The sequence below is a fragment of the Xenopus tropicalis genome, chromosome 5 (genome assembly GCF_000004195.4).
Source record: "Xenopus tropicalis strain Nigerian chromosome 5, UCB_Xtro_10.0, whole genome shotgun sequence".
In the NCBI taxonomy this organism is placed as follows: Eukaryota; Metazoa; Chordata; class Amphibia; order Anura; family Pipidae; genus Xenopus; species Xenopus tropicalis.
Window position 1 is genome coordinate 32,456,782 of NC_030681.2, and position 72,089 is coordinate 32,528,870.

The 72,089-nt window shown below is 40.6% G+C and overlaps 1 protein-coding gene and 2 long non-coding RNA genes across 4 annotated transcripts; 1 reads left to right on the top strand and 2 right to left on the bottom strand.

Annotated features, from left to right (window-relative positions):
• Window positions 1-931: 931 nt before the first annotated feature.
• Window positions 932-17,951, top strand: LOC100491791. 2 transcript variants are annotated; one of them, XM_002939318.5, is made up of 8 exons: window positions 932-1,016; window positions 1,962-2,075; window positions 2,725-2,872; window positions 5,944-6,057; window positions 9,278-9,422; window positions 10,003-10,151; window positions 10,925-11,064; window positions 17,320-17,951. In XM_002939318.5, exons 2-8 carry the CDS (start codon window positions 1,970-1,972, stop codon window positions 17,439-17,441), a joined length of 924 nt encoding a protein of 307 aa, XP_002939364.2. In that variant the 5' UTR covers window positions 932-1,016; window positions 1,962-1,969; the 3' UTR covers window positions 17,442-17,951. The 2 variants fall into 2 exon arrangements, with proteins under 2 accessions (XP_002939364.2, XP_004914766.1); XM_004914709.4 differs by lacking the exon at window positions 932-1,016 and adding an exon at window positions 1,214-1,516.
• Window positions 17,952-57,701: 39,750 nt separating this feature from the next.
• LOC101734623 lies at window positions 57,702-60,398 on the bottom strand. The gene is made up of 3 exons (XR_208655.2): window positions 59,805-60,398; window positions 58,120-58,230; window positions 57,702-57,842 (listed from the first exon to the last, which is right to left on the bottom strand). It is a non-coding gene; the product is annotated as an uncharacterized LOC101734623 (long non-coding RNA).
• Window positions 60,399-63,434: 3,036 nt separating this feature from the next.
• On the bottom strand, window positions 63,435-67,119 carry LOC116410946. Its single transcript, XR_004222778.1, has 3 exons — window positions 66,989-67,119; window positions 65,800-65,861; window positions 63,435-63,553 (listed from the first exon to the last, which is right to left on the bottom strand). It is a non-coding gene; the product is annotated as an uncharacterized LOC116410946 (long non-coding RNA).
• Between the last annotated feature and the right edge of the window lie 4,970 nt (window positions 67,120-72,089).

Below are 72,089 nucleotides of genomic sequence, written 5' to 3' on the forward strand. Positions count from 1 at the left end.
GTGATGTCGCCAAGCGAGCGAATCTTCACCCGATATCCCCACCTACGGGTGGGCGATATCGAGTAGCAAGAACTTTAAAAAAAAAAAGCCCTGGGGCCAAACGATCGGATTAAATTTGTGGTTATGGGAGCAGTCAGTTCGGGGACCGCATCAACGAGCCGATGCAGTCCCCAATCCGACTGGATTTTCTAACCTGGCCGATCGAGATCTGGCCAATTTCAGGCCAGATATCGGTCGGCCAGGCCACTCTGTTCTGCCCATACACGGGCCGATTAGCTGCCGAATCGATCCAAGGGACCCATATCGGCAGCTATAGTCGGCCCGTGTATGGGGACCTTTAGGGTAGAACATGAGCAATTTTACCCACCTTTCAACATAAAGAGTTGCATCACGAGCAAAAACATGGCAAAACAGTGCCAACATTTTATAGGGTTGGTTTACTTTAGTAAATATTCCCTCATGTGCCCATGATCCCCCACAAGACAAGTTTAGCATATAGCAAGCATTTACTTCATAGTTTCTCCTTGTTACATATAAATGTTATTAACAGAGTAGACAGATGGACACAGAAAAATAAAATAACTCCACAGGAGTGAAGGAAGTGATAAACACGTAAAAAATAAGGTCCAAACAAGCATAATGATTTTGCATGTAACTATAGTGTAATCTGATCCTATTATGTAGGTGGGCCAGTAAACAACATTGTGTAGAAAAGACAACCCCTTTTCCTGGAGAGTAGTGGTACAAGCCCATATCGTGTTGTATAACTCTCTACATGTTGTATAACTCTCTACATGTTGTATAACTCTTCTCTTTCCTGCTGTTTCATAAGCTCCCTTTCAGCGTGCAGCAGCCAATTGCATTTACCCACTGTGACTCACTACCCATCCTCCCTTTTCTATTGGTTAGCCGTGATTAGGACAACCCATAGCAAAAGTTGTATAAGGTTTATTCAATAGAAACAAATGGAGCTCTGGTGCCTCATTACTAAGCAGGAAGAGTGAAACAGGGCACCAGTAAGTACAGCTTGTGTATATTTACTATAATGTTATCTATAGCAGCTTGTTTCATTTGTATGCAACATGTGGCTACCCTGTTGTTGCAGAACTACAGCTTACACATGGGGTGGGCTCACCATGTGCTTGGCTTTTGGTGCTTTTCCTAAAAACCAGGCAGGAGTGTCCAGAGGCTGGACTGGATTAAGCCTTGATACTAGGTCCTTGTGAACAAGGATTAGTTTAGTAATAGTTAGACCCTGTCATAGTTCACCCTAGAGGTGTAAGATAGGCAGGGGTATTGAGCAAGGGCAACTTAAGCCCCAACTTAAAGAAGCAGTGGGGATAGTATTTACCAGGCAACACCGGTCTAGTGCAAGGGCCCCAGTGGAAAGAGACCCAGGATATTCTCCCTACTCCTGGATGACATTCACTGGGGTGTCTCTAAATCTATCAAGGTTTAATGTATAAATGATGTTCTACTGGACTGGTGTGTTCTACTTCATTTAAGCTTGGTTGGTGTGAGTATCTTGGTGTGAGTAAGTATGTTATTTTGCATTGTTTTTGCCTCTGCTAATATTACATGATGCATATAGAATTTAAAGGATAACTTGCCATCATTATCTTGTCTTTGTTATGTAATAAAGTTCCTGTTATTTGTTTAAGAACTACTGGCATCCACTTGATTTATTCAAGTCTTAAAGTTAAACTACACTATTCCTCCACTACTACTGCTTGGCCCATCCTGAGTTTTAGAGTAGCATGTGAGTCTCCACAGTGTCCCCTGTCTAAAAGTAGCTGAGTATAAAACTGCATTTACAAAAAAAACACATTTGTTTTTGTATATAAACTTTACACTCCCAAGTAACACTAAACATAATGGTATAACAGGTTCCACGTCATATATAAGCACTGACATAACTGCTTTGCACAGGTTTTGACTTTTTTTTTTTTTTTCTGTAACAGGTTTGAAAATGTTTGAACATAACGTATATAAGATTATCCTGATTTTCCTGGCTCTTGCTGTCTATACACTAATGGTGGCTTTCAATGCCATAGCTGGTGCAGGACTAAAAAGAAGTAAGCATTAAGCCTACAAATACTGAATTCATCTCTTCTAAATTCATTTTGAAGTTATATTTAATTTGTGCTATAGGACACCTGGGTGCCAAATTACCCCAGGGCAGTTGCTCATAGCAAGCAATTAGAGTTTGCTTTAATTTTGCAACTGGTACAGGTGTAGGATTTCTTATCTAAAACCTGATATCCAGAAAGCTCCAAACTATGGAAAGGCCATCTCCTGTAGATTCCATTTAAAAGGAAATAATAAACTTTTTTTTTTTTTTTAAATGATTTTCTTTTTCTTTGTAATAATAAAACAGTACCTTGTACTTGATCCCGACTAAGATATAATGAATCCAAACTGGAGGCAAAACAATCCTAATGGTTTTATTTAATAAATGAGCATTCTGGTTAAGAGGTCCCATACCTGTAGTAAAATGTTCGGAACTAATTGGGTGCTATGAGCAACTGTTATGGTGCTGAGTAGAACCTACTTGGGGGTTTCCTTGGGGTGGGGTCTAGGCTTAGCCCTACTACAAAGGCTAGTTCCTGGTGTGTATCAATATAGTCGGGGTTAGGCATATAACAATATACATATACCATATCAGCTGGTTTCTAGTGTGCGAATTACAAACCTAATAGCACATCTTCATTTTCTCCCCCCCAGATATATTTCTGCAAAGTGTGGGAAATATTTCCAATAAATACAACACCGAGTTTACCCCAGCTGGATGGACATTCACTTTAATTTGGAATGTCATATTTTTCTGGCAGTTCCTCTGGTTTGGATATGTTCTCTCTGGACTATGTAGACGGTAAGCTTTGGTGTCAGTAACTGTGCCCTGCAGCAAATTTATTTATAAATATATTAAATACCCCCCAAACAAAGTGATCTGTTTTGAAACCAGTCACCCGGCAAGTATGTCATAGACACCGTTCACTGGATCTCCTGTAAATATGACCTTTACTTCAAATGCCTAATTGCAAATGTTAGCCAAAGTTTAGACTGTGCCACATAATAAATCTATGTGTATTTTCTAATTAATAAGTAATTGTATTAAGTTAACATAAAGTATATAGATGGAAAAAAAATATTCTCTTTTACCTATGAAGCCAGTTATTATTCTATAATTTATCCAAATGATGGTTTGCAGAAATGCTGGGATTTTAGCAAAAGGCTTTTTTTCTGTTAAATAACACCTGTCACCCCCCACCAGAGCTGCAGGATTTTATCTGTCTGTATGCCTGTGGAGTTTGGCCCTTCACATGTGGGATATTGTGGAAGAAGGTAATTCAAAAGATTGCCTGGCAGTGCTGCTGCCCATGTCACCGGCCATTGACTTCTACATGGTGTATTTTTACTTTGGACTTGTCCCAGTTTTGTCGCATAATACATCTAAAAAAAATTGTTTTTTTTCATTCAACAAAATTTGAATTTTGGTGCAAAAAATTACAAATCGTGGGGAAAAAAATCGACCATAGTAAACAGCCCTCTAATTATTACTTGTTTACATTGCACATGCACTTAGAATACTTCTCTACTGTAAAGGATAGACACCGGACTTCCTATTGGTTCTAATGGAGAGAAGGACAGGCTGAAAGAGGTCAGAATCTTTCTTATGCTAACCACCATTCATATTGCATATCCAAGACTTCAGTGTTGAGCAGTGCTCGAGAGATGGATACCTCTCAGGAGCTGCAGCTAACATAAGCCCATATTGCAATGAGGAATACATTTGCTGCAAATTATTTATGATTCAAATAAAAATAAGTGCACCCAAAAGGGTAGCGGTACATGAGGTTGTGTATGAGGTTGTGTATTGTCAATAAGGGATATATTGAAGCATGCTTAGTGTAATATTATTGATCTGTATCTTTTATTTTTGTACAGGTATGGGATCTGTTATACAGAATGCTCTGTGGGATTTTCTGGATAAGGGATTTTCCATCATTTGGATCACCATACCTTAAGTCAGGGGTCCCCAACATTTTTTACCCGTAAGCCACATTTAGATTTAAAAAGAGTAAGAGAGCAACACAAGCATGAAAAAAAGTTCCTGAAGCTGCTAAAAAAAATCACCTGTTTTGAGACCACTGTGCAGGGCCGGAACTAGGGGTAGACACCTGCCTAGGGCACAATGGTGAGGAGGGCGCCAGACAGGTACCTCTTCTTTTACCTACCTCTATTTCCGGACCTTTTCCTCTCACTGCAGCCCCCCAACCCCGCCACCCTGTGTGCACACATTGTGCACTCATACGCATACATGGGGTGTGGCTAGTTGGGGCGGGCCAAGCCAACCAGGTTGCCTAAGGCACCCTGTCCGCTTGGCCTGGCACTGTCGCTGGGAGCAGTATCCAAGGGGTTGGTGAGCAACATGTTGCTCACAAGCCACTGGTTGGGGATCATTGCCTTAAAGTAATACTGACACCAAAAAATTTATTTTAAAAATATGAACCTACTTCCAAACCTACCTGTAGGTCATGTTGACTGTTTTTTCCTAAAAGTCCTGTTTCTCTTCATAAATCCTGAACCTGACTGTCTGGCAACCTTGACTGTAGCTTCTCAATCTGTCAAAAAGACTACGTCATAAACTGGGAGGATTCAGCTTGCCATTTGCTTCAAAGAGCTCCCCCTCCCTCTCTCGCATAGCATCGCATGGCGTTGTGAACTAGATAGCAGGCAGGCTTGATCTTTCTGTTGCCTGCCTACTTCAAAGGGCTCGCTCTACTCATCACACGAAGAATTAAATAGCAGGCCAGCTTAAGCTCTCCAGTGCCTGCCTGCTTCTAAGGGCATAAGGGTTTGTTGCAGATTTAGTTTATAAGGAATTTAAAGCTGATACAAATTAAAACACAACAGCAGGTGTAAAAAAAAAATTTGAATTGGCTGTCAGTATCACTTTAAGTCTACTAAAAAACATGTTAAAAAAAGGAGAAGGAAAGGTAAAAATCGCTGGGGGGGGGGGTGCCAAATGTTAGGCTTACCTTTTACGTGGGGCTGGTGCTCCTGTGAGAAGAAAACCGCCCCAGCCCGGGGTACCTGCAGTGAGTGTTTTCTCTTCCTTTTTTCTTCTGTCTTCAAAATCCTGGGGCCGGCGCATGCGCAGCAGAGTGAAAAGGCGCGCAAAGGAAGAGAAAACACTCACTGCAGGTACCCGGGCTGGCAGGGTTTTCTTCTCACAGGAGCAGGGGTGGGCGAAGCTGACCGGGCGCCCTAGGCAACCCGGTCGGCCAACTCCGCCCACCTCCCCGCCCCCCCCCCAAACGGCGCATACGCGCCAAAGCACAGGAGGAGGGGCAGGGGGGCTGGTGCGATTCGATCGGTCATTGCCTCCGCCGCTAATGTTAAGCGGCGGAGGCAATGACAAAGTAGCACTAGGGGTAGGCAGGAGAGGCTCCTGCCTGGCGCCCCTCAATCGTTGCGCCCTAGGCAGCTGCCTCTTCTGCCTACCCCTAGTTCCGGCCCTGCACAGGAGCACCAGCCGGGGTAAAAGGTAAGCAATTAAAGTCACTGGGGGGGGGGGGGGGGACCGGGGGGGACCTAACATTTTGACACCCACCAGTGATCTCACCTTTCCTTCTCCTTTAAAATTTAAACAAACCCAGTAGGATTGTTTTGCCTCCATATTTTAGCTGTGAGGAAGTATAAGGGAAAGGAAATCAATTTTAATCAAATAATTACAATTTTTTAAATGGAGTCTATGGGAAATGTTGTTTCCATAATTCAGAGCTTTCTGGATAAAGGGCTTTCTGATAACTGATCCCATACCTGTATTGTTACTTCAGTACATTGAACTGTACAAACCAGTGGAATGTCATACCAAAAATATTACTCTTATTTGCCCTTGGCTTTAACAAATTTATTATTCTTTGTTTTGTTGAATAGGAGTGAATTGGGATGGATGTATCTGAAACCAAATGTGTTCCCAGTCCCCTTCTACCTTGTTTGGATATTGAACAATGTCTTTAACATAGGATGGCTCTTCCTGTGGGACAGAGAGTAAGTATCTGTAAATCTGCTCTGGGTTTGCTAGAAAGGGTCAGCATTACATGCAGAGTTAGGGTAAGATCATGTACAGAAAATTAATTCATACAATGAACCAAGTGCAGCTCTCCCCATTTCTGTTCTCCCTCTGCATTGTATTGTCCTAAGCAGGGGTTTTAAGACCAGCCCGTGTGTGCCATGCAGGCCACTTAAGTACATTGTGCAAGGTGTAGTAAATAGTAATTCAACTGATAAAAATATAAGTGCATTCAAACGGAGCCCTAAAATCCTATAGTATACTGTAGCTGTTGCTTTGTGCCTAATGCACACTCTACTTAATTTTTGTACAATTTTATCAGTATGTATGGTGGCCAATCAATGTGCTATCAATATGTGTTGGTTTGGGGACTGGGCCTGTTTAAAATCTGCCCATACACTTTATCTACCATGTGTAACGATTGGTAATTCAAAAAAATGAAGCAAGAAGGGGTGGGAACCTTATTATCACGTTGGGGTAAGTTGGTTGATGAGAACGGGGAATAAGCAGAAATTTTGAACTCTTATTTTTCATCTGTCTATACATCTGAGGAGCCAGCTAATGACTAATTTAGTCACCTTTTATGAGGAGGTGAGCAGGAACCTCAATGCTGGAATGGCAGTTGACGTCATCTACTTGGACTTTGCTAAAGCATTTGATACAGTACCTCACAGAAGGTTAATGATCGAATTGAGGAATATTGGCCTAGAATATAATATTTGTAATTGGATAGAGAACTGGCTGAAGGATAGCTTACAAAGAGTGGGGGTAAATGGAACATTTTCTAATTGGACCAGTGTGGTTAGTGGAGTACCGCAGGGGTCAGTCCTTGGTCCTTTACTTTTTAACTTGTTTATTAATGACCTGGAGGTGGGCATTGAGAGTACTGTTTCTATGTTTGCTGATGACACTAAATTGTGCAAAACTATAAGTTCCATGCAGGATGCTGCCGCTTTGCAGAGCGATTTGACAAAAATTGGAAAACTGGGCAGCAAACTGGAAAATGAAGTTCAATGTGGACAAATGCAAAGTTATGCACTTTGGAAATAGAAATGATATAAACGCGAACTATCTCCTGAATGGTAGTTTGTTGGGGGTATCCTTAATGCATAAAACGATCAATGCACCAGAGGCCACCCCTTTAGATTAGAGGAATGGAGCTTCCATTTGAAGCAGCGTAGGTGGTTTTTCACGGTGAGGGCAGTGAGGTTGGGGAATGCCCTTCCTAGTGATGTGGTAATGGCAGATTCTGTTAATGCCTTTTAAGAGGGGCCTGGATAAGTTTTTGAACAAGCAGAATATCCAAGGCTATTTTGATACTAATATCTAGTTAGTATTAGTGGTTGTATATATAGTTTATGTGAGTGTATAGATTGGTAAGTATAGGTTGTGGGTGCTGGGTTTACTTGGATGGGTTGAACTTGATGGACTCTGGTCTATTTTCAACCCTATGTAACTATGTAACTTCAAAGCTTTCAGTAAATAGCATCTTATATACTGCAGGTCATACGGTAACCAGATAAAACATCCTTAATATGAAACCTATGGGTCCACTGAACAATTTGATGCCCAATATAAATAGGTTTACCTAAGTATGTGGAATGGAGGGGCTCAAAATGAAAATACCCCCATATGAGCTATCATTTCTGTCAAAAAAGTATACTCACCCCAGAAAACCATATATTTTTGGAGAGTACACATTTCCCCAAATTCAAAATGGGTACACATGTCTTTCTACTCCAACGTACCAAGTCGCAAAGCCTTCCTAAAGTTGGAGGATTTGATGACATTTCCAAAAATCACCTCAAAGCTTCCACTTTGCAGCACCTTATCTACCACAAATCATTTAGGTTCCAAGATAAAACACCCTAAATATGAAGGGCAGGGGTCCACTAAACATTTTGATGCCCCATATGATGCATCATTTCTGTCATTTCAACTCCTGCAAAATCAATATATTTAAATCATTTTATGTGGGCTAAAGCTATAAAAAAGGATGCACACCCCAAAAAGCAATATATTTTTGGAAAGTTCACATTCCCCCAATTCAAAATGGGTACACATGTCTGTCTTTTCTAAAATACCAAGCTGCAAAGCTTCCCTAAATTTGCCAATTTTGATGACATTTCCAAAAATCACATTTGCAGCATCTTATTTTCCTAAATATGAACCCCAGAGGTCTGCTGAACAGTTTGATGCCCACTGTACAAAGGTTTATCAAAGCACATGGCACATATTTTATGGCTTACGTTTACAGTTTTATGTGGGGTAAAAGCTGCAAAAAAGCAGTGACCCTTGAATACCATATATTTTTGGAAAGTACACATTCTGACAAATCCAGCATGGGTAAAGATGTCTTTCTACACTAAAGTACCTATCTGCAACGTTTTCGTAAAGTTAGCGTTTTTTATGACTCCTATGAAACTTGACTAAAATTGTTGCAATTTGCCACATTTATCTTAGAAAAACTTAACATACGACACGTCACCCTAATTATGAATGCCAGAGGTCTACTGAACAGTTTGATGCCCAATATAACAAAGTATGTGGTATGTGTAGACCCCAAAATGAATATAGTCCATATGAGTTTTCTCCTCAGCTTTTTCAAACTGAGCCCCCTGACAGTGTATTATGTACCGTAAGACCCCCAAACTGTACAAAGACCCCCAGAAACCATATAGTTTTGGAAAGTACACATTCTGATGTTATCAAGATAGCTCATGTCGCCTCTGCAGAGAGAAACCTCTATCTGCCCAACAATTACACTGTACATACTTGCCAAATAGAGCCTTTTTCTGCCAGAATGTACGGTTTACATGCTTGGTAGTTAAAGGGTTAAAAGTGTTAAAAACTGTTCAAATTAAACATCCTATTGTTTAATGTGGGTGACTAAATCAGGGCAAACTGCTTTTTGGTTTTGTCCTTTGACCCTCCTATACAGAAGTGGTGTGGGATGTCGCAAATCCCATGGACAGAGATGTGCAGTATAAAATACTACACCATTATTGCTTCTTTCCCTGCCGTGCCTGCCATAGCAGAGCATTTGGCACCTTCATCTGTACCTAAGTTTCAAAGTCAGTTTGCCCTCATGTCATGGTACACAGCTTGCTAGGGAATTATTTACCAGTCTCATTAAATATGTATTATTACTATTTCTCTGCCAGTGTCAAGGCTTTAAAGTTGTCCTTATTTTACCAGATACCTCATTCCTGCTCTGGTGTTTCTGGGTGCCATTCCCTTTACAAACTACATAGTGCTCTTCATTTCTTACCGATCCCTCTATCTTAATGGAGACTGGTTACAGACACAGCACAAAGTGGACTTGTGGCTTATTCGGATATTGGTAAGTTGCACTAAAAGTTGCCCTTAGCCTATATAATTGACCTTCTAGCTGAGGGCCACCGATTGGCAGAAGAACACAGTGCAACACTATGGAGGTATGGAGGAAAGGCTGTGGGAGCTGACGGAAGCTGCTAGCATGATTCTATACCTGCTGAGATCTGATGAATGCTGCCCTGCAATCAAAGTTTGCATTTTGCATTACCTAACCTTTATGTATACAGTAGGGATATACCTACTGCAAAATTCTGTAGCAAAATATTTAGTCAAATACCAAACTCTATCCAAATTCTTGTTTACATCTTCAAATTTTAGTAAAACTGTATCGTCTAAAATCTTCACTTGTAGAGTGTATGTTTTTCCTATGTTTGCATCATTGTCTTCTGGCTATTCCTGTATCCTTTCACAATGTAGATAAATGCAGGTAGATTAACTGGCTCTTGAAAAAAAAAAATGACCAAAGTGGGTGTGGCATCTTAGATGTTAAGCGCCACTGGGACAGGAACTGATGTCAATGTGCTGCAAAATAGGTTGGTGCTATATAAATTAAGAATAATATTAATTTTTATTTTTCTGTGTTACAGGCCCAAAATGGTATTGCATTTTACACAACATGGACAACAATAGCTTGCCTGTTAAACTTTTCCGTCTGCCTGACCTACAATGGAGGAATTACCAGTAGTACATCAGTCACTGTAGCTCTGGCTATCCTGGCTTTTGAAATGGTTTTATGGTATGTGAGGGCCAGTACATTCTGTGTTCAGATTAAATATCTTGAAAACATGCATGTTCCCTGTTACAGCCTACAATACAAGAGCAAATACAGGTATGGGACCTGTTACCCAGAATGCTCAGGACCTGGGGTTTTCTGGATAAGGGGTCTTTCCGTAATTTGGATCTCCATATCTTAAGTCTACTAAAAATCATTTAAATATTGAATACACCCAATAGGCTTGTTTTGCCTCCAATAAGGATTAGTTCTTAGTTGGGATCAAGTACAAGGTACTGTTTTATTATTACAGAGAAAAGGGAAATCATTTTTAAAAATTCGAGTTATTTGTTTATAATGGAGTCTATAGGAGATGGCCTTTCCGTAATTCAGAACCTTCTGGATAACGGGTTTCCAGATAAGGGATCCCATACCTGTACTAACTTTTTGATACAAATAGATATAGCAGGCACTATGTACCAATTTAACAAGTGGATCTAGCACATATGCCTAATTATTCCTTATTGGATTTAACTTCAATAAGATGGGGAAGAATGGAAAGCTGCGTTTACTGATGCCTTACTCTAGAGGGAGTAGTCGTTCATATTATGGGCAATATTTGTTGGTATTTACCAAGCTAAGCTACCCTGTATGAGCCTAACACATTGCTAACCTGAGTTTCACACAGAAAATAAAAATAAATAAATAAACCGGTTCACTACACATAACAGAACTGATGAAAACAAACTGTGCAGTTATATCATTTATTCACACCCCATGCTATGTTTCTTCCACAGGTTTTGCTTGGAAAACTTTTTGTTTGATAAATATGTCAGATACACAGTAACAGTATATCCTATAGTCATTCTTGCTTTATCTGGAGCCTTGGACAAAAACTTCATCACATCTGACCCAGGCCAAAATGGTATTTTTACAGGTAAGGATGATTAAAGCCATATTTGCACCTTCCCCTTACTGATTTTATAATTGGGAAAATATTTCCTTTACATTTCCGGCCATGGGGCAGTCGGTTCAGGGACCGCATCAAGGAGTCGATGCGGTCCCCAATCCGACTGGATTTTCTAACCTGGCTGATCGATATCTGGCCAGTTTCAGGCCAGATATCGGTCGGCCAGGCCGCTTGGTTCTACCGACACACGGGCCGATTAGCTGCCAAATCGGTCCAAGGGACCGATATCGGCAGCTACTATCGGCCCGTATATGGGGACCTTTACCGGGGACAGATAACAACATATATTTGGTTAATTGTTGCAGGGAGAATAAGTATGTTAAACTTATGCGCACTCAGGGGAGGACGTTGGGTGGGGGACCCTGCAGGGGGGGGGTTAGGGAGGCTCAGCATGGGCCCCTGTGGGGGGGGTAGGGGAGGCTCAGTGGGAGCCCCTGCGGGGGGGTTTGAGGAACAAAGCAGGGTGGGGGCACCTGTAGGGCCCCTGGGGCGTCAGCCCCGGTGGGCCCTGCACCCCCCAGTCTGAGACCCTGTTTATGTCAGGGTGACTTTAAAATGTGGGAAGACAAAATATTGCACAGGGGATTCACAGGTGTTTTTAATGTAAATGGGCCAAAATTATGCCATAAAAATTACTTTACAAAAATGACTTAAAATCCCATTCAAATGCATTAGAACAGATAGGGACTGCAAACATCCCCCCACAAAAAAATCCGGGGAATTGTAAAAAGGGGGAATGTGAATGTATTAATGGTTTGATGTATTATAATAGTTCTATTATATTAAATGTATTATTACACTTAAAACAAATCCCTTTAGAGGCAGAGAGTGGGTGCCAAGCAAAGTTTTCCCTCCTTGAAAAAGATTTCCTAAAGCTCAGGTACAAAATCCATCATTGTAATTAAAACACTGAAACATGATTATAGCGGCCAAACCTAAACGTCTAATTTACTAAGTAACATAGCTCTAAAGGAAATAGCCCACAAAAATACCTGAATGTCAAATTCTTTGTTAAACCCTGTGGGGAAGAGTGCAATTCATTCCTGTATCCCTCAGGCTTTGCTTTGGGATAGTTTTACAACAATATAAGCGCAGCAGGGGCCAGGTCTGACAAGTTCATTTGCCACACAGAACAGAACATTTGCATTGTCACTGTGGTCACATGGAACACGTACTGCTGCCTGGGCGATATGACTCACTGCTTTTTGCTGTGCCCATATAAATGCTCAGAAATTCCTGTTCGGAAATTGCCTTTTTGCATAACCTCCCCTTACAGAGTTTGTGGGCTCTGCTTCTCCTGAAAGGAAAGGCTGTGATGGGTAAATGCTTAGCAAAGGTTTAAAATGTTAATCTCTGTATAAAAATAATTTCAGAAAAAGTCATGTATATGTTTGATGCTTACACCTTTCCATACCTCCCAACATTTGAAAAATGAAAAGAGGGACAAAAAGATTTGGCGTGCAGCGCGGCAATTTTTTTTGGCCACGCCCCAATTACCACACCCCATTTTTTTAAAAAAAATACTCCTTTTATATAGATGAAATGGCGGGATCAGACGCAAATGTGCTATACCCTCATACTGTACTACCTAAGGAAAACAATATAGCAACTCCTACATATAAAATACAAATATAGAGAGAAGGCAGTCAGTTATAAGTGAGTTATAACTATGTACCAGTTTTGCCCCCCATACACAGTAGCCCCCCCATACACAGTAGCCCCCCATACACATTAGCCATCCCATACACAGTGCCCCCCATACACAGTAGCCCCCCCCATACAGAGTAGCCCCCCCACACACAGTGTCCCCCATACACAGTAGCCCCCCCCATACACAGTAGCCCCCATACACAGTAGCCCCCATACACAGTAGCCCCCCATACACAGTAGCCCCCCGTACACAGTAGTCCCCATACACAGTAGCCCCCCCATACACAGTACCCCCCCATAGGAGCTCCGCCTTCGTCTGCGGCTTCTCTCCTTATGCGGCTCCATGTTCGGCGGTGCCAGGCCCTTTTATAAGGTTGCGCCCCGTGCGTAATGATGTCACACGCACGCACGGGGCGCAACCTTATAAAAGGGCCTGTCGCGCTGTATGAGGAGAGGCATAACGAGTAAAGCCGCAGGAGAAGCCTGAACGTCCGGCTCCAGCCAGCGCATCCCGCTGTGCTGGATAGTTCAATGAATGTCCCGCAATGCTGAACATTCATGGAACTATCCGGGACAGCGGGATGCGCCATAAAAAGCGGGACTGTCCCGTGAAAAGCGGGACGGGACAGTTGGGGGGTATGCCTTTCTACTTTAGAGAAATATACTTTATAGAAATACCTCATAGTAATAATAACTATTGTTTCTATAGTAAAAACAAGCAGTGAGTGCAATACAAAGCAAGGGATGCTGCTTCCAACAGCAATGATATTTACAATTACTTAAAATCATAAAATTAGTACAGGTACAGAATGCTTGGGACCTGGGGTTTTCCAAATAATAGATCTTTGTGTGCAGGTATGGGACCCATTATCTGCAAAACCCTTATCCATAAAGTTCCGAATTACAGAAAGGCTATCTCCCATAGACTTCATTTTCACATTTTTAAAAATTATTAAATTTTTTCTCTGTTATTATAAGACAGTAGCTTGTACTTTATCCCAGCTAAGATATAATTAATCCTTACTGAAAGCAAAACAATCCTATTGGGTTTATTTAATGTATTATTTTTTAGTAGACTTAGGGGCACATTCATGTAAACACGAGTTTGAATCCTGAATGGGATAAATTCGGATTGGATATGATCATTTCTTAAGATCGCAAAAATCACAAATATGCTTACAAAAAAATCGTATTAGTCACGATAATATCATATTGGCGATCTGAAAGTCACTAAATTTTCGTACCGAAAACCTTTCCGACATTGATCCTTCTGTGCATGATTTTGGAAGCCTCCCATAGGAATCAATGGCACTGTGCAGCTCCAACCTGGCCCAAGGAAAGTCTCCCATAGGGCTCAATGGCACTCTGCAGCTCCAACCCGGCCCAAGGAAAGTCTCCCATAGGGCTCAATGGCACTCTGCAGCTCCAACCTGGCCCAAGGAAAGTCTCCCATAGGGCTCAATGGCACTGTGCAGCTCCAACCTGGCCCAAGGAAAGTCTCCCATAGGGCTCAATGGCACTCTGCAGCTCCAACCCGGCCCAAGGAAAGTCTCCCATAGGGCTCAATGGCACTGTGCAGCTCCAACCTGGCCCAAGGAAAGTCTCCCATAGGGCTCAATGGCACTCTGCAGCTCCAACCTGGCCCAAGGAAAGTCTCCCATAGGGCTCAATGGCACTCTGCAGCTCCAACCCGGCCCAAGGAAAGTCTCCCATAGGGCTCAATGGCACTCTGCAGCTCCAACCTGGCCCAAGGAAAGTCTCCCATAGGGCTCAATGGCACTCTGCAGCTCCAACCTGGCCCAAGGAAAGTCTCCCATAGGACTCAATGGCACTCTGCAGCTCCAACCTGGCCCAAGGAAAGTCTCCCATAGGGCTCAATGGCACTCTGCAGCTCCAACCTGGCCCAAGGAAAGTCTCCCATAGGGCTCAATGGCACTCTGCAGCTCCAACCCGGCCCAAGGAAAGTCTCCCATAGGGCTCAATGGCACTGTGCAGCTCCAACCTGGCCCAAGGAAAGTCACGATAATGAAGCTTGAATGAATCCGAAACTTTCATACTCGGCGTGACAATACGATTTTGTCGCACAAATTTTGTCGCAAAGTACAAAAAAGTTGCGCAAAATACGAAACAGTCGCCGAAAATACACTCGGAGCGTTCATGGATTAGTAAATCTTCCCCTTAGAGTATGGAAATCCGACTTAAGATCATACCTGTACTTTAGATCACCATACATGTGGTTAGTCTAATAAAGAAAAACATTTAAACATTAAATAAACCCAATATAAGATTGTTTTGCCAGCAATAAGTATTTGTGCAAGCTACTGTTTTATTAGAGAAAAAGGGAATCACTTTTTAAAATTTGAATTATGTGATTAAAAGTAGTATATGGAAATTGCCATTCCCATAATTTGGAGCTGGATCATAGGTTAATTGAGATAAAATGGAAAGTTGTTTAGAATATTTGTTTTTCATAAGATAAAAGTTTACACCTTCTTTAATTTCGACTGTGCTGGGTAACCGGTGTCAATACAAAATGAATGTAAGCAAGAACATATTTGTATTAACGAAAAAAAAAACGATGCGATAAAAAAAAAATCACAAAATTGCATAAGTGCCAATTTTAATCGCATTGTTTTTTTTCTTGCCTGAAAAGTTTTATTGCAATTGTGGATAGCGTATTCGTTAACCGCACTGTGCAATAACTTTTATGCATTATTTTGGTGTTTTTATTAGATTTTCTGTGATTTTGGTGCATTTTTAGTCATTTTATTGCATTTTTAGCTATTTTATTGCATTTTCAGTTATGCATAGGTGTTGTTCGCTTGACTTTGTAAAACTAATTTACCCAAGCCAAAATACTCAAACTGTGATTCTGACTGCAGATTTCACAAGGCAAAAAATAACCCCATTCATTTTAGTGATTTTTTTTCTTTTGGATTTTAGGGATCTTATTGCATTTCACACTGTTCTTTGTTAGAAAACTCTCTGCAGCGGCGGCACATGCCACTGCTGCAGAGAGAAAGCCGACGACGTATAGGACACGTCGTTGGCAGTTAAGCCCTTTTTCTGCCACGGGGTATCCCATACATCGTTAGCAGTAAAAAGGTTAATCTCTTGCTCGTGATCTGCTTTTGCGTCTAGAATTCCAGTCATTTATAACACCACTGCTGTTATGGTCAGGAAGGAAAGAGAGACAGGCACGTGCCTAACAGGAAATAACCATCTGCAGTCAAGATAAAAACAGAACTGTTAGAAATGGAAATGGCTACCATTTCTTAAAAAATAAGATACGGGCAAGGTGGATTTTTGGATCAAGCATGGGAAGCTACCCACAAGCACCCCAAGCTGCTATTTATTTTTCTGGGGTTGTCAGGGGAGCCAGGGCAGTGGAGAGAGGCTGCTGAAAGCCAGGTACCATAATTTGGGCACAGATATGGTCAGGGCAGGTAGATGGGAAATCCATCCAGAAATCAGGCAGCAAACAACCGAGACTGTACATGCAGAATTCACTTGCTGGATTTTTATTTTTTTGCCCAGAGAAAACATTTAATGATATTATAGGAAATTAAACTGTCTGTAAAATGTAATTTTGGTTCTGCTGAACATGTCATGAAGAAACATGCTGGCTTTAGAGATATTTTTAAAGACCTATGCTTACATACAAAGCAAGTTTGGCTCAAGAACTTGTCTTTGTACCTTAATTTATGCCAATCTTGTTTAAGGCACAGTGTGTATATATATATATAAGAATAAAGTACCCCCTATTGTAAAACATAAAATAGTATAAGCCACCAAGGAGTTCCATGAACATATAAAGGCAAAACCAGGCAGTGGTTTGAATGAGAGACAGGAAAATGGATAGGAAAAAGACAAACTAAAAATAGCAACAATAACAAATAACATTGTAGCCTCATTAACCAAAAGTTTTTTGGCTGTCGGGGTCAGTGACCCTGGGCTGGGACACCACCCCCCACCCACTAAATAGTTAGTCTATGGCATCTTATAGCAGCCCCTCTAGTAATTGCTCTAATCAGCAGAATGCCGGTCTGATTCTGGAAGAAAACTTGGTGCAAAACTATTGTAATGACATTCCTCCATATGAGCACATAGCCAACCCGTGAGACTTTCTGGGTATAATTGATGTGCAACAGAAGGAAATTTTGCATAAACAGCTGAAAACTCACAGGAAGGACATCCCTGTCATATCTGTTGTATATCATAGTTGTTGGTACATAGGTGATGTCACGTAAAAACAAAGTTACAGTTGTGACCATGGCCATAAAAATGACATTATAACAGTACTGACAATGTGTGTAAGACCTATCATGTTTGTCTCTTAGAGTCTTCTGTTTTTTTTCTACATGCTACATATTTTATATATGCCAGGGGGCAGTAAATTTCTGGTACCTGGGGCACAGGCAGATTTTTTTTATTTTAATATATTTAGGAAAAATACTAAATCATGTATGTAGTCTGAAGCTTGGTAGTTCTATAATGGTTATATACAAGAAGTTTGTGAGTCTCTCTTAATAATTATCAGGGTGTTCCTAATACTGATCTCTTTGTTTTCAGCTGTGTTGCTTGCCGTGGCTTGCGCTGCATTTGCCCTGCGACTAGTGTTGGTTATTTGGAAACACGTCAAATACCCACTTTATGAATCCATGTCTAACAAGAGCTCCATCCCCCTGTCCTAAAAGAAAGAAAGAAGGGAACGACTACAGTTACATTAACTGAATCCCGTTACAGCACTTCTACTGATGCATAGCAGCCTGATATAAACACTGTTACAGGGACCATTCTTGCCTCTCAACTGACCTCTATAAACTGTTACAATTTTCTTCTGTTAAAGCTATTTGTATGTAAGTATATTCACTTAGACTGTTACTACAAACTGACATTGTTTTGTATTGTTAATACTAGTGTTATATATTTTATACCACTGTGCTATCCCCCCAGAGGGATAGGGAAAAGGAACAGGTATGGGACCTGTTATCCAGAATGCCTGGGACCTGGGGTTTTTCAGATAAGGGGTCTTTCCATAATTTGGATCTCCATACCTTAAGTCTACTAAAAAATAACTTCAACATTAAATAAACCCAATAGGGTTGACTTGCATCCATTAAGGATTAATTATATCTTAGTTGGGATCAAGTACAAGGTACTGTTTTATTATTACATTAATAAACAATTCTTAAAAATCTGAATTATTTGATTGAAATGGAGACTATGGGAGATGGCCTTCCCGTAATTCAGAACTTTCTGGATAACGGGTTTCCAGATAAGGGATCCCATACCTGTATTGGCTTCTTCTGCAAGTGCTACCCTTGTGCCTTAATAGTTTGACTATCCAGGCCTTCTTCACAGACCTCCCTCTCCTCTCTCAAACTGCACCACTAGGTATTCACTAAACAGAAGACTGAAAGGCAGTGAGATTGACAGGCGCCATCATGCATTGCTCAGGCTTCTTCACTTAGGTCTTCCGCACAGGAGCATGCGCAGTTGGAGCTGACTGGCCTGGCTTCAGCTGCGCATTCTCTATATCGGTGATCGCAGTTAAGAGGTCTTGAGCTATGCAAGATGGGCTCCGTCAACTCCGCTACTCTGCAGTTTTCAGTCGGCAAAAGTGCTGCCATTCAAGTCCCTGGTGGTGTGGTCAAAAAGTAAGGAGGAAGGTCTACAGAGGGGGCCTGGGTTGCCAGGTTTGGCCCTTCCTTAAATTAAAAAATAATTAGTAGTAGCAGCAGCAGTATTTTCCAATTATTTCCCCCTGACTGCAGAGTATAAGGGAATAGGCTATTATTTAGACAGAGAGCTGCTAAAGAGAGAGCTGCTATATTACTTAGATTTTTACTTATATAGCTTGGATTGACCTGTGCAAAGTGCTAAAATTGACACAAAGGGGCTGATTTACTAATCCACGAATCCGAATGGGAAAAATTTGGATTGGAAACGAACATTTTGCGACTTTTTTGTATTTTTTGCGAATTTTTCATCGCCGTTATGACTTTTTCGTAAAATTGGCGCGACTTTTTCGTAGCCGTTACGATTTGCTCGTATATTGTCGTGACTTTTTCGTATTGAGCGCTCGTAAACGGCGGGCAAACCTTTCAGACTTTGCATGATTTTGGAAGCCTTCAATGGCACTCTGCTGCTCCAACCCGGCCCAAGGAAAGTCTCCCATAGGGCTCAATGGCACTCTGCAGCTCCAACCCGGCCCAAGGAAAGTCTCCCATAGGGCTCAATGGCACTCTGCAGCTCCAACCTGGCCCAAGGAAAGTCACGATACCGAAGCTTGAATGAATCCGAAACTTTCGTACTCAGCGCGGCGGCTACGAAAAAATTGCGACAATTCGCGCAAATTGGAACGCTACGAAAAAGTCGCGGCAATTTGCGAAAAAGTTGTAACGGCTACGAAAAAGTCGCAACAATTTATGGAAAGATCGCAAAATACCGATCATTACGAAAAAAACGCATTCGGACGCTTTTCGGACGTTCGTGGATTAGTAAATGTGCCCCAAAATGTACAATTTTTTACTCCTTAGCACCTTGCCAAAAGCACCAGTGTGCCTGTCTAGGGTGCTCCGACAAATTGCGTACAAGCACCAAATCCATTTTTTTGGATTCGGCCAAACTCCCAAATCCTTCATAAAGGATTCGCCTGAATACTGAACTAAATCCTAATTTGTATATGCTAATTAGGTTTTGGAGGGTTTAAGTGTCGAAAATTTTAGAAAAGTTTTCAACTTCCGTGTTTACGTGACAAAACGTCACACGATTTTTCAGATTCGGTTTGGCCAGGACCATGGTTTTGGTTTATCCCTAGTACAAGGTGCCAAGTGAAGGGTGAACAAGTGCACGCAAACCCTGAAATGAACACAGGCCATAAGCAGGGCTCCCTTAGCGGGTTGCGCCAACGCACACAACTGACTGTCCAGGGAATAACACTAATAATTCCATTATTAAAGCAGAAACCATCTGTACATACAGTAAAAGACTTTGCATTCTCTCACGTTTTTATGTGGATTTCGTCTATGTGTCTCTACCCGAGCGTATTCCATTCATTCCAGTGGAGGCACAGGTAGGAGCAAATGGGGCGTATGGCGTGTGTCATGCCAGCCGTATTGCCCTGGCTTTGTAAATTGTTAAGCCTGGCATGGCAAAGGGTTAAACCACATCACCATCTGGTCTCCCGCAGAGACCCTTAATTAAATATGCAACCAGGGCCTGCGGGAAGGTGACAAATTCAGCAACCTCGTCAGACTAGCCCTATCCAGCCATTTGTTGGGGCAGGAGGATGGGGCTATTGCTTTCTTTGATCTGTGATCAAAAAGGTCAGTTGGGGACCTAGGAGCAGTAGGGGGGTGCAGCTATCAGAAAATATGGATTATAGAAATGGATCCATATCTCCGCTGCTTTAAGGTCCACATCCTCATAAATCACGTAGGATTTATGAGGAGGCCCCAGGCTTCCCAATGATACCAAACAGGGGCGGCCTATACACGCCAGTTAGGAGGAATGGGTTCTGGGGCACTGGGACATGAGACCCCCCCTCATGTTTGGTATAATTTTTATCGCCCCCATATGGGTTAAGACAAGCCCCTATTGTCATAATAATATTGGGTACTGACAAGTACCAATATTATATGACCAGAAACTGGCAGGAGAAATACAGCTCTACAGGGGAGGTCCTGTGACACACCCCCTGGGCACTCCCTCCTCATGAATACAGTAATGAGGGAGCATTAGGATAAAAAAGGGCACAGACCCAGGTACCAGTTAACTCATATTGTGAGGCTCCATCTTCTTTTTGGATTGTGAGTTCACTGTTCCTAACTCCAGCCTCAGGAGGGCACAAGTTCCTGGTAACGTACTTACGGTTTCTCTGTGTTTTTATTCCCTTTTATTTTATTTACTGTTTGTATATGTCTCTTTTGTAACATCTGTTTAATGCACTGTTTACCCTTATAATATTAAATATAAAAATATTATAATTTTGTCTTTTGGCTCTATAACGATCTCCACGTACTTTGGATGACTGCTCAGGCCTACTCAAATCTTACACTACCTGTATTAACTGTTTGGTGTGTGTGTGTGTGTTGAGCAAGGGGGGGTCAGGTTCTGTGTAGATGCTAATTAACTAGTGGGCTGCTAGCAGGAGAGTGTGTTTGACCGTAATTAACCATCTGGCTGCTACAGTGAGCGAAAGCTTGTGTGATATACTTGTGTATTAGGTTTCTATCGCCTGTTAATGATAGATGGTGGCAGCGAATAGTGTTTTGGGGCGGTGGTGTGTTTGGGGGTGCTTGATGTTCGTCTTAACCTGTGTGAAAGGTGACTGAGTGTAACCCCCTTGCTCCCCGTCCCGGTGTTTGGCGCGTCTGTGAGTGGCGTTTCCCTGACAACGTGTATTTTCGGCAAGCATTTATCGGCTTGCCAAAACTATACGCCATACGCATGGTGTGGCATTAGCCTAAGCACTACATCACTCATCCATATCATCAATATATCAGAATGAATTCCAGGTGAAAACGGAGACATATAGTCAATAGGGTGAGTATACGGCGCAGCTCTTTTTGTTGCATAATAAGGATACTAGAATTGGGTTCGGTAAGTATACAAAGTAGTTGATATCATTATCAACAACTGTAAATTTCCGGACATAGATCGCTATCAGTACACGATCAAGCTTGGGGTCCTCCCTATGGATCTAAATATTGTATCGAGCCTCTTTTAATAAAGGCGCTCTAACCATTAACCTCTCTGTACTCACTCTTGGAGACCTATACACTTGTACAGTGCTGTAACTGCTGCCATGTAAATACATATGAGCAAGATTTTATGCCTGTTGGTTTTAGCCTAATCCATGTGGAGCATGATCTCTCTCCTTTGATTGTGTGATAGGCTGACTCCTTGACCGTATTTTTGGGATCTCTATATAATTATATCTACTACCCACATTGTGGAACCCCCAGCGCGCACTATGGATATTTCAATAGAAATCACCAATTCCGTAGAGGTACCCCAATTTCTTTCTATCACTTAGATAGGAGCTAATTATAGGTGACGAGTTGGTGAATAAGTGGCACAGTTGTTTTAAACCGGAATGGAATAGAGAAACAACGGTAAGTATATCGCACATGTATCTCTATTAGGGGTAAACACATGATCCTGAAAGTAGCTGTAAGTGCACAATCAAATTGAGTGCCCTGCCTATATGAGCATAAGTACTGTAACAGTTCAATTCAACATAAAGGCACCATAACCAACGGATGTTCCGCACTTGCTTCTAAAATCCATAACATACGATCAAACAATGCCATGCCTACTACCATTTCAAACATACACCTCGGCAGTTTTAAGGTCACGGAGTTATTCTGATTTATACAACATTAAAAATCTCCTATTTGTAATTGCATAGTCTTCCAATTCATTAACCATTTTTCAGCCTCCCATAGTTGTGCCTACTTGCCAAACCACAAGTACCTCAGCATCAACTATAATCTTTTACAAAAGTGTTAAGTTCAACAAATCGTACCCACACCCTCTTTCTCTGATCTACAGTATATGCAGGCTACTTGCACCATACAGCTGGCTCCTAACCATAATATTCAGAGGAATGTATTATACCACAACAAAAAATGCTGTGCCGCATACCCAATTGACTATATGTCTCCGTCTCCACCTGAAATTCATTCTAATATACTGATGATATGTATGAGTGATGTAGTGCTTAATACAGCCTAAAGTAATTTGTTGATGCTTAAATCTAGCTGCCCCATATGCTTACCTATTTGTTTTCCTGTGATTCTATCCGATTCTATCCGAAGTGAACACCATTATAGCTGGCAACGCCCACGCCTACCTTACCTTTTAACCCTAAATATATTTGGGACCCACATAGTTCAAGGGACTTTGACGTGGCTTTTCCTACATGTCTAAAGTGACAAGCTACATTTGATTGCGACAACTTGGAAACATTAGTAGCAACCAAAGAATGTTACTGTCGATATATAGGTAACAATTCTGCCAAAGTGAAAGTAAGATATTAGGCATCAGGCTAATGTCAGACGAGGCGTCTGGTGTATATTTTCGGCAAGCGGAAAAGCGCTTGCCGAAAATAGTGCCATCCACCTCCTACCTGTGCCTGCACCGGAATGAATGAGATAAGCTTGGGTGCAGGCACATGTAGCCGAGATACGCATAAAAACGCGAGAGAATGCGAAATCTTGCGTGTTTATGCATATTTCGGCTAGGGTCTTGTAAGCATAGGTGTGTCACTACGTGTGAGTGTGTTCTGCACAAAAGCTGAGTGTGTATCTGTACCATTGTGTGTTTCACACAGGAAATGTATCATTGGTTTGGGTTACCAAAACATAGAATAGTTTGGTTTTAATGTATGGAATTAAAATGGTCATGTCTTCCAGATGGGATGGGACAGGTGCAAGTAGTTACTGGCAGGCTGATGCCAAAGGGACCAAGAGATGCTCATGATGTGGTCTTCCTGCACATCACTATGCAAAGTTGTTACTGATTCACTTGTCATCTATTTAAAAAGAAATATCTAGTTGCTGTGGGTTACTACAGCAAAATCTCAGCTACTGTGTGCGACCTATCTCCCCAAAATGCCTTTCCACTGAAAACAAAGTGACTCTTCAGTGGAAAGGCATACTTAGTGCTTCATTTTTCCGAAGTTGCCTGAAGTTTCCTCCTGCAAGTATCTTTGCGCAACTTTGCAAAGGCAAACAAAACTTATGGATTTCCACCGGCAATTCATTTTATTGCCAGTCGAAAGGCAATAGCTGAGATGAGCCTTAAAGGGGTGGTTCACCTTAATAACAAAATTCATATAGTCATTTCTGGGCACATAACAACCATTTTGCTAATTTACATGCATTACCTAAAGTCAACTGTTGCAGAGAAAACTGACCCACAAAATGCGGCTGCACCGCATTAAAATCTCCCAGGCTAGCTCAGTGAGTAGGGATCAGTAACACTGCGCCACAGTGCTCCCCCCTCCTCTTAAGTGCTGGTTACATCAATCACAATGAGGGCACAGTCCGCTTCATGCGCTACAGTGCACATGCTCCAGCAACACCTTACTGATCTTAATATGCAGCCACTGAGGGAGGGACACAGGGCAACGAATAGCACAGCAGTAAAGGCAACAGATTCAAGGAAGGACTTGTGACGTTGAGGGGGCGGAGCTTGGAAAAGGAGTTTCTAAACACGCCCACTGATTTTGCCACGGGGAAAGGACAGCAGGCAAATAAGCAATATATAAGGTAACATTTTTTTAAATAGGTAGAGAGTGAGTTGAGGACACTTTTATTACACTAAACATCATGATAGCATCAATTTTATTTAGAAGGTGAACCACTCCTTTAAGGGCAGTGACACAAGGGTAGATAACTCGCCCACGATAAATCTTAACTATTCGGGCAACTAATCTCCCTGACATGCCATTCCACCGGCAAGAATGTAAGCCGCCGGTGGGATGGTACACGCGCTGCTTTGGTTTCCCCGAAGTCACCCGAAGTTGCAAGGCAACTTGGGGTGACCGAATCGATGCGTATACCATCCCACCGGCGATTTACATTGTTGACGGCGGGATGGCATGTCTGGGAGATTAGTTGCCCGCAATAGTGAAGATTTATAGTGGGCACTAAGTGCAATGACATATGGAGCGATTTGTTGCTGCAACAAAATAGACAATACTGCTTATTACTGATAATTGCTTCTTCGTGTGTTTTAGCAAAAGCAATTCTCAGTATTGTCTATGACAGGGTATTGTATTCTGGCATTTTGCAGCTGCTACAAGTCGCTGGCTGTAAGAAGCTCTGTGTGTCTTCACCCTAAGTATTCAAACATTTTGTTAAAATCAGTCCAAATCAGAAACTAATTGTGCAAATGCCCTTACCATTATTTTGGAGCTGATCTGTTAAATTTGTACCAAAATAAAAGTTTCTTTCTCAACCATGGACCCCTCCCCCCATTTGTTCTTTTAAAAATATGATGCTACAGGGCTTCCCCTCCATGCCTCCATGTATAACAGAATCCACTAGGTATGTTGCTGGAAAAACTCAACGGCACACAAGAGCAAGTATGAAGAGAGGTTTCCTGTGTTTGTGTTTCTAGGCACAGTGTTTGTAGCAGTTATGATAACATCACATTATGTGGCTGATTAGAACAAAGGAGGTTAATGTGGGTTGTGAGGAAGAGGTGGAGTGGGATGCTGAGAACATGTTACAGTACACTGACTCTGACTCATTAGAACGACAGAATATTAGTCAGCAAGCAAGTGTGATACCCAGTTTTCAGCTGGTCTCTTCTCTTCTGGATAATAGGTTCTATACCTGTACTGGCTTCATCAATTTTTTATTTTACTATAAATAAACTGGAAATATGGGCACCATTCTAAAATAGCAAATCTGTGATTATTGGCCTCTGTATGAATAAGCAGGAGAAGCCCTATTGCTTGCTTAGCTGAGATTCTAACCCTTTCAGTAACTTTTATTGAACATTTTCACTTTAGGGGCCTTTCCTTTGGGGGGGCTTTTATTTCACCCAGGAAAACAATATATTGTTTTGTTCAGGACAACATAAGCTTTCAAAATATAATAATAATATAATTTTTGTGTAATTTCACTTCTGTAACAAGATATAGAGGTCTAAATTTGTAAACAATGAAAAAAAATCTACTATTTTCGGATTTTAAGGATTCAGAACCATATCCTGGATTAAGTGCATCCCTACTCCCTATATATCATTACCTAAGTATGTGGCATTTAGGGGGCCCAAGGTGAAAATACCCTCATATGATCTATCGTTTCTGACATTTCAGCTCCTGCAAAATTAACACATTTACTTCATTTTATGTGGGACAAAGCTACAAAAAAGTATGTTCACCCCAGAAAACCATGTATTTTTCAGAAAGTCAAAATCGGGTACACGTCTTTCTGCTGTACTATACCAAGCCTCAAAGGTTTCCAAAAATCACCTCAAATCTATCAATTTGCAGCATCTTATCTACCACATATCATTATGTACCAAGATAAAACACCCTAAATATGAACACCAGGGGTCCACTGAACAGTTTCATGCCCAATGTGCATAGGATTATCAAAGAACATGGCATGGAGAACATAAACTATACCTTGTGCCTACTAATTTTATGGCTTACATTTACCTAATTCATAAAAACGTGGCCAGTTCTATATACCCTAAACTACCAAACAGCAAAGCTTTCCTAAAGTTAGCAGATTTTATGGTATTTCTGAAAATCACCTAAAAATGTTGCAATTTGCCTCATTTATCTCGCAGAATTTCTTACATACAAAGACACATTAAACTAAACATGAACACCAGTGGTCTACTAAGCCATTTGATCCCAAAAATGCATAGATTTACCAAAGTATGTGATATGTACTGAATACAAATGAAAAATAGTGCATACAAATTTTCTTGGTTGCCAACTCAACTTCTGTAAGTAGGACCCCTTGCTTGTGTATTATGTGCTGAAAGAACCCCATAACTGTACAAAGACCCCCAGAAAATCATATGTTTTTGGAAAGTACACATTCTGACAAATTCAAAATGAGTAAATATTTTTTTCTGTTCACAACTGCAAAACAGCAAAGCTTGACTAAAGTAAGAGGTTCTGATGCCATTTTTAGAAATCGTCTAAAAATGTTGCAATTTGTCTCAGTTTCGCTTGCACAGTTTCTTGCACACAAAGGTACATTATCTGAAATATAAAGGCCAGAGGTCTAATGAACAGCTTGATGCCCAATATGCATAGATATACCAAAGTATGCAGTATTTCCGAACACCAAATGAAAATAATTCTCCCCAAATCTTACTCTAAAGGTGGCCATACACTATAAGATCCGCTCGCTTGGCGATGTCGCCAAGCGAGCAGATCTTCACCCGATATCCCCACCTATGGGTGGGCGATATCGGGTAGCATACGAGCCGATGCGGTCCCTGATCCCCGATCCGACTGGATTTTCTAACCTGGCCGATCGAGATCTGGCCAATTTCAGGCCAGATATCGGTCGGCCAGGCCGCTCTGTTCTGCCCATACACGGGCCGATTAGCTGCCGAATCGGTCCAAGGGACCAATATCGGCAGCTATAGTCGGCCTGTGTTTGGGCTGGTGGGGGGCTATTTGAGTCACATTAGAGTTGGCTTTCTACCGTACAGGCTAATCCCTCTGTGTGTTAGGAATCCTTTGCATCATAATTTGGGCAAAGTGCTGCAAATGGACTTAAGCTGACAAGCTTTTTCCCTTCCTTCTCCCCTTATAATGCAAGTGTCAGGCATATGAATCTTTCTTTTTCAGTAGTTTTTACTGGTATTTATCTTAAACCACAAATAAACAATTTGAACAATATAGAAATCCATGGTCTCTTACATTCGTTTGGTGAGTATAAGTTGTACAGGTATCGGACCCCTTATCCGGAAACCCGTTATCCAGAAAGCTCCGAATTACGGAATGCCCGTCTCCCATAGACTCCATTTTAATCAAATAATTCAAAATTTTAAAACTGATTTCCTTTTTCTATGTAGAAATAAAACAGAACCTTTTAATTGATCCCAACTAAGATATAATTAATCCTTATTGGATGCAAAACAATACTATTGGGTTTAATTAATGTTTTATTGATTTTTTTGTAGACTTAAGGTACTGAGATCCAAATTACGGAAAGACCCCTTATCCGGAATACCCTTGGTCCCGAGCATTCTGGATAATGGGTCCCATACCTGTACATATAATAATAAGTATTATTTGAAACAATTTGTATTGATAATCAATAGCAAGTCAATAATTTTTTAACAGCAAAACGGGAGAAATTATTTCCTTTACTTTATATCCCAATATATATATATTTATTACGGTAATTATCATTGCTACACCTAAATTTCATGCTATCAAAAGTGCATAATTCAAATAAATAAGTGAAAAGAACTGGGTGGTAAAGAAATAATGAAGTATTTAAAAATTGATCTCCTCACTGCAGCAAAGGGGAGTTGAAGAAAATGACTTAGGTTTGGCACTTCTTTTTTCCCCGTGAATCTAAAAGATTGGCTGTTGTCATTTGGTAGACTTCATAAACAAATTCATGGGTTTAGTCTTATTGAAATATTAAGAGTAGTGAAAATAATCCTTTCAATGTCTGTCCACAAATAAGTTATATTGGGACAGGTCCACATAAAGGGGCAGGCTTATCAAAATGTGATAAAAAACTCACCCAACATTCTATTCATTCCTTTGGGATTTTTAGAAGGGTATTTTTAGAATGACTAGAACGTGGGTGAGTTTATATGTACTGAGCTCTACCCTCACATTTTGAGAAATCTGCCCCAAAGTGCAAGAAGTTTGTAGTAACTTTATATTTTGTAAATAATCTGCAGTAATATTTGCAGATTACTGCACTTTTGGTAGTAATGTTTCAGAGAAGTGGCCATAGTTTTGCTGCTAATTAACAAGTGAAGACTTGATGAAAGAAGAATGACAGAACCTAGTTTAGGTAACTTTCCGGAATTCCCCTTAATAAAGGCTAAGGGCGAAACGTCAGAGTGGCTCTATCTTGCCCACTTGTATCCGCTTTCTGTAAGAATTTTCTGTGCTAACTGTGTGGTATGTATAATTTGCTCTTTTTATTTTTTGCCCACTTATGGTCCTGCACGAGGGTTTAAAGATTCCCACAGCAGCCCACATCAATACACACAGGGACCTGTGCTTAAAGCATCAGATACAGATGTCCTTTTGATGGTGAACATTTGAGCTGGTGGAATGTGGACTAGAAATCACAGTGAATTCTTTTAGTTTCATACATGCACTCAAAGCACTGACAGTCACATGGACAGTCATATTCTCTGCAAATAGGCATGTTTTCAGCCTGATAGTGGTGCAGTACAGGCACTGAATTGGCAATCGCCAGAGGGGCTGCTATAAAATGCTATTTAGTGGACTGGTGGGGATTTTTGGGCCTCTGTGTCCTTGAAATGCCATGGCCTACCCAGTCCAGACTTGGTGCAGTGGTTAGCATTGGGGCCCTAGATTGATTCCAGTGAGGAGTTTGTTCTTCTCTTTACTTTTTTGGTTTCTTCAATGTACTTCAGTTTGTCCTCACACATACAGGAAGGCAGGGGTGTATTTAGGTCTGGTGCCACCCTAGGTGGGACCTAAATACGCCCCTACGTCATGTGCACCATGCACGTGATGTCACACACACCATGGAAATCAGCGGCGGAGACCGGGGGCATCCACGGGTGCACTGTTATAAATACGGCCCTGCAGCAAGGCTGACCCAAACAGTATTCTAACTGATTAGGCTTAATAGCTACTTTTTTATTGCGCCGTCTCCTCTTCAGTTCCTTTTGAATATCCACAAAAAATATTCTGTCTGTCTTGATAATCCTAAATCCACCAGGATCACATCTGTCTCTCAGCCCTCCAACTTTTTCCCAGAATTCCTGTGCAGGCAAGTACCAAGTCCGCTACAATTGTACCTAAAGTGTCAAAACAAATTCAGTTGTGTGTATGTTTTTTTACAAATTCGGGTGACTGGGGGACATCGCAGCAATGCATATGCCATCCCACTGGCGATTTACATTCTAGCCGGCGGGATGGTATTGCAGGGAGATTTGTCGTGGGGGCGACTAATCTCCCCGTGTACCCCTGACCTAAGTAGTACCCTTATAGCAACGCTATAAGAAAAGGGCATGGAGCGAGTTTATAAGAACAGTCCATAATATTTGCATCCATTTTTAGTGCAACTGCATTGGTAAATTAAGCATTATGTGTTTACACACACAAAATTCTTTGTGTAAATCACAGTGGCCTGAGAATTTGTGAGATTACAGAGAACACTGGGCATGGGCCCGAAAATGAGTTTAGCAGGCATTATATTGAACTTGTCCAGTGGCAACTCCACTTTTCCTTATAGCCCAAACAGTGAGATACAATAAAAGAAAGAGCCAAGATCACACACATCCCCTTTTATAGGACTTATTGTTATTAAAACAGATTTTTTTTTTGTCCACTTAATAACATTTTGTATTCGTTTTGATCTTCCCTTTTATTTATTCCTGGTGTCTCCTAGCCTGCATATACAGATAAGGCACTGGGAGTCTCTTTCTTCTCCACAACACTCAAGCTTAAATACAAACCCCAGCCCAAATACATAAAGGTCAGCATTTTCACTGTTCCAGGTCCTGAGAAACTGATCTCTTCCATAGGCACTGACTCTTACATTCCCCTTCTTGAGAGGACAGAAGTACAACAGCTGTTTGGCAGTTATTTTGACATGAAGACAACTACGCTACAGATTTCAGCTGTAGATAATGTGCTAGCACTGGCTTCTTACAGCTCTACAGCTGAATCTATGGATGGAAAAACATATGTGCCGAGGAACAGACCCCTTCCCTGCCAAAATAAACTTTTCTACTAGTACTTCTAACAACCTGCAATTAGTCTTCATTTTTTTATCATTTATGTTTTTTTTTTAATTACTTAGCTTTTTGTTCAGCAGCTCTCCAGTTTGGAATTTCAGCAGCTATCTGGTGGTTAGGGAACCAATTACCCCAGCAACCAGGCAGTGGTTTGAATTAAAGACTAAAATATGAACAGGAAAGCACCTAAATAGAAAAATAAGTAATAAAAAATGACAATAACAATAAAATTGTAGCATCACAGAGCAATAGTTTATTGGGTGCCAGGGTCAGTGACCCCCACTTGGAAGCTTGAAAGAGTCAGCAGAACTCGATATTCATTGTTGTCCTTATTCCTCAACACGCTCCATACAGTGGGTTTTACTTGCTTTTAAAAAGAACAGATCCTTCCCTGCCAAAATAATCTTTTCTACTAGTATTTCTAAAAAGCTCATCATAAACTGATATAGACTAGACTTGAGGTAGTTACAATACCCTGGAAACATGAGCCAGAGGTACAGAATGTTATACAGTAGATAAGCCGGGACCATGGCAGGGTTTATTTCCCTACAGTGTTTTTAAGTTTGTGGACAAGTGGCTGAATGTGGCTGTGCAGCCTGTTATTTACTTGGGTACAAACTGTGTGACACTAGTGGCAAATATTGCCTGGAATACTAGTATTCTGGATGAAATACACCTGTCAGTAGACTGCACAGCCATGTTTAGGGGTTAATAAACAACAGCAGGGTATATGCCCTTTTTGCCATGGGCTTTAGGGATGAAGAGGAGGTGGGAGACACATCTTAAGGTCATCATACATGCACAAATTACATTGTATGGAACAGTGGGTGTCCCCCCATTTCCACCTGACTTCCATGTACTATGGATATAAGTTGACTTTGGGCCATTTTGGCCATTTCATGGTGCATCATCTGGTGAGAAAGAGAAGCCCTTCTCTTCAATTCCTGTTATTATTGCCAACTTTTTTGTGAAAATAAAAATACCGGGGGGATGGACCACCGATGTGAGCACACGCACTAAGAGAGCTCCGCTACAGAACCAGTTAAAATCCCTGATTTCCCACACCAAACACCTAACCTTGGGATGGACGAATCCACTGGGCAGGCTCTACCCCAGAGGGAACTAATGGGCCAACACAGGGCACAAAAACAAGCCTCAGAGGCTTAGAAAAGTTTGCCAGCTACTCTCCACAAAATGGCGGCAGCGTTACGCAAGACCAGGCCGCAAAGCATCCCACTAGTGCTAATGACAAAGGACCCAGTGCCCCGCTGACACAGTGGGATACAAACCTAGACGGCGCAAGCAGCGGAGCCGAAAGGGTAACCAAATACAGTTGATCAACCCATACTTTCACACGACTCTTCTGTTCCACCCTGGTACTCTCACTCGGCCTCACGGAGTGGCATGAACACCTCCCCAAAACAGATGATGTTTAAAGGTTTTGTTACGGGACAAATTCCATCTTAGTTGGGAAAAGGGTAGATAGGGGGGGGGGAGTTACAATATTGGGGTTAAATATTGTTAAAAATGTTAATTTGGTTGCATTATATACAGTGGCTTGCAAAAGTATTCGGCCCCCTTGAACTTTTCCACATTTTGTAACATTATAGCCACAAACATGAATCAATTTTATTGGAATTCCACGTGAAAGACCAATACAAAGTGGTGTACACGTGAGAAGTGGAACGAAAATCATACATGATTCCAAACATTTTTTACAAATAAATAACTGCAAAGTGGGGTGTGCGTAAATTATTCAGCCCCCTTTGGTCTGAGTGCAGTCAGTTGCCCATAGACATTGCCTGATGAGTGCTAATGACTAAATAGAGTGCACCTGTGTGTAATCTAATGTCAGTACAAATACAGCTGCTCTGTGACGGCCTCAGAGGTTGTCTAAGAGAATATTGGGAGCAACAACACCATGAAGTCCAAAGAACACACCAGACAGGTCAGGGATAAAGTTATTGAGAAATTTAAAGCAGGCTTAGGCTACAAAAAGATTTCCAAAGCCTTGAACATCCCACGGAGCACTGTTCAAGCGATCATTCAGAAATGGAAGGAGTATGGCACAACTGTAAACCTACCAAGACAAGGCCATCCCCCTAAACTCACAGGCCGAACAAGGAGAGCGCTGATCAGAAATGCAGCCAAGAGGCCCATGGTGACTCTGGGGGAGCTGCAGAGATCTACAGCTCAGGTGGGGGAATCTGTCCATAGGACAACTATTAGTCGTGCACTGCACAAAGTTGGCCTTTATGGAAGAGTGGCAAGAAGAAAGCCATTGTTAACAGAAAACCATAAGAAGTCCCGTTTTCAGTTTGCCACAAGCCATGTGGGGGACACAGCAAACATGTGGAAGAAGGTGCTCTGGTCAGATGAGACCAAAATTGAACTTTTTGGCCAAAATGCAAAACACTATGTGTGGCGGAAAACTAACACTGCACATCACTCTGAACACACCATCCCCACTGTCAAATATGGTGGTGGCAGCATCATGCTCTGGGGGGGCTTCTCTTCAGCAGGGACAGGGAAGCTGGTCAGAGTTGATGGGAAGATGGATGGAGCCAAATACAGGGAAATCTTGGAAGAAAACCTCTTGGAGTCTGCAAAAGACTTGAGACTGGGGCGGAGGTTCACCTTCCAGCAGGACAACGACCCTAAACATAAAGCCAGGGCAACAATGGAATGGTTTAGAATGTGTTAGAATGGCCCAGTCAAAGTCCAGATCTAAATCAAATCGAGAATCTGTGGCAAGATCTGAAAACTGCTGGTCACAAACGCTGTCCATCTAATCTGACTGAGCTGGAGCTGTTTTGCAAAGAAGAATGGGCAAGGATTTCAGTCTGTAGATGTGCAAAGCTGGTAGAGACATACCCTAAAAGCCTGGCAGCTGGAATTGCAGCAAAAGGTGGTTCTACAAAGTATTGACTCAGGGGGCTGAATAATTACGCACACCCCACTTTGCAGTTATTTATTTGTATAAAATGTTTGGAATCATGTATGATTTTCGTACCACTTCTCACGTGTACACCACTTTGTATTGGTCTTTCACGTGGAATTCCAATAAAATTGATTCATGTTTGTGGCTGTAATGTGACAAAATGTGGAAAAGTTCAAGGGGGCCGAATATTTTTGCAAGCCACTGTAAAAATATTGCTCAAAGGAAAGCTAAAAGATCCACCAAGGTTCAGCATACCACTACGTGGCATTACCTAACACATAAGTACAATGGCAATCAATATCATTAGCTGAAATGTGAGGGGTCTTAACTGTCCTATTAAGTATAGACTTGTAATAGACTTTTTGAAGCGTCACTCCACTTCAATTGCTTTTTTACAAGAGACGCACTTAAGGGGCTCTAAAGTCCTTTCAGTTAAGAGACCATGGGTGAGATGGACCTACCATGCATCATACTCCACACACTCCTCCGGGGTCTCCATGTTAATAGGCAAACATGTCCCCTTTCAGTTTGAGAGTCTTAAATGTGACTCCAAGGGCAGGTACTTGTTTCTACATTGTTATTTCTATTCTTGTGAAGTATTGTTAATCAATGTTTACATCCCTCCACCCTTTGATTTAGAAGTGTTGAATACCTTAGAAGACTTCTTAGCCCAATATCTATATGAAATTGCAATTATCGCAGGTGATGACTTAATGTTCCCTGTAATCGACAGGCTCTGGAAGCACCCTAAAATCTCCCCCAGAATCCACTCAGCTCAACAAACTAATAACCTCACTAGGCCTCTTAGATTGCTGGAGAACGGCTAACCCCAATTTGAAACGATACTCCTGTTTTACAACCTCCCCCCTAACCCTATCTAGGATAGATATGTTCTTAATTAATGCAGCTGCTGTCCCCTATGTAACTTATACCTGCTTCCTCCCTAGGGGCATCTCTGATCATGCTCCACTGCAACTTAGGCTGGCTTTACTCCATAAGGTAAAGGCCCCCCGTCCTCTATTAACCCAGTTTGGCTAAATATTTTAGACAATTCCGCAGCAGTAGAAGCTGCCATTTCTGAATTCCTAGACCTAAACCAAAACGTGGATCGTATCCACCCATTCTGGAACTCCCTAAAATCATATCTCAGCAGAAATCCAAGCTCACAAAAAGCAATCACACCTAGCAATACAAACACTGGAGCAACAAGTAACACAACTAGACTCCCAAGCAGCTTCCTCCCCTACCCCAGACAATTTAAAGCTTTTGAGGGAGGTTCAAGAAAAATATTCTCATAGCCTCAAGGCAAAAGCTCTGAATAAACATTACTTTACCAAGGTTAATGTTTATGAATATGGAGAAAGAGCAGGGTGAATGTTGGCACACTTGGCCATAGCCCAGTGTGCTCCCCCCATTATCCAAGATCCACAGGGTAGGTTATGTACAGAACCAGATGGAGTTATTAAACTACTAGTAGCTTTTTACACAGACCTTTATTCTAGTAAATTAACAGCAACAGAGGAAGACATTGAGTCATTCTTGAACCCCTTAGCACTACCAACACTTGACCAAAAGTACCGGGACTACTTAGATACAGACATTACTACGATAGAAATCCAGGAGGCCATTGCCTCTTTTCCCAAGGCAGCGGGTGCAGACAGCTTGCCAATAGAAATCTATAAGCGTCACTCTTATACTTTATCTCATCAAATTATATGCGGAAGGTATACAGGGAGGACACCTTCCACAGTCATTGTATGAGGCAGCTATTGTCCTACTCCCAAAGTCTGGCAAAGGCCCTCAGTTATGTGAGTCCCTTCGCCCTATCTCACTTCTTATGGCAGATGTAAAGATACATGCAAAGATACTGGCTAAGAGGTTGGGCAAGGTCATATCCCTTATAATTAATCCAGATCAAATAGGATTCATTCCGCATAAAACCACGGCACTAAAAACAAGGAGACTATACCTAAACCTATCCTCTACACACGACCATACAGGAGATAGGGCCATAGCAGCCTTGGACATTGACAAGGCCTTCGACACAGCCGAATAGCCCTACCTCTTGCAGGTCTTAAAAACCTTTGGCTTTGGCCAAACTTTATTCAAATGATCCAACTACTGTACAAACAGTGTTGGACTGGCCCATAAGGATACCAGGAAAACTCCTGGTGGGCCGAGGTGTCAGTGGGCCCAGGTGTCAGTGGGCCCTCTTGCTTCTAACTATTTAGCCTATTTCATGGTCATTCCCTGTTCCTGTATGGGACCTTGGAAGCTTGATAGATGGAAGAATAGAGTATAGTATGTAGAGAAAACAGACTAGGATAATAAAGAGTTTGAGGGAGGAGAGGAAGAATTAAAGTTATGAGAGTGGGCCCATGGCCCAGGGTTTTCTGGTGGGCCCCTGCCATCTCAGTCCGACACTGTGTACAAAGACCCAAAAGCAACCTTGAGGATTAACTCCCTCAACACCTCAAGCTTTCAGTTGTCCAGAGGAACGAGACAGGGCTGCCCTCTTTCCCCATTACTTTTTGCACTGGCAATAGAGCCTTTCGCCCAGGCAGTTCGAGCCCATCCACACATTATAGGGTTTGAGAAAGCAGGCTTAATTGAAAAAATCCAATTGTGCGCAGATGACACCCTTGTTTGCCTGGGGGATAGAGGCCCCTCACTGGCTGCACTTGTTCAGCTCACACACGACTTTGGCTCAATTTCTGGCCTAAAAACCAGTGCTGCCAAATCAACACTATTTCTAGTTGACAACAAGCTCAAGGGGAAAACCTAACAACTTGCCCCCAAAGGTGTTCACCTACCTGGGTGTCAAAATTACACTACCACTATCCCAATTCAATGCCCACAACATAGATATGTTGATACAGTGGACACAGGGCAAATTCAAGGCCTGGCAGTCACTGGGGGAGGATCCAGCTGATTAAAATGTTAATTTTACCAAAGTAACACTGCACTGTAACAGGATTACTTGTGAGGGCCGGAACTAGGGGTAGCCTGAATAGGCAGGAACAACAGAGGAAGGGGGCACAATAAGAGAGAGAGAGAGATTGATGGGAGAAGGAGCAAATGGAGAGCACCAGGCGGGGGAGCAAGTGGGGGAACATGTAACAATTACAAAATGGAAGGAATTGCTTTCTCTAACAAAGACAGCTGCTCTTTCTTAAACAACAGAAATTCAGCACTTTTTTTGCTTTAAGGCCTAAACTCTCCCTCATTCTTTTATTCTATTTCTCATGACAGTTATACAAACGCATGACAGTTATACACAGCAATTGGCGAAGTATTAGACAGATACACTTTTCACTTTCTCTTACACCTGTGCAGACCAAGTAGTTAAGGGCCCATGTGGACTGAGCAGGATGGGGCAACAGCAGGCAGGGTGCTGGCTCAACTAGGATACGTCTCAAAAATAGAAAAAAAGGCAGGCACTCCGGTCAAATTATTAGTGAATAGCAATTGTTCATGAGAAGTGGAGGTAAAATCAAAAAACTTTTTATTTAACACATGATACAAAGAGCCTTACGCGTTTCGTACCTCCTGGTACTTAATCATAGGCTGAATGAGAATTGATACATACAACGTATTTAAAACAACTTGAGCCAATGGTTATTCAAACATAATTAGCTGATGTAGACTTAATTAACCAATCAAAAGCCTGAAAGGTCAGTTAGTAATCAGACATGAATTTACAAAACAGTCTGAGGAAAAGGTACATGTGTTCAAACAAGGAAAGTTTTTTATAACAAACAGATCGTTAAATTAATATATATAAGAGTAATAGTAGATGTAGAAAAAAGGGGGCAGTCTATTTAATAGTAGATAAAATTTGCACTAGGCAATATTATATATAAATATCAGTATAAAAATCAGTATAAAAAAGTATAAATATAGATCCAATATATCTGTACCCCTTTTATGTAGCTTTAATGCTGGCTCAACTAGTATTGCCATGGCCGCTTATATAACTTGGCCTGGATTTGTGGGAAAAAAAGTTTTAGGTGAAGAAAACTGTCCTTATCCAGCGAACAGGCAGGGTTTGCTGCTCCCCCGGAATGTTGAATTTACTGCAAATGTCAGTCTTTTGCTTAAAGGACAAGGAAAGGTTAATATAAATTAAAAGTAAGTCTAAAGGCATTCTTTTTAAGTACTTACTGCATATCTAAATTCCCAGATCCCTTCTTGCTTCTCTGAGATATGGTGCTGGCAGCCTTCAGCAGTGTGAAGCCTACAGTGACATCACTGAAATCTCTCTCCCCTTCCTGTAGGTGCCAGCGGCAGCCTTCCTATTCTCTGAGCATGTGTGTAACTTGATCCTGTCTCCTGTTCTGAGCTACACATGCCCACCAGCCAATCAGAAGCGGATCTGGCAGAGGGGAGGGGGGGAGGGAATGAAACACATGTGCAGTATGAAGCAAGGAGGGAAAGGAAGGGAGAATACCTTTTTAGAGATGGCTGCCTGTTCTAGAAAATGTGAAGTAAGTGTGACTGAGTAAATATTTGATTAGGTGAGCCAAAAGTGTGGCGTTTTTACTAAACAATAGGAGGACTATTGGGCAGTATGCTTTTTACATTTTGACTTGCATTCTCCTTTAATAAAACTGGCAGAAGTTATATGTGAATGCCGTTATTATTGATTATGTATTTTGATATATGATGATGGCAAACCTAAAATCACAACACCGTTAAAAGACAGCTAGAACGGGGTGCTGGTGAGAGTGAAAGATTCAATTACAGCACAGTTGATTACAACAGAACCAGAGCTTGAAGGAACAGGAGAAACTTTCCTGAAGTTAAGGCTTCAAGGAGAGAGCAGGAACCGAGTGAGTTCTTTTTTTTTTGTTTGTTTTTTCAAGGTGCCAAGCAGCTTTGGGGAGGCTTAGCCTGCCCTAGTCTTATTGAAAATCCGCCTATGCACATGTGCAAATTTCCCTTATTCGGTATGGGGATTAGTGTGCAGGTCGCCTGCCCTTCCCCTGTGTTCTGGGCCCAATTTACAGGCAGCTGGGCTGCATGCTGCCCCTGAAGTCATGCCGTCGTAGGCCAAGGCCTTTGTGGCCTTGCCACAAATCCAGGCCTGACAATGGTAACATAGTCTTGGCAGCATCAGTTCATTGCTATACCCTTCTTTCTCTTTGTGTAAAAGAACAAGTTCATTGTACCCTTATAGCTGGGATGACATTTATACATCTTTAAAGGAGAAGAAAAGGCATGTTGGCATTGTACTACCAATAGATTAGTCACAATAGTGCAAGCTAGAGCGCACATTTATTATTTATTCTGTAGAAAGCTTTACCATCCTGAGTAAACAGAACAGCCCTAGAAGCTCCTTGTTTATTTAAGATAGAGCAGCTGCCATTTTAGCTTGGTCTCAGTAGTTTGCTCTGGCTGCTGGTAGCTCAGATTACACAGCACAGTTGGGAGGGGAAGGAGGAGCAAACTGAGCAGTCTCATGCCCTACCCTGAAGGATTTTCTGAGAGAAGGAAGTCTGACACAGAACATGTAACAAAAAAAAGAAAAGAAATCCTGTGTTTCTTTTGATAGAGGACTCAGTACAGATTTTCTGTGAGTGCTCATGGCTTTATTTATATAGACCTTTCTGATAAAGCTTACTTAGTTTTTACCTTTCCTCCTTCTTTAAGTGGTTGTTCTTTTACTACTTCCTTCAGAGTTTCTGTGCTTGTGTGTTTCACTATTGGACTGGAAAGCTCTGAAGTGTTAAACATCCACAGAACTAATGCCAACCTTTTAAGTTGGCCAAGAAATGTTCCCTTTCCTGTGTATGTGCTGTAAGCCAGGTAATAGACACAGTAGTCTCTTTGAGCCCTGAAGTGACCTTTTCTCTCTGGGTATGTGAGAGGGAATTGTTCCTAATCGTGGCTCATTAGCCTGACACCGAATGTTGTGTTTGAGCGTGGCAGACACGTCCTGCTGCTGCAGGCCTCAGTCCTCGGCACTCTCACTGAAACACACAATACTATTATTAGCTGTCTCTTGGCAAACGGAAATGTTGCTTAGTTATGCAAAAGACTCTGCACTGAGACATTAAGAACAGTGGAAGGAAGCTGTGTGCGTGCCAAGAGGAGCACCATCAGCCCTAGTTGTGCCGCAATCATTTGCCCTGTCCTGGAATAAATAAGAAAGAATAGTGTGGACATAGAGACTGTATTGGTCACATCACTTATTATTCTGTCAATGACTAGATGTTACTGGGTCCCACAGCAAATTAATTTGGGGTACCCAAAATTTCCATAGGTTGACCTGTTTTAGTAATATATAGTGAAACTGCTGATTAATTAGGGCCTCACTGGGCCATTACTCTTCTGGACCCCCTTTCAGCCGCAGGATCAGCTTTCTCTGTAGTTGCACACTTTGCCTGAGCTATAAAGGCATTGTTTTTCATTGACTTTTCATTGTATCTTTCTCTTCTGTCCAGAGCCATGCCAAGAGATGTAGTTGCCTAAGGTCATCTGCCGACAACCTCTACCCCATTGTAGTGCAATACCACTGTGTGACCACGATCCTCTCAGCTCATTGCCAGTCCCCTCCCCTTGCTCACCACTACCCGCCTGCTCACTGCCAGGCCCCCCTTACCCAGCACTAAATGCAGAAGGGTCAGAGCAGTGGATGGGAAATGCAACATTTTTTTTTTTTTTTTAATTGCGCCTTCTTAGTTGTGCCCAAACTATCTGTCTAACCTGCCTACCTATTGGTTGCCATGTCAGTTTGCACAGTTTTGATAGAGGAGCCCCAGCTCCACTCTTGTCTCTTCCATGTCGGAGTGGGTGCTGGGAGAACCATATCACTAGTGCAGAGAGCATTATTGCACTCTCTGCACTAGAATTGCAGAATTTCTGTTTTAAAATAGAAAATTTGGCTCTTATAGTTACCAGAGGCGTTTTTTTGCCCCCCCCCCCCCCCGTAACTAGCCACTCTCTACCGCCTGAGGCAAGGTCCTCACCTTGCCTCATAGCAGGTGCAGTCCTAACTGATCCACTGATCATTGTGGATCAATGGAGAAGTAGTTTAAGTGATTTGGATAAAGTCTAATTCTTATAGATCATTTGCCAAATCAATAAATCAACCAGATTTGTCCCTAAAAGGACAAGTGAAAATATTAAATGAAATATAGGGAGGCATTTGCTAACGTTTGTATTTGTATTGTAACAATCTTTATTTAGAGCTTTTAGAGGATTTGTTAGAGACACAAAAGATTTTTTGCATTTTTTTTTGCATTTTTTTGCATCTGCTTTTTTTTTTTGCGTTTTTTAATAAGTATGGATCCGTGCTTTTTTTAAAAAGGGCATTTAGTCTTGGTAGAACAAACCATGAAAACTGCAGAAATGAATGTTAATAAATCTGTCCCATAGTTTTATAGTTTGTATCCTAACAAGGTTAGAGGCATATATTGTCATTAAATACACCCTACTATCCAGACAGCCAAATAAGCACTTTCCCCGCAAATAATATCCAGTTGCTATTCATCCAATGCTTTGGGTCCCTTTATGGGGCAGGACAACAGTTTTAGAACCAATATCCAAGAAAAAAAAGCTAAGGAAAATCAAGTACAGTTAAATGAATATAAAAGTGCTGTGTGTGCTCTTTTGAGGTGACCTTCTGATCTATGAGAGACCCTCATCTCCATGTTGCTGTGTTGGGATGTATACATCCATTTACAGAGCCTATTTATATAAAGCAAGTTTACTATTTTTAGTCCTGGTTTGGTGATGTTTCGGAGAGAGAGCTCTTTGTTTGCCCTGCTGCCTTGGGAACTGTATCTATGTATACTCAAATGTTTTCTCTTGAAGAACTGCAAGCCAGAGGAGGTCACACAGCCACAGGGTTTGATGCTGAATACTTTGGTCTATAATTTGATACTCTTTGTTTGGATCTCATTAAGGCAAATGCAATACTGCTCAAAATCTAAGCATGCTTATGGAATTACTGGGTAGTGCATATTGATTTTTCTCACCTGCCAAATCAGTTTCTGTAAAAAGAGCCCCATGACCACATAATATGTGCCGTAAGATCCCCTAACTGTACAGGGACCCCCACAAAAGCCAACATGGTACACCAAAGTACCAAAAGTTAGCGCTTCTTATGATTTTTCTGAAAATCGCGTAAATTGTTGCAATTTGCAACATTTACCTCGCAGAATTTTTTCTTACAATGACACACCACCCTAAATATGAACGCCAGTCGTCTACTTAACAGTTTGAGTATGTGATAGGTAAGGACTCCAAATGGAAAGTAGGGCATACAAATTGTCTTGGCTGCCAACTCAGCTTCCGCAAATAAGACCCGTCACTTGCATATTATGTGTCGTAAGATCCCCTAACTGTACAGAGACCTCCAGAAAACCATATATTTTTGGAAAGTACACATTCTGACAAATCCAACATGAATAAAGATGCCTTTGGTGCTTTGGTGTATAATCTGCAAAGCTTTTTTAAAGTTAGCAGTTTTTATGACTTTTCTGAAAAGTGACTACAAATGTTGCAATTTGTCTCATTGTCTCACAGAATTTCTTACATACAATGACACATCACCCTAAATATGAACACCAGAAGTCTACTAAACATTTTGATGCCAAATGTTTAGCATCATCACATATCACATACCAAAGTATGTGATATGTATGGACCGCAAATGAAAATAGTCCATATGTATTTTGGAACTATTGGTGGTCCCAGGATCGTGTCTTCACAGCAGGAATGCGTGGGTGGGCGCTGGGGGTCTGGAGGAGGAAGCACAAACAGCACATGTGTGTGCAAAGAACTTGGGTACTTTGTTCTAGGGGCAGATAAAGACCTTTTCTGGAGGAACTGAAAACTGAAAAACCATTATAAATAAAAAAAGAGGACCAATTGTCTCAATACCAATGTCTACATCATATTAAAAGTTAATTTAAAGATGAACAACCCCTTTAAGCTAACTGATCACAAACACAAATGGATGGAGAAGTACATGTATGAATACTTTTACATCCTAAGCATTTTAGGGTCAAAATCTGCACTTTTGCACAGTATCCCTGGAAGTCAGTGGGAACCACAAGAGGTAGTTGGGAGGGTTATTTTAATACCAGCAGCAAATCCACTATGTCCCACATTAGCTTTAAGTAAGTCTATGTATGGCCCATCTTTAGCCTTCCCAAACAAAAAAGACACCCTCCGCCTATGCACTTGTGCGGGCAACAGGAGGAAGGGGTGGGGCGATGCACTAAGACGGGGGCGCCGATATGCAAATCTGGCCCTGACCATTGTAATGAAAGGAGTGATAGCTTGGACTGTGAAGGGTTCTCACCAGGGACACCCAAGTACCACAAAAATTTGCTTGCAACATTTCTGTGCTCCATCTGCAGTCACCACCATCCCAAGCTACTTGCAGGCAAAGTGTGGGGCTTCTCCAGTAACGTTTAAGGAAAATGCCTGTTTGTGCTGCTGTAGGGTTCAATGTAAAATTGATGACACAAATACCTGACAGTCTGCAGTGGGGTATTTCCAATTTTATTATGGTCGTCTGGACAAAGAATGGGATCAAACATTTTGGGACAATAGTCATACCAGCAAGGAAGGGGGGCAGGTTCACGAGGGGGTAGGTCCATGACGTCAAGACTGGGTTTTGACTTTTTTTTGGGGGGGGGGGATATATTTGCTGTCTAGGATATTTTTGAAATTATGACTGATTGATACATAAACCACTTTTCCTAAATCAAGGGAATATGGCTATTCTACAGAATAAAAAAGTTTTGCCGGGTGTAAGAAAAGGTCTGGCAGCCTTCTCATCCACAATGACTAGGTGGCTGTAAATTTTAATTGCACAAAGACATGCCAACCGCAGGGCAAGTTTGTGCCTAAAGGGATACAAGTCCACTCATCCAGGGCAGTCACCACCTCCTTGGCAAAGCCCCAAGTATCTAGTTTGATAGTAGCATTTTGTGCCTTATTGGTTTATAGTGCACTCCCTTAGCACTCTAATATAGTGCTTAGCAAAGGAGTGGATCTTCCTCTTTGGCTGTATCTGTTGACTCCACTGAGCCTGGGATCAACAGGGCCCCAGCAAGCCATGTACCCTAGAGAACCATCCAACTCTAGTTGAGGATTAGCAAGAATCAAGATAATATCTTTAAAAGCACTTTCTAGGAAAGTGAGATAGTTAGTCTAGTTAGAAAGAGCAGTTTCTGGCTCCAAGCAGGAAAGATTAGCTGAAAGTACTCGTCCCTACAGGCACTGTGGCCTTAGTATAGGACCGTGGTTAGTTCCTATCCCTGATCCATAAGTGGCTGTTTGGGATCCTTGACCGCTAAGGTACACATCCTGAGGACACTAGATACTTGTCAAGACTACTCTCCACAGTGGTGCTGTGCTGTTTGGCTGTCTTCACCCTGCCGACACTCTGTAGAGGTGGGATAAAATGGTGGACACCATACCTTTCTATCTGCTGTGCCTTTATCTGCTAAATCCTCTGAGTGACTATTGCATAACTCTGTGGATCATTTGTCTTGCACAAATAAACAAGTTACAAAAAGAACCTTCTGGCGTCCATTCTTTCAATTACATTGCACACAGCCTAAGTGAGTTGTAGTTGCACCCCTTGGTTATTTCCATATAGTGAAAGCCCATCTTGACTGTTAAGAGTCCTATGTACCCCATACTCTAAAGCCTATCTAGCTTGTATTACCTGTTTTCACAGCCAGATAGGGATTACAGTTATATATATGTATATATGTCTGGCTTTATGCCCCATAAAGCTCCTGATATAAATATCAGACAGCTATATACCAATATGTAGGCTCAACCATTACTATGCATAGAGGCACAAGACAGGGATGCCCTCTCTCCCCTCTCCTCTTTGCCCTAGCAGTCAAGCCTCTAGCAATAACTGTCAGGGAAGAAACAAACTATGAAGGCCTTAACTTGCGGGCAGCAAGGGAAAGAATCTCACTATACGCTGATGATGAGCTATACCTTAAAGGGGACCTGTCACCCTAAGAAATAATTACAAATTGTTTTCTATTGTGTTTGTAAAGCAAAATAAACTTCAGTTACACTATATAAATTATTTTAAACTTATTTTCTTCAGCACTGGAATTCACAATTGCAGAAAACAGGCAGGCTCCATTTTGTGGACACTGTTATTAAGGCAAGCTGTGCATCCTGTTAAAATCTTGTTTCTGAGCCAGTATGGGGGGACCTAATACCCATATCCATGCACTGGTTACAAAATTACATGGTGAGGAGGGAGGGGGAATGTGAGGAGGGCAGTGACATCTAAGAAGTCCTGAATTGAAAGTGAAAATAACTGTCTGCCCCACCCCTATGCCTAAAGCATAGAGGCAGGTTAGGCAATATATGATTGAAAACTGGGACTTTTACATGCTTATTTAATGGGTATAGATGTGTTAATAAAAAATGACTTTTGGGTTACATGTTTAATTTAAAAAGGGCTTTTATTATACAGCTTTTTATGTCTGGGTGACAGGTCCACTTTAAAGATACAGGGCCCTCCCTACAGGCAGCAATGTCTCTAATCCAGGCCTATGGTAAGCACTCAGGGCTAAAGGTAAACTGGAAAAAGTCAGTTCTCTTCCCTATAGATCAGCCGACAGTTCCTATCATACCTTCCCACCCAGACTTGAGGATAACAGACTCATTTAAATACCTAGGCATATAGATACATAAAGACCCCTCCAGCTTCATCCCACTAAATTTGGACCCAATAATTCAACACTATGCTAGAACGGTAGATGTGTGGCAAAGGCTTCTACTTATGCTCTGGGGAAGAATATCTCTCTTCCAAATGATCTTCCTCCCTAAATTTTTATACATATTCCGTAATACCACAGTCTACCTACCCAATAAAACCCCACACATCTCTAGGATACCGTATTCCCCCCTCAGGACAAAGGAGGCTTAGGGTTACCTAACCTCCAAACCTATTACATAGACTCCCAGGTAGCATACATACATTGGTGGCTTGCCCCAAACGCTTAAAATCCCAATATGGCACTACAAGCCACACTCCTGGGCTCAGTGGAGGCAATGGAAAATGCCCCATACTGTAAACAAGAAGATATGCAGCACAATATCCCTATTATAAAGCTCACACACAAACTGTGGCTAATAGCACTACATAAGTGTTATTGTCGAGGTTGGTAAGAAAAAACGTGCTTTTAGGGCATTCAAGTTAGCTGGGACAGCGGAAACTTTCATCAGGTACAAGGAAGCAAATAAAGCATGCAAAAAAGCTATCAGGCAAGCTAAAATAGAAATGGAAAGGGATATTGCAGCTAGGAGTAAAAAGAATCCAAAATTATTTTTTAATTATGTGAATAGTAAAAAAATGAAGCAAGAAGGGGTGGGAACTTTATTATCACGGGGGGGTACGTTGGTTGATGAAAACGGGGAAAAAGCTGAAATTTTGAACTCTTATTTTTCATCTGTCTATACATCTGAGGAGCCAGATAATGAAGGCTTCCCTTGTAATATGCCCAGTTCTAGTAATTTAGCTACTGACGCATGGGTCACTCGGGAGGAAATTCAAAAGAGACTTGAACATGTAAAGGTAAACAAAGGTCCAGGGCCGGATGGGATTCATCCCAGGGTATTAAATGAGCTGAGCGCTGTGATTGCCAAACCTCTTCACTTAATTTTTCAGGATTCATTGAGGTCTGGCATGGTGCCAAGAGACTGGCGGATTGCTAATGTGGTGCCGTTATTTAAAAAGGAATCCCGTTCTCAGCCTGAAAACTATAGGCCTGTTAGTCTGACATCAGTAGTAGGAAAGCTTTTGGAAGGGGTAATAAGGGATAGGGTACTTGAATACATTGCAGTTCACAATACTATTAGTTTGTGCCAGCATGGTTTTATGCGTAACAGATCTTGCCAGACTAATTTAGTTGCCTTTTATGAGGAGGTGAGTAGGAACCTTGATGCTGGAATGGCAGTTGATGTCATCTACTTGGACTTTGCTAAAGCGTTTGATACAGTACCTCACAGAAGGTTAATGATCAAATTAAGGAATATTGGCCTAGAACATAATATTTGTAATTGGATAGAGAACTGGCTGAAGGATAGAGTACAAAGAGTGGTTGTAAATGGAACATTTTCTAATTGGACCAGTGTGGTTAGTGGAGTACCGCAGTGGTCAGTCCTTGGGCCTTTGCTGTTTAACTTGTTTATTAATGACCTGGAGGTGGGCATAGACAGTATTGTTTCTATTTTTGCTGATGACACTAAATTGTGCAAAACTATAAGTTCCATGCAGGATGCTGCCGCTTTGCAGAGCGATTTGACAAAATTAGATAACTGGGCAGCAAACTGGAAAATGAGGTTCAATGTTGATAAGTGCAAAGTTATGCACTTTGGTAGAAATAATATAAACGCAAACTATCTACTGAATGGTAGTGTGTTGGGGGTATCCTTAATGGAGAAGGATCTAGGGGTTTTTGTTGATAACAAGTTGTCTAATGCCAGGCAGTGTCATTCTGTGGCTACTAAAGCAAATAAAGTGCTGTCTTGTATAAAAAAGGGCATTGACTCAAGGGATGAGAACATAATTTTGCCCCTTTATAGGTCCCTGGTAAGGCCTCACCTTGAGTATGCAGTGCAGTTTTGGGCTCCAGTCCTTAAGAAGGATATTAATGAGCTGGAGAGAGTGCAGAGACGTGCAACTAAACTGGTTAAGGGGATGGAAGATTTAAACTATGAGGTTAGACTGTCGAGGTTGGGGTTGTTTTCTCTGGAAAAGAGGCGCTTGCGAGGGGACATGATTACTCTGTACAAGTACATTAGAGGGGATTATAGGCAGTTGGGGGATGTTCTGTTTTCCCATAAAAACAATCAACGCACCAGAGGTCACCCCTTTAGATTAGAGGAAAGGAGTTTCCATTTGAAGCAGCGTAGGTGGTTTTTCACGGTGAGGGCAGTGAGGTTATGGAATGCCCTTCCTAGTGATGTGGTAATGGCAGATTCTGTTAATGCCTTTAAGAGGGGCCTGGATGAGTTCTTGATCAATCAGAATATCCAAGGCTATTGTGATACTAATATCTACAGTTAGTACTAGTGGTTGTATTTATAGTTTATGTATGTGAGTGTATAGATTGGTAGGTGTGGGTTAGGTGTGCTGGGTTTACTTGGATGGGTTGAACTTGATGGACACAGGTCTTTTTTCAACCCTATGTAACTATGTAACTATGTAACTATAAGCTAGACACAGACCCACCCCTGCTCTCCCCTGGGCTTCCCCTCTGGAACAACACTAATCTTATCCATCTCAACCAACCAACTTCTACATCTGGCCCATAGCGGGTATTAGGCGACTTGGGGATATACTTGAAGAAAACCTCTTTCCTTCCTACACTGACATCAAGAATAAACCTGCACTTGCCCATATCAAACTATAACAATACTTGCAATTTAGGGGTATCCCTTTCTCCCAGTTTTTGCGTGTTATCAGGAACAACAGTCCACCTGATAACGCGAAATTATAACTAGGGCAAATGTACAGGAGATGATGGGCTACAAAAGGAACAGTAGCCTTAGGGACTTGCTAGTTAAAACTGACTTCAAAGGATGCCCCACCACCCAGACAGATTGGCTTTCCGCACACAAGAAACTGGGCTGTTATAAGTGCCCTGATTGTGTCACTTGCAGATGTTTACTAACAGGACCCGACTTTCCCCATCCATACACGGGTAAAAGGTTTCAAATTAACCACAGGCTGACCTGTACTTCTGTCTACATGGTGTACATAATCACTTGCCCATGTGGACTGTATTACGTAGGTAAAACCATCACTACATTACGGGTACGTACCGGAAACCACCACCCGACTGTGAGCAAAGCCTTGAAAGAAAGAAAAGCAGACCAACCTGTAGCAAGACATTTTCTAAAAATGAAGCATCCCCTTCCCACATTTAAATGCATGGCGATTGACTTTTATCCCCCCCCCCCCCTCTCACGAGGAGGCAACAAGGACCAGGCCCTTCTCTGAAGAGAATCGAGGTGGATTTATAAGTTGGACTGTGTGACTCCTAGGGGACTCAATGAGACATTACCACTGGGCTGATTCATCTAATCCATATATGTCAAACACAAGGCCCGGGGGCCAAATCCGGCCCACCTGGCTGTTTTATGTGGCCCTTGCTGAGTGTGTCTGACCATCCAGCCTGATCAATTTATCATAATTTATCATGCTGTGTAAAAAGTGGAGTGAAGCATTATCAGTAATGTTGCCCAAGGCATCCAATCAATAATCAGATTTCAACAGTAGCAAAGCATCTATTGGCTGCTATGAGCAACATCACTGGTAATGTCTTACTCCACTTATTACACATTGTGATAAATATACCTCTTAGTACCTTACTAAGTATATTAATAAAAAATTTGGCCCGCGACTTAGCCTTTGTTTTAGATTTCGGCCCCCATATGTGATTGAGTTTGACACCCCTGATCTAATCCTTCCATACTATACTTGTCTCAAGCCAGTAGCAATTCTATTGCCTCTCCTAGCAGCTATCCTCTCTTTGCTACATTTATGTGATACAATGGTTGCAATTTTGTTGCATTTTTTAATGTTTCCCTTTCTCTTAACTAATACTTCTCCACTATGTCCTATCCCCTTATTCACAAGCACTTGCGTAATCGGTTGTCCACTGGCTCGCCGTGAAGTGCGGGGCAAAATAACCTTAGCAATGAGAGTGCTGGGAAAAGGTATGAATGAGGGGGCCCCAATAATGGCTCCATACACATGTTTGATACAATCCTTTCTTTTTATTCCATGTACTTTATACTCTCTGTAACGATATGCGTTTACATGCAGTTACCTAGCAACAGTGTCTTTGGCGCATTTAAACGCTGATCTGTATGCTGTATTGTTTTCCCTGATGAAGGTTCCAGTATAGAACTGTAACGTAGGATTAATAAATCTCACCACTTGCATTAATTGATGTTTGTTATTTTTTACCTATGTTGAATGAAATCCTGCGAGTGCCGTCACTCTGCCTTTGTTATATTTCATATTATGCTCTGGCACCCCGGTATCGTTACTTACTTAAGGTGTGCTCCCCAATCTGCATTTATCAATTTGTATATATATAAATATATTTTTTTCTCTCTCACCCATAAATACACCTTTGTGCAGGTCAGAACACCTAATAAGGAATACACACACTATAGTTTCTTCTTGTATGTTATCATTTAGAATGCAGTTATTCTTTTAGTTTTCTATTTATGCATTTCTATGGTGATTATCAAGCCAAGTCATGTAAATCATTTGTTGGGATTACTCAACTAAGGTTTGAAAAGGCAACTGTTGTTGTGTTTCCTTATCTAGAGTATATATACAAGTCAAGCCTACCCAATATCAAATCTGTTACGATTCAAGCCTGAAATAGTGGTTATTTTGTACTATGTCAGTGTACAGAACACAACGACTGCATTATCTGCATGTGCTGTATACAGAGCCCGAGTATAAGACTGTATACAGAGTCTGAAGAGCACATTTACTAAGCCATTTTGAGATAAATACGGTTTTTACTTGTAGATATTTTCGAGATTTACATAGTAACATAGTAAGTTGGGTTGAAAAAAGACATACGTCCATCACGTTCAACCATAATGCCTATATATAACCTGCCTAACTGCTAGTTGATCCAGAGAAAGGCAAAAAACGTAATCTGAAAACTCTCTAATTTGCCGCAGAGGGGAAAAAATTCCTTCCTGACTCCAAGATGGCAATCGGACCAGTCCCTGGATCAACTTGTACTAAGAGCTATCCCTCATAACCCTGTATTCCCTCACTTGTACTGAGAGCTATCTCCCCTACCCCTGTATTCCCTCACTTGTACTGAGAGCTATCTCCCCTACCCCTGTATTCCCTCACTTGTACTGAGAGCTATCTCCCCTACCCCTGTATTCCCTCACTTGTACTGAGAGCTATCTCCCCTACCCCTGTATTCCCTCACTTGTACTGAGAGCTATCTCCCCTACCCCTGTATTCCCTCACTTGTACTGAGAGCTATCCCCCCTACCCCTGTATTCCCTCACTTGTACTGAGAGCTATCTCCCATACCCCTGTATTCCCTCACTTGTACTGAGAGCTATCTCCCCTACCCCTGTATTCCCTCACTTGTACTGAGAGCTATCCCCCATACCCCTGTATTCCCTCACTTGTACTGAGAGCTATCTCCCTACCCCTGTATTCCCTCACTTGTACTGAGAGCTATCTCCCATACCCCTGTATTCCCTCACTTGTACTGAGAGCTATCTCCCATACCCCTGTATTCCCTCACTTGTACTGAGAGCTATCTCCCATACCCCTGTATTCCCTCACTTGTACTGAGAGCTATCTCCCATACCCCTGTATTCCCTCACTTGTACTGAGAGCTATCTCCCATACCCCTGTATTCCCTCACTTGTACTGAGAGCTATCTCCCATACCCCTGTATTCCCTCACTTGTACTGAGAGCTATCCCCCATACCCCTGTATTCCCTCACTTGTACTGAGAGCTATCTCCCATACCCCTGTATTCCCTCACTTGCTAAAAAGCCATCCAGCCCCTTCTTAAAGTTATATAATGTATCAGCCAGCGCGACTGATTCGGGGAGGGAATTCCACAACTTCACAGCTCTCACTGTAAAAAATCCTTTCCGAATATTTAAATGGAACCTCCCTTCTTCTAAACGGAGTGGGTGCCCTCATGTCCGTTGGAAGAACCTACTGGTAAATAAAGCATTAGAAAGGTTATTATATGATCCCCTTATATATTTATACATAGTTATCATGTCACCTCTTAAGCGCCTCTTCTCCAGTGTAAACAGACCCAACTTGGCCAGTCTTTCTTCATAACTGAGACTTTCCATACCCTTAACCAACTTAGTTGCCCTTCTCAGGACCCTCTCTAACTCAATAATGTCCTGTTTGAGCACTGGAGACCAAAACTGAACAGCATATTCTAGATATTTATGAATGGGTTTGTGCCAGTAATCGATTTTCCCAAGTTTTTATTAACTTTCCCCACATGTTGCACACGAGCCACTGGTTGGGGATGACTGATCTAGATGAAGGGCAGACTACACTCCCCAGAATTCCCTTTAGTAAAGCACTTACTTACTCTGGCAGCTGGAATGAATTGAGACAAATAAGTGACCTTATAGCTAAGACCCTGCTTTACAAAAGCACAAACAGATAAATCATATAGACAAGTTTTTTTTTTATAAAAAAAACAGCATGACAGCACTATATGTTCAGAGGAGTCTTTGTTGCTTTAAATGTGAAAATTCTGTAATGCAAGGATAATAACAGTCATTGTTTCTTAATTACAGTTCAGAGCAATGAAGAACAGTAGTGCTCTGTGTTCCACTGAAGGTAAAGTTCAGCTGCAGTATTCAAAGCACCACAGTGACTTTTTTGTTATCAGAAAAAATGAGTGCCCCAGAATTCAGCACCCCCACCCCCATGCAGTTGGAAGCTGTGCATGGAGCAGTGACTATGATTATTGCCTAGGATGCAGCTGCAGTCATTTCACTCACCCCTTGGCATGAAAAATTTAACCTTTAAGCATGGAATTGAAAAATGTTGTATGAATAGGCCAATTTCTAACTTAGAATGCAGAGATGAATAACATAGGTAGAAGAAGCATGAGTGCCATGTCCCCTGTGCCACATTGAACTCCTCCATACAAGACATTTGTAAAGATTTTCCATCACGGACTTTCAGCAAAGATGGGCCCTTCCTGCTTCAAGGGAGCCCAAGATTTGGCTGGCCATATATTATAACATCTGGGCTGATCTGGGTTGATATTGGGTTGACCCTAGGCAGTGGCGTACCTTCGCTGGGACCATCTGCAAAAAAAAATCTTCAAAGGGGCTTGGAGCAGAGTAGAAAACTTACCCAGCCCCCTACCCTTCCATTGCCCTGGCTTGTCCCTCCTGCCCACCATCCCAGGGCCAGAACTAGGGGTAGGCAGAAGAGGAACCTGCCTAGGGTGCAACAGTGAGGGGAAGATAGGCAGATACCACTGTTGACAAACTTTAGTCTGGGATCTCTTACCCCCACAGCTGATTTCCCAGTGTTCCCCCCTTGCACAGCGTCTGCGTGCCTTGTGCCCCAAACTTCCCCCTCTATGGCGTCCCTGTGCATGCTGGTTAGGGGGCAGGCCAACTTAGCCCGCCTCTGCCCTGCCCACTCACATACGAATCCCTTTCTGCTCTCCTACCTTGGCCCTTCAGTAAGGTTGCCACCTTTCTAAATTATTTTTACTGGCCGGTGGGGGGCTGGGGGAGCACAAAAGGGGCAAACACGGATGTAAATGCAACTTTATTGCTGGTAAATTTTTAATACCGGGCCCAGCCTTGGTAGGTGTTTTACTGCCGGAGGCAGATAAGCTGCAGAATTGGTCTGAAGGGCCCAAATTGGCAGCTTATATCTGTCCTATAGACTGACTGGGTCAATAAAAGGACATAACTTCATTATACAGATAGAGGGCGAGAGAGAGGCAGCTTTTGATATTTATTTCATATTTTGCAAGAGCAAATTACATTCACATTAATGTAATTATGCTTATTATATATCTGTTAATAATGAGGTTGGTGGAACCCACTGATACTTAACTGTTGTCTGATCTTTTTCTTTTAATGTCTGTTCTCCCAGCAGCTCCCCACCAGACTGTAGGGAACACCTGTCTCTGCAGACTTAGAGGAGCAGTAAAACAGGACTTGTGAACAATCCAAATACTAATTAGTTCGCAGGTAAAACTGCGGCATTTCAAACTTTATTATTTATTGTTCAGGCCACATCAGATTAAAAAAAAATCCTGATTATAAAGTGTAATAACTTCACTCCAGAGAAATTCATTTAAAGGACATGTAAAACTTGAAGGGCTGTGTTGCATGGGGAGATTAGTTGCCCGCGACAAATCTCCCCAATATGACATCCTACCAGCGAGACTGTAAATCGCCGGTGGGATGGCATACGCGGCGCCGTGTAGGATAGGTAGGATGTCATATTGGGGAGATTAGTTGCCCGCGACAAGGGAGATTTGTCGCGGGCGACTAATCTCCCCATGTGCCACAGCCCTAAAGGAAATACTGGCCCCCACAGACAACATAGAAAGAAAAATAACGAAATGAGTGAAAATAAGAAAATCCCAACAATAGAATCAGAGGATAGTCTGGTTAAGTACACTAAGGGGCTGATTTACTAATCCACAAATCCGAATCCCGAATGGGAAAAAATCAGATTGGAAACGAACATTTTGCGATTTTTCGTAAATTGTCGCGACTTTTTCGTAGCCATTACGACTTGCTCGTAAATTGTCGTGACTTTTTCGTAGCCATTACGACTTGCTTCAGTTGAGAAGAACTGAGCATGCTCAGTTAGTCAACAGCCAAAGCAAATTCATAAGGGAGAGGTTTACAGCAGCCAATACTCAAATAACTAAATAACTGTTTTCACATAATTTTTTGTTGATTTTGGAACTGCATCATTTTTGTCTCTGCAATGGTTTGTTTGACAGCTTCTCTGCCAGTGAAGTAATGTATTAATTTAACTGCAGAACTCTCTATAAAAAGGGTGTAGAAATCTCTGCAAACAACTCTGTGAGAGGCCAGATAAATGTTCACATACACAGTTACTATATTCTTGTACAACCAAGGGTGGCGGTTCATTGTTTAACTTGCATCAATCAAGAATTGAATATGTAACAATATTTAACAACACCCTATATATTCAACACTGACTCACACAATCTCCTGGTGTTCACTAAGCTACATTAAATAGAGAGGATTTTTGTTTTATCAGCAACATATAATGAGACTAATTTCAGTATTTCTGTACTTTGTGAAGCAAACTGATATGGACAGGCACCACCATCTCTACCAGACAGCTGAGTATAGTAAGTAGTGCATTGCTGTAACAAAGTAGCTACTGTGCAGGATGTGCTGCCTGGGAAAGTACTGTAAACAGTGAAGTGTGGTGGGTATGTGTTTTTCCTAGGCTGTTTAGCTATTAGAGTGTCTGCACTGTAAAAAACAACGTGTTAAATTTACTTAATTTTTATTTTGCAAGTTTTTGCACTAAGGTTTTTCAAGTTAAATTTTACACTTGTGAAAATTTAGTAAAATTTACTTAAGAAGTTGAGTAAAACGAACAAAGTAAATACTTACATATACCATGGCCTATTTAAACTATGTTAAGTAGTATTTACTTAATGATCTGTTGTAATTAGTTGATGTTTTAAGTAAATTTTAATTGTTTAATTTAGTCAATGTTAATTATTTTAAAAAAATAAAATGAGTCAGAAATAAAATGAGACAAAATAGTACTGTGGCAAAAAAAACTCGATTGCACATTTATTAAGAGCTTAATTTAAAGGAATTAACATGCCCATATATAAACAAGATCAATGCTTAATATTTAAATAGCTCAAGCAGCAGTAAAGTGCAATGACATTTTTGATTATAAAACTTTTGCTTATTCAAGCCTTCTTAACTTACACAAAGACTGGACAGACTCTTAAAGGAACAGTAACACCAAAAAATAAAAGCTTTAAAGTAATAAAAATATAATGCACTGTTGCCCTGCACTGGTAAAACTGGTGTGTTTGCTACAGTAACTCTACTATAGTTTATATAATAAGCTGCTGTGTAGCCATGGGGGCAGCCATTCAAGCTGGAAAAAAGGAGAAAAGGCACAGGTTACACAGCAGATAACAGATAAAACACTATTGTATTCTACAGAACTTATCTGTTATCTGCTATGTGCCTGTGCCTTTTCTCCTTTGAATGGCTGCCCCCATGGCTACATAGCAGCTTATTTATATAAATTATAGTAGACTTTCTGAAGTAAACACACAACTTTTACCAGTGCAGGGCAGCAGCACATTATATTTCAGTTACTTTTATACACTTTCATTTTTTGTTGTTACTGTTCCTTTAACTAGAGTAAGTATTAGACCAAATATTAACAGACTGCTTTTACAAATAAATCCTGTCTTTCAAGTAAATGCAGCAAGTCCATGGCCAAGTGCTCTTTTTCAAAATTGAAAAACTGTTCTAATAAATATAAAATTTACAAGAAACCAGTACAAATGTAAATGGTATAAGCAACAATCATTCAGCATGTTTCAGGGTATACATTTTCACACAATGTTACAATGTTTAAACAAACTTGGGTAAACAAGACAGATTATGGCCTATGAGTTTTCTGAGAACAAAAATATTTCAAGTGTGCAGCTTGGTTTTCAAAGACCGTACTTTATGAGAAAGCTTAAGTCCATCAAGATCCAGAATGAGTTTCTGAAAAACCTCGAAAGTGTATTTCAGACTTGATGGATACTGTAGATTTAAGGCATAAATCAGTCCCATCAGAAGAGCACAAGCTTTGGCAGTATTTTCACATTTTGTTAGGACCTTGTTTCCTTCTAGAACAATGGACACGTCTGGCTCTTCATCTCCATTTCCATGGACAAGAATTCTCATGACATCATTACTGAAGTCTTCTTGATTGTCATCCTATATAAATTAGATGAGGGGAAAGAAGAAAAATTTTAAAAAGTTAAATTCAAGACTGGAATTACAGAATTACGAATTACAGACTGCGTCTCACTGTTATGTGCCTGGGATATCAGTACCCACTGCCTCTCTCTATAAAGCTAACCAAAACACATTTAAAAGGGGAGGTTCACTTTTAAGTTAACGTTTAGTATGATATAGAGTGACCTATTTCTAGCAACTTTGAGATTGGTCTTCCTAATTAATTTTTTTATAGTTCTTGAATAATTTGCCTCTCTTTTGCCTCTTTCCAGCTTTCAAATGGGGGTCACTAACCCCGGCAGCCAAAAAGTATTGCTCTGTGAGGCTACAATTTTATTATTGTTCCTTATTTTTCCATGCAGACCGCTTAAATATACATATTCCCATTTGTTGTTTAAACCACTACCTGCTTGCTAGGATAACTTAAACCCTAGCAACCAGATAGCTGCTGAAATACCAAATGGAGAGCTGCTGAACAAAAAGCTAAATAACTGAAAAACTATTAAAAATAAAAAAGAGGACCAATTGCAAATTGTCTCATAATATAAATGTCTACATTATATTAAAAATTAATATAAAGGTGACCTACCCCTTTAAGCTAACTGATCCCAAACACAAGTGGATGAAGATCCCCTCACAGAAGTGCACGTATGAATACTTTTACATCCTAAGCATTTTAGGGTAAAACAGCTCTCCCACCCAGTCAGTGGGAACCATAAGAGGTAGTTGGGAGTTTCATTTTTTACACCAGCAGCGAGTCCACTAAGTCTCACATTAGCTGTAGGTCAGTCTCTGTATGGCCCATCTTTAGCCTCCCCAAACAAAAAAGTCACCCTCCAGCTTTGGCCGGAGGGTGAGTAAATGAACAGCAAATTTGGAGTAAACTATAATGTCTGGGACTTACTTTGCTGTCTTTGAATAGGTTATCTGCCACTTCTCCAAGATACACAATTAGACTGCGGATTACTGCATCTCGTCTCGATCCTGTCATCCTGTTAGGAAATTTTGTATTAAACAATACTGAAAGATTGAACTATGAACTTCAAATACATTAGTTACAAAACAAAAAAAAATTTGTCCAAACAACCTATGAATTTTCTGAAATTTTAAACAGTTTTGAAAAAAATTTTACTAAGTAAGAGTCCAGGAGACAGGAACACAATGTTGATTTTAACTAACAGGGGTTGTGACCTGTAGGAAGGTGAGAAGACAAAAGAACATTGTTTCCCCAAGGAAAGAAGAGAGCGAGAAGCGAACACTGAACTAAGGACACCATTCCCTACTCCTAAAAGATTGTCAGGCTGAAAAGCATTTGGCATTTTGCGGCAAGTAGCGCATCATGTTTAGTTTTCTAAATAAATCAGTGCTTTGACCTGATATTCCAAAAAGACAAAAATATATGTTTGACAATGTCTTGACTGAGCTCAAAACTGCTTAACAGCACAAATAAGCACTAGATTTGCAAAATGATACATAAAACTATTGCAGCCTATACAAAATCAATTTAAAACAATCTGGTTTATACAGGCACATACCTGAAGCAATACATCAAGTACAGGCTTCATCTTGAGCCGGGCAACACCTCCCTTAGCTTTCATAAGCTCCAAAAGTTTTGGCGTGTAACCGTCTAGTTTGGACATAAATGTTTCTTCAAGGGCAACAGCAGTAATTATTCTGAATTCCTGCTTTATCTGTAAAAGAGTTAAAATTAGTAACTTTGGTAGATAATCACCAAAAAAATGCAACATCCTTTATGAACACCAAAAATTTATCAAGATAACTTTCCAGAATATAAGCCATTTTACAGGATGTCTAGAAACATACACAAACTTTAGAACAAAACACAATTAACAGAACATTTAGAATTGAATTGTTTAACATCTTTAAGACAATTATACGAGTGAAATAAAAGCAAAAATTAAACTGGAAGTGCTTCTATAGACCAGTGTTTACACCTTGCTAAAAGATCTATAATAACTATAATATTGTAATTGGATTAACTTGCCTGAGCTTCAGTGAATAAAGCAGGCCACCTCTGCTGTAAATCTTTAATTGGTGGAGTGAGGTTGACAACTTCATGTCTCCTGTATGAGAATGTTTTAGACATTTTCTCCACGATGACTCTCTGATTGTTCTTCTTTTTGACTTCAATCTGTAAAATACCATTTACAAATACATTCACAATACTTTCATCTGATGATGAAACAAACAAGGCTTAACATAAGAATCTGTGTTTTACATTATTTGCTGCACCCAGAATAAGATGAAAAGTGAAAGTTCCTGAACAAAACAGCAATCAGATGATTTTCTTTGGCAACACCATAAACAAACGGCCTTTGAGGCCCATTAATTTCCAGTAGACTATCACAAAGAATCAACAACAACAAAGCAGAATATTTTGGAAAAGCAAAATAAAATGAGTTAATTACCTTAGTGTAAACTTAACTTTGGCCAGGTGTGTAACCTTGGCAACGTGTGTGTTCAGATCCGACTCACTATTATCTACACCAGACATGAGCAGATGAAACAGAACTGAATATCTAAAACAACAAGATATATCAGATGTAGTAAATCAAATTACATAATATTCATCAGATTATACAATTTAGCAAATGTTGCACTCTTTTTGGTATTAATATTTTTGTGCTGTAATTAGGTAGTTAGTAATAAAAAGTTTTTGAATTATGAAGACCAGTTGAAAATTTGCTTAAAATTGGCCATTCTGTAACATACTAAAAGTTAACTTAAAGGTGAACCATCCCTTTAAGGGGCCAATATAAGAATGCCTTCAGGCACCAAGGTTTCTTCATTCAGATAGATTATGTTTTTTTTTCCAGATTTTCATGACAGTGACAGTCGGCATATTAATTCAATGAGTACTATACAACCAATTATATTATCCACAGAGCAGAAACAAACTGTCAGATTATAAAAACAGTTATTGCACTGTCGCACTGGAAACAGGGCATTTTTATGTACATACACATAGGACACAGGCCCTGAATCATACACATTAAACATAAAGAAAATGTGCAAGTGCAAAATGTTGCACATCTTGCACAAACAGCTTATGCGCGCGCACACAGCCACACGCGCGCACACACACAGCCGCGCACACACACAGCCACGCACACACACAGCCACGCACACACACAGCCACGCACACACACACACACAGCCACGCACACACACAGCCACACACACACACACAGCCACACACTAGCTGTGGCAGCATACCTCCCTACATATCATTAAAAAAATTGCATTTAGCACTTCACCTTTAAATAAACTTAGTATAATGTATATGTTATGAGACAATTTGCAATTGTTCTTAATTTGTTTTTTTTTTTTAATTATTTGGGTTTTAATTCAGCAGCTCTCCAATTTGGCATTTCAGCAGCATCAAGTTGCTAGGGTCCAGTTTAACCTAGCAACCAGGCAGTGGTTTGAATGAAAGACTGGGATATGAAAGGGACTGAATAGAAAGATAAGTAATAAAAAGAAAGCCTCACAGAACAATCATTTATAGACTGTCCAGGTTAATGACCCCAATTTAAAATCAGAAAAATAAAAAATGAAGACCAATTAAAAAGTTGCTATAGGCCATTCTATAACATTAAAAGTTAACCTCAAGGTAAACCACTGCAGAAATAGCCAGGAAGCACTCAATTAACACTAGACTTGCCAGTAAAATAACTGTAGACATAGCCAGGGAGCAATCAGTTAACAACAGTAAAAATAATGCACAATGGATATATGAAAAATGAAAAAAAGGCAGAAACCAAGATTCTAAGAAAGAATATATAAGGCAAACATAAGGCATAAAACACACAAATAATAAATAAAATAAAAACCGACTAATTTACTGCACAATAGTTAACAGGTGGAGGTGGGAGCTTTGAGGAAAGTAATTAACCAGAAATTACAGTATAATCTATTATAATCCCAATAATTCCCAAAGCCAAACAATAAAAAAAAATATACACTGACGACTGACTTTGTACTCAATATGATGAAATTATTTAATAAAGTAGGGCAGAGTGTCTGAGGCCAGGCCAGGGGCAAGAGGTGAGGAGAGAGGAGTCACAGTCCTGACTGTGACCCTCCGACTTACTACTTGTTGTGTGCAGCACTTGGACAGGCCAGGGCCAGGTGGTGAGTGCGTCCAGGGAGGGAGTAAGCGCTGCCAGGGCACAGGATGGAGAGCAGCTGGGTGGTGGTAGCAGTGGTGGTAGCGGTGCTGGTGCGGAAGGAGGTCCGGGGAAGCTGGTGGTAACGCGGTGTGTGTGTGTTGGTAAGCTGTGTCCCACGGTGCGATGCAGTATGATAGCGCGTCATGCGCAGCCGTCCGCCATTTTGTATCTGCGCAGTAAGCCCGCCAAAGCAAATATATATATGCCTGGACCACACCATTTGATAGCATAAACGGGGGGTGGCACGGGAGGCGCAAATCAATTAAACTAATTCCAGAATCTGGGATGTGGGTGCGGGGGTGCAGGCCCAATTGCGGCTAATAGGTCCTGGCCCTGTCAATACTGATTAAGAGAAGAGGGGGAAAAAAAAGAAAAAGCAGGATTTTTCCCCCCTTCTCCCCACCTCTTAAAGTGTTAAGTACCAGAATCAGATAATTTGGGTCAATGAGCTGCCTTCCTCGCACCTAATCCTTACATCAGTAATTAACCACAATGAGTTGGCGCTCACATTAAATTACAGGGCCATAGCTTTTTTTTTTTATAAAAGTAATACACACTTTATTTCTATTTTACACAATTAATATTTATACAAAAAAAGAAATAATTCTTGTGTATTGACCATTAATCATTCCAAAGGTCCAAACATTAAAAATAAGTAAATTAGGGTTCAGGATAATTAATTAATGCCAATATATGGATAAATAGATTAGTTAAAATTTAAAAATGGATGGAATTAATTTAAAATCAGATCAATAATACCAGATAGTTCTTATAGCCTAAGTTAGTTTATGTTTAAAATGTATGTATTTCATATCAGCAGAATCGCCATTTCTATCAATATCCTTGCAACATGATTCAAATTTAAAAAGACTGTGAACTCCCTTTACCCTAGCCATACCGAACTGCCCCACTGGAAACACGTGGCCATGTCCTTTAAGGTGACAATATCCTTCATGCAACTTGGCTGCAATAGCACAACTTGTAAAAAACAGAGCCGACTATCATTTCACTTCTGCAGCCACGGGCCGGTTCATTTCCCAAAGCGGATCGTTCGAACAACTCAGTTAAGCCCACTAAAGTAAAGGGTGATTAGATAAAAATATAGATTGCAGTCCCGGCCGGGAACTTACTTAAAATGGTGGCCAGATGTAAGGGTTCCCGGGCTCGCTCAACAGTGTCACAGTCTCACAGCTTCCTGTCAGATTACCTAAAATAATCTTAAATTCTACTTGATTTTCTAAAGGTACATAAGTACTCTATTGATTCGTTCAGATTTGTCAAAGAATCATAAGTAACATTTACTTGACTGCTGAATGTGTAATGTTTACAAGTCCAAATTAAGTAAATATATAGATTTTACTTAATACTCTAAAGTTTTCACTTTAACAAAATTATAATTTGTAAAAAATATACATTTTTTTGTGTTTCATTTACATCGCCTTAGAATAATTTTTTACAGTGTGGGCTACTCCAATGATAGGCCTAAGGCTTAAAAATTAAGCTATGTAAATTGTGGCTATCAAATCATCAGTATATATATATCATCTTTTTCAATAATTTTTCAACCCAAATCACCTATGTTACTATGCCACCCAGTTATTGCTTGACATTCACATGATCCACCTGAAACTGCGCTTACCCAAACTGGGTACATAGTTTAATTGTTTATCACAAGAAAAGAGGAGAGCACCTTCACGCAGATGAACTGCTTCAGCCTTTATTCAAACCACAGCACACAACATGTTTCGGGCTGTATCAAGCCCTTTCTCAAGTGTAACTAGTTAACAACAACGTGAACATTTGAACCCATAGCCCCACCTCCTAAGCACTAATTGGTGCTTGCAAATATCCAGCCTAATTACTTTAGATCACCATATATTTCTTTTTACAAAATATTTATAGAAAAGCCCATCAATTAAAAAAAGTCCATAATTAGAAAAACTCTGTATAGAAAGTGCTTAGATGATCCATCCTTTGTGCACAGAAAACTGTGGAAAAATATATTAAAATCAGAAAATCACCAATTAAACATACATATACCAGGGTGCCTGGGACTGCACATCACCATGCCTACCAAATAAGTACCATGTATAACAAATAACATGATAAAAACTATTATAAAAACAATCTTAGGCTGATGCCACACCAGGCGTAGGGCTGATTTTTTCGGCAAGTGGAAAAACGCTTGCTGAAAATTCAGCTCTACGCCTGCACCCGAATGAATGAGATACGCTCGGGTGCAGGCACAAGTAGCAGGCGTAGGGCTGAATTTTCGGCAAGCGTTTTTCCGCTTGCCGAAAAAATCAGCCCTACGCCTGGTGTGGCATCAGCCTTACCCTCATTTTTATGTAGCTACCCTTTCTGGTAAATAAGGCTTTCAAAGCCTGCAAAAAGATAACACATATATAGATCCATCAGTGTATAGATAAGCTAAAGAATTTCATAAAAAAGGTTTTAAACTCCAAGCATCATTAAGCCCATCCGGTACCAATGTACTGAGTTTCTTTATCCATTTACCTTCACACTTTAAGAGCTCTTTCTTTTGATCGCTACCCCTCAATTTTAAAGTCACCTCATCTAAGACACACCATCTAAGTTGTGCTACATTATGCTTATGTTCAATAAAGTGTCCAGATACTTGTGTGTCAGTTTGTGTATTAGCTTTAAAGTTCCTAATATTCCCTTTATGCTCTTGAATTCTTAATTTTACCTCTCTTGTGGTTTGACCCACATAGCCCAAACCACACGGGCATTTCAATAGGTAGACTAGACCACATATGAGGAATTACATGTTCCATAGATTTTTAAAGGGATCTCGTACCCTTTTGTTGGATGATGTATAACTTTACCTCTCATTATTGAGGAGCAGCAGTTACAATTTAGACAAGCGAAAGTACCTATTTTTGGCATACTTTTAAATCTCGATCTCTCTAGTCTAGTGTCAGAAGGACATAAAATGTCTTTTATTGTAGAACCCCGTTTGTAACTGAACAGAGGAATATCTTGAAACAATTTACCAAAGTGTTTGTCATTTTGTATCAAAGGCCAGTACTTATGAATCACACTCTGTAGCTTACTGCTATGTTGGTTAAAAGTAGAAATAAACGTTATTCTCTGATTATTTTGCCTCTTATTATTACTACATAACAAATCATTTCTATCCAGTTTATCTACTTCATTGATTGCAGTCTGTATTTTGCATCTCTTATACCCTCTTTCAACAAATCTCTCTACAAGCCCAGTTTTTACTTGCTCATATTTCTCTGGACGTGAAGAGATCCTTTTTACACGCATAAACTGCCCTTTAGGTATTGCACGCATTACTTTCGTATTATGATAACTTTTAGCGTGTAACAAATTATTTCTATCCACTGTTTTTCTATACAGGTCTGTCTGCAATATATCATTGTACAAGGATATCTTCACATCCAAGAAATTTAATTCTGACCTAGACCACGTAGTATAAAGTAGATTTTTTGATTGGCCAGATTGGTTTCAAGCAATGTTTCCTCTATATATACCATACCTTCTTCATGGGGGATAGAAGTATAGAGGCTTTGAATATCTATGCCACACAGAATCAAATCTGGTGGTACTGGTCCCATCTGCTGTAATCTGACTAACAGGTCTGTTGTGTCCTTCAAACATATATTGCTTTTTGTACTTCCTTCTGTAAATAAAAATCAACATATTTAGATAAAGGTTCTAAAACAGACCCTATGCCAGAGACTATCGGCCTCCCAGGGGGGGTTTTCCAAAGTTTTATGTATTTTTGGTAAAAAAATATAGAACAGGGACCCGTGGATGTGTAGTCGTAAGGAATTCCCTCTCAACGTTATCAATTATGGCATTCAACCACGCTTTTTTGATTTTACCTGTAGGGTCATTGGCTATAGGGGCATAATGTCCTGGTATATTTAGTTGTCTAAGGGCCTCCATCACATATTGGCTCCTATCGAGTACAATTATTCCTCCCCCCTTATCTGCTTTACGAATAATGATATCACTGTTGTTTTTTAGTGTATGCAGAGCTTGTCTCTCACTTAACGTTAAGTTCTTCTGGTGCCTTACCAACTTATTACCATCCAGTTTTCTTATTTCAGCAATAACAATTTTTTCAAAAGCATCAACAGAATCATTTTGTAAATCAGGAATAACTGTGCTAGGTTTCTTAAACATACTTGTTGAACTAGCATCACTTTTACCCAATAGCTCAGTATTTACCTGTTTAAACGTGCTTGTTAAACTATCACTCACATCATTAGAATTACACATTTTTAACTTAAGTTTCCGTCTAAATTTTAGAAAGTCAATTTCCAAGTCCTCTATACTTGTAAGGTATGTGGGAACAAAACCTAACCCTTTATTTAACAAGGACAGTTCAGCTGCTGAAAGTTCAGAGAAGAGATGTTAAAGGAACAGTAACACCAAAAAATGAAAGTGTATAAAAGTAACTAAAATATAATGTGCTGCTGCCCTGCACTGGTAAAAGTTGTGTGTTTACGTCAGAAAGTCTACTATAATTTATATAAATAAGCTGCTATGTAGCCATGGGGGCAGCCATTCAAAGGAGAAAAGGCACAGGCACATAGCAGATAACAGATAAAACACTATTGTATTCTACAGAACGTATCTGTTATCTGCTATGTAACCTGTGCCTTTTCTCCTTTTTTCCAGCTTGAATGGCTGCCCCCATGGCTACACAGCAGCTTATTATATAAATTATAGTAGTGTTACTGTAGCAAACACCCCAGTTTTACCAGTGCAGGGCAACAGTGCATTATATTTTTATTACTTTAAAGCTCTTTCATTTTTTGGTGTTACTGTTCCTTTAATAACCACATTTTCTACCTCTGCTGACGTCTGTTTCTCCTGGGGTACTGTTCTCTCCCGAGTTCAATTGTTTGTTGCATTGGTGTCACAACTTGTATACATGTGCACAAAAACACAACTTAAACCCATAGTTGTTGGATTTTTTTAGCTCTGGCTTCCCTTAGTTAGTTGCTATGGATTACTGCCCACAGACAAATTTGACAAGTGTTGATAAATAACCCCCTATATCTTAACATAAACACTGGGATATACCCAGAAATGAGAAAAGCTTTTGGGTTATAAGACTAAAGGACCCCAATGCAAACACCACACCTTTGGAACCCACATTCGGACGGTAATGATTCAAGTTTTTGCTAACTAACCAGGATGCTCTTCAACAAATTTGACTGGAGGAACCACTGTTATATTTAATATACAAGAGCCATGAATATCCTGTAAATTAAATCCTTATAAACAAAGCTTTGTGATGTTATCGGTTATAGTTGGTGCTTAGTCATGTCATTTCTGTCAAGTGACTTACTGAAACTTTAGTATTATAATAAATAAAGTACCCTCTGTTGTAAAATATGAAGGTTGGATCTTTTGGGCAGAAGTGTCAGACTGGCCCACCAGGATACCAGGAAAACTCCTGGTGGGTTCAGGTGTCTGTGGGCCCTTATGCTAACTATTTAGCCTATTTCATGGTTATTTTAAAATTTCATGTGCCTATGAAAATCCATATGACCGTGTCAGTATTAATAATGAGTTACAACTAAAAATTGAGGGGGGTGCTTTATAACCGTGTCTGGAATATCTGGAGTGTAGGATGAACAATCAGATTGCATGGGGGAATCTGAAATAAACTCCTACACATGTCTGTACTAAACACATTTCTATATAAAGATTCATTTTGATGGGAAGTCATGGTCATGCAACCTGTCCACCAATGCCCAACTGGAATTGGGCATTGGCCATACGCCATATCCTCTGTTTTCCCTGGCCAGTCATTGGCGATGTACGCAGGATTATGTATAAAAACAAAAGCAAGTTCAGGGAAATGTAACTATTGATTTTAGTTGAGAGCAGAAATACAGTATCACTTACAGGAAGTGACAATCCCCATCAGTTTCTGGGTGAGTAAACACCACGGCTACTTCAAACAAGCTCTAGAAGAAAAACAAAAATAATAATAACATGTTACTAAAGGTCCTCTAGCTGCCGATATTGGTCCTTGAAATCAGCCAGATATAGATCGAGCAGGTTAAAAAATCTAGTCGGATCAGGGACCACATAGGCCCGAACTGAAGGTGTTCGGGCACGTTTAGGCAGCTGATATGGTTCGGTGGGATTTAAATGGCACAAATTGCACATGGCTATAATAATAACAATGCAACAAGAAATTCTTATCAATGCCTGCATGCAAGGTTACTTACAGGGCAATGGCACAAATATCAGTTCCAGGTATATTAATACTCAGGCAATTTTCAGTTCAGCAGGTGACAAAACAATTTCATGTCTCCCTATTTATTTCAGCAGAAGGTCAGATTAAAGAAAAACTGACTTTCACATTTCTATTACAGGACACACAAGCGTTCCTGCCAGTCCATGCAGCCCATGATTCAGAGTGCCTTTCAGACCACCAAGCTGGAAATTGCCCCGGTAACCAATTGTGTGGAAACGTTCCATGTGTCATTGCCACACCTCAACATTTTTTGGCCTGTCAATTATTTTTTTTCCTGCTGATGGGAATTATTTTTAAAAAAATTGCTCCCTGGTCTATGGGGGAAAAAAAGCCATATGGCCTTAACATGTACATTTTGACGAAAAGTAAAAACTGAATTTTAGTAAATTTGCTTTCCCATATAACTGGTTGAGACTGAAATCCCCTCATACACTCGTATGGGAGCTTATATGAAGAATGCTCAGGACCTGGGCTTTTCTGGATAAAAGATATTTCTGCCATTTGGATCACCATATATTAAGTCTACTAAAAAATAATTTAAACATGAAACAATATGATAGTTTTGCCACCAATATGGATTCATACAGCTTAGTTACCATCAAGATACTGTTTTATGATTACAGAGAAAAAACTAATGAATTTCGAAAATTTAAATGATTTGATTTAAATGTAGTATATGGGACACCAAAACATGACGCTGGTTGTATGTGCTTAACACTTAAATATATTTCTTTGTTTTGCATAAAAATCTTGGTCTTGCTGGCCTTTTCTGAACGATATATATGTATAACAAACACACAAATATATTGTATTTGCACAGAAAACTGGCACCTTGCCGTCTGCATGAATTCCCAGTTCAGTTGATAGCAGAGGATGGATGATCCATTTGTAGGCTTCCTTCAACTGTACAATGTCTGCTTTATCCAGCCAATGGCCATCTTTTCTAAAGAACAATATACACACACAAAAAAATGTAGTTACACATAATGAATATTTCCTACTGTGAGCACACATAAATTCTGCATAACCACTTGGGTCTCATGCAGCATTTATATCTATCTTTAAAGGACAAGGAAAGGCAAAGTCACTTGGGGGTGCCAAAATGTTAGGCACCCCAAGTGACTTAAATCACCTACCTTTTACCCCAGGCTGGTGCCCCTGTTCGGAGAGAACAGCACCAGCCCGGGGTAGCTGCTGCGCTACCTCCTTCCTGTCTCGCCGTGCGTGCGCATGCGCAGTAGAGTGAAAAAGCCTAACTTTAACAGAGAAGTCGGCTTTTCACTCTACTGTGCATGTGCCTGTCGTGGGGTCCCAGCAAAACGAAGCAGAAAGGAGGAAGCGCTCGCTACAGGTACCCCGGGCTGGTGCTGTTCTCTTCCAACAGGGGCACCAGGTACAAGGTAAGCGATTAAAGTCACTTGGGGGTGCCTAACATTTTGGCACCCCCAAGTGACTTAGCCTTTCCTTCTCCTTTAAAGGGGTGGTTCACTTCCATAATAACATTTATACATAGCTGTTATGTGGTAAAAGAAGCATTTTCTTTTATATTTATATAAAAGAATGTTATTTATGTTAATGAAAATAAAGTGTTTAGGAGATATTCACCATGCTAATTCACAGTTGACCACAATAAGCATTTCTATCACATGCAGGTTGGGCAGAACTTGTTTCAAGCACTGATGCGCATGTCCCCGTACCTTTTCAGTCATATATGTTCCAATTCATCAATCACATCAGCGCCTGAAGCAGGCTGTGCCCAATCTATGTGTGACATAAGCCGCACTGAGATGAGGACCAGACTTGTACAGACTTGTGTGAATGAGCAACTAAGGGGCTGATTTACTAATCCACAAATCCGAATGAGAAAAATTCGGATTGGAAAACGTTTTTTTGCAATTTTTTCGTCGCCGTTACGACTTTTTCGTAAATTGTTGTGACTTTTTCATAGCCATTACGACTCTCGCAAATTGTCGCGACTTTTTCATAGCCATTACGACTCTCGCGAATTGTCGCGACTTTTTCGTATTGAGCACTCGAAAAATTTGCGACAATCCGCGAAAAAGTCAAATTTGTTTTAGTATGAATACTTTTTCCAGGAAAGGCAATTTAGAGTAATCTATCTTAACCCCAACATTAACAGAATTAAAGAATCATACAGCATATGTTGACAAACAATATAAAAATGTGTGGCTAGATGTAATAATTGCAACATAAATCTTCCTAAACTCATGTCCTGTGTAATAAGGATTCAAAGGAGTTTGTCCTGGAAAGGTATCTAAAGAGAATAATGATCGATGGAGGGCAGTCAGAGACTAGGTACAAAAATCTGCCAAATTCAGTAATATAAACAAACAAGATCTGCTGCTGGAAAGAAGCACAGTCCCAAATTACAGAATTGGAATCAACATATAATTAAATAAGGATCCTCTGCATACATTACAAAATAAAAACATCTGTGCAAAAAAATCATATGTAATTTGCAAAACTGCAGAAAACAATCTCGGAACCATTACATATCTCAAAGATGCACTGGAGTCAATGGAAAGGCAAAATTACATTGCCTTTAATGTGTTATTGGCAGGCTGGATGGCGCACCAGGTTTGCACAGGCATCCAGGTCACTTTGCCAGACAGCATTCTTCTGAAACTCCTCCCAAACAGAATCGACATAAATAAATGGAGGGACAAAACTCAGCAATAGAACGAAATATGACACCATCGCTGTTAACATGGTTTATATAATTTTATTATTTCTTATTTTTTCTTTTTCAGTGTTGAAAAAAACTGGGCAATGCAATGTATCTACATTTCACAAATGTAAACGATCATCTGTAATGCTCAATAAAAGAACTGTTTAAAAAAAAAAAAAAATAGCTGAGCACTGAGTGGTCCAGCCACTCACTGATCAGTGCCACATTACTACTGGACATTTCTATAACTATGTGAAACATCACTCAAGTTGTAATGTTAGGTCAAGGGCACGCCAAGCAAATTGTCTACTTTCCTCCTCAGGCGTTTTTTATATATGCAGAGGAAAGTGGGTACTCCTCCCCATAACTCCATTCATAGGCCTGGTGTCTGCCTGCATGGAGCTACACAAAGCGTATATCGTAAAATACAGGTATAGGACCCGTTATCCAGAATGCTCGGGACCAAGGGTATTCCGGATAAGGGATCTTTCCGTAATTTGGATCTCCATACCTTAAGTCTGCTAAAAAATCAATAGAACATTAATTAAACCCAATAGGATTGTTTTGCATCCAATAAGGATTGATTATATCTTAGTTGGGATCAATTACAAGGTACTGTTTTATTACTACAGAGAAAAAGGAAATCAGTTTTAAAATTCTGAATTATTTGATTAAAATGGAGTCTATGGGAGACGGGCTTTCCGTAATTCTGAGCTTTCTGGATAACGGGTTTCCGGATAAGGGGTCCGATACCTGTACTTGAATGTATGCATTTTAGCACCAATATCCACCTCATGTAGCTCAATACAGGTCAATGGCAGGCCTGTCAATGGAGCTATGAAGGTGTGCATATATAAGCGGATCCAATTTCTTCCGCCTCTATAAAAAATGCTTGCAGAGGAAAGTGGACAATTTTCTCAGTGTGCCCTTGTCCTAAATGTCTGTTTGTAACCAACAACATAAATATGCAATAATTATCTCACAGATTATTTGTCTCCATGAGGGTCAAACACTGACTGAGCAAAATATTAGGTTCCATGATCTGTTCGGTCTGATTCAGTAAATCAGTTGTAAAAGAATGACAGATAGATGGATTCTATACCATGGTCTCACTTTCTTTGCCATTTGTTAGCAATTTTATGGACTGAGTTTGCACAGGTGAACAGTACAAATACATTCAGAGCACCTACAGAATATAAATTGGATTTCTTAAGCTGGCCATACACGACCATTGGTCGCACGAAACATCGCCAGATCCGCCACACACAGTCAGGGCTGAAACAGCAGATAAGGAGGTAGAAACAATAGGATTTCTACCTCCTTCTGCCGATTCAGCCCTGACGGCAGATTTTGTTCAGGCGCCTTCTATGGCGCCCGATCAAAATTTTCTAACCTGGCCGATCGGCGAGTCGTCCAATATCAGCAGCTTCCTGCGATATCGGTCGACTCGCCGACATGCCATACACGCACCGAATATCGTACGAAACGAGGTTTCGTACGATAGTATCGGTGCGTGTATGGCCAGCTTTAGAGAGACAGCCTGCTGCCACTTCACTGACATAAGAAATGCTGCTTAATCCTCAGAAGAATTGTTTTTCTCATTACTGTGCACAAAGTCATCTGCAACTCAGCTTCCTGTGTCATATCCTGTGTTGGAGTGTGGGAAATCTGTGTTACATTGTGGATTTCCACTGTTTTACGCCAGATTCCTTTAACCATTTCATTGCTAACCAACAAGCAATCTCCCTGCACTCTAGATTCTAAATTTCCAGGTTTCCTTTTGAATCAAGTTACTATGTTTGTTACAAGTTATGCTGCAAGATTAAGAAACATTAAACACACTGAAAAGGTTAAATGTAGTGAATTGTGGACAGCATAATAACATGATCTCTCAAAGTAGCTGGCATGCATGTCCAGCATTACACATTCAATATGATACATGATTTCCCAATAACATCCTGCTTTCCTAGTTCCTGGTGAGTGTACACTTCATATTAAACGGCTGCTATAATCCCGAAATGTCCCTTTTTGTAAATAGTTATGTTATATTAAAATGATATAACAATATAGTCTTTAATGCACTACTAATTAGATTTGAGTCATTTTGTTTTAGTAAATATATCCAGTTTTCAATCAATTACAAATGTTATAGCAGAAGTGCAGTCTTTAACTTTTATTACAATGTAAGCAAGGCCCACAGAACCTGGTGCGAAAATTAGTTTAACCTCCCTCCATTATCGTTCCCAAATCCACTTGTCCTCAATAACCTTCAATATTTTTATCCTAACCCATATATGCCCAAATATACTCCTCAAACAAAGAGAGAGATTATGAGCACTCAATCAAAACCATGCTGTAGTGTTGATTAGCTGCTATTTTGTCAGCGCTGGACAGTATGGAACTGACCAGCAACAAATGATATGAAGCCATTATTTGCATACACAAGAGAGAAGGAAATGTGCCCAAAATGTTGTACTAATACTAAAAATGTATTTAAAGGGATTCTCACAGGGATTCTAACAAGGAAGCTATTAAAGAACCTGTATTATGCATCAGGAAATTTTTATCATCTTTTTCTTAATAATTATTATTGCAATGTAACAAACAATAAATTTGTAACAAGTGACATGTTTACATTTTATAGGAATCTCAGGGACTACATTAGATGTTTATTAGGTTTCTTCTTGACAGTTGAAGTAAATAAATGATCTATGGATACAAACTATGAACATCGATCTCTTATATTGGTTTTATCAAAAGTAAGTTATAATTCTTTAATAGAATTATAATTGTTAATTTAATAATGGTTATTTCTATAAAGCTAATGTTATACTAAGGGGCACATTTACTAATACACGAATCCGAATCACGAATGGGAAAAAATAGTATTGGAAACAAAAATTTCGGAAGATCGCAAATATCACGAAAATGCTTACGAAAAAATCGTATTAGTCATGATAATATCGCATTGGCGATCCGAAAGTCACGAAATTTTCGTACCGAACAATTGTAAACAACGGTAAAACCTTTGCGATTTTTTCGTGCAAACGTCCGAAAAAGTCATGTGTCATGCGAAAAAGTCATGCGCCGTATGAAAAAGTAGTGCGCCATACGAAAAAGTCGTGCGGACGCCCGAAAAAAACGGCGAAAATACGCTCGGAGCGTTCGTGCTTTTGTAAATGTGCCCCTAAGTATTGTGCAGAGCCTTAACAAGATTTGGTACAGTGCCATTCCTCAAATACT

What these genes read in the sequence shown, in the direction of transcription:
- LOC100491791 (XM_002939318.5), top strand. Translation starts at nt 1,970, where the DNA reads ATGTTTGAACATAACGTATATAAGATTATCCTGATTTTCCTGGCTCTT. An exon ending in CTCTCTGGACTATGTAGACG is followed by an intron (nt 2,873 to 5,943) that starts GTAAGCTTTGGT and finishes TTTGTTGAATAG; the next exon opens with GAGTGAATTGGGATGGATGT. An exon ending in TGTGGCTTATTCGGATATTG is followed by an intron (nt 9,423 to 10,002) that starts GTAAGTTGCACT and finishes TCTGTGTTACAG; the next exon opens with GCCCAAAATGGTATTGCATT.